Raw genomic sequence first — 61,590 nt, forward strand, 5'->3', positions numbered from 1 at the left:
GGGATATTAGCAGAGGAAGAACAAAGGGAGGAGGAGGAAGAGTAAGATGCACCTGCTGCATGCTCAGAAGAAGCAATGTAACCCTACATAATCCATTGTATCATGGGCCCTCCAACGCTCATGAAGTAGGATGTAATATACATAGATGGTATGTACAGCAATAGTGCGATCAGTGCATTGGAATACATGTATGGTAGTAGTAATTTAGAGAACTCCGTTACATACTGTATATAACCTGACTTCTCTGCATTACTACTATCATAGAGGATGGGGGAATTCTGTGTTTGTGTCTCGATCAGCCCCTCCCTGGCAAACACTTGCAATGGACCAATAAATTGTTTAGCGCTACTTGACACTTTTGTGTATCACTATTTTATTTCCTGCCTACTATTAATTACCATCACCCTGTCCGTTATTTTACCACATGCGCTTTCTCCTGAAACAAGCATCACGTGACATTAATCATGAGTGAGGGGACTGTAGGGGATGTGGACTGTCCTTACTGCGTGTTTCCCTTTTACATATCAATGCTTTTATTACAAAGAGTATTTGTACACCTAGTAAGACACTTTTATCAAAAGTGTCTGGTTTTCTACTGAATGTGACTTACCAACATCTTCTGAGAACCTGTAAAAGAAAGATCCTTAAGCAGGGGAGAGACTCTGTGACCTCTCGCTAGCCAGAGAGTTCCTCTGTAGATTCTCAATCTCCGCCCCTTCAGTCTCATTGACATATTGTATCCTGTAAATGCAGCCAACCAACATTTAGCTACAAACACTCTGTACCATCCATCTTTTCCCATTGCGATGTTGCTCCACACCATAAAACTTGCCCCCCTTGATGTGCAGGACCAGGTGCTTACTGTAAAAATGAGCGCATTTTTACTGCGGAGCTGTTGTGTTTCACTCTAGTAAATAATCCAAGTATTTTTCTGCATGGAAATAAAGATGTATATTATGTTATAGTGTATCTTGGGGGTCATTCCGAGTTGTTCGCTCGCAAGCTGCTTTTAGCAGCTTTGCACATGCTAAGCCGCCGCCTACTGGGAGTGAATCTTAGCTTATCAAAATTGCGAACGAAAGATTAGCAGAATTGCGAATAGACACTTCTTAGCAGTTTCTGAGTAGCTCCACACTTACTCGGCATCTGCGATCAGTTCAGTCAGTTTTATTCCAGGGTTGACGTCACAAACACACCCAGCGTTCGCCCAGACACTCCTCCGTTTCTCCAGCCACTCCCGCGTTTTTCCCAGAAACGGTAGCGTTTTTCCGCACACACCCATAAAACGGCCAGTTTCCGCCCAGAAACACCCACTTCCTGTCAATCACATTACGATCACCAGAACGAAGAAAAAACCTTGTAATGCCGTGAGTAAAATACCTAACTGCATAGCAAATTTACTTGGCGTAGTCGCACTGCGGACATTGCGCATGTGCATTAGCGACTAATCGCTCCGTTGCGAGAAAAAAAATAACGAGCGAACAACTCGGAATGACCCCCCTTGTTCTAAATGTTACCAGATTGCACATGGTGTAATGAGTACATGTACTGATATACTTTTTTAATCATACAGAACGTCGACGATTAGAAGATGGATTACACCTTGAAAGAGTGTTAAGTATTTTAAAGTTTACTAAATTGTTGGTTTGTAAGCTTTACTATTTTAAAATTTTAATAACGTTTAATTATAATATTAACTATATTCATGTTTACATTTTAAAATTTAGTGGGGGGTATAAATTTTGTATAATTTTCTTACATTTGGGCTTTAGATAGAAACTATTTTTACATTTTACTATTTTTAAATTTTTATATTTACCATTTTTATATTTACATTTTAGATTGTATAAGTATTTTATTTGCAAAATGTTTGTTACATATAGAAAAAATGAATTTTTAAATTTTAAATTTTTGATATTATAAAATGTTAGTGTTAGTATATTTACTTTTTTTTATTACATAATAATATCAAACAATATCAAATAATAATAACATCAAAAAAAGGTGTGTGATGGGCCGGCTGGAAGGGGAGGTTGGAGGCCGGTATTTTATTTTTTACCATTTACATTTTAATATTTAGGGCCCATTTATCAAATAATATTTGTGGCTATGTCCATGAAAACACCCGTTTTGGGGGGCTATCTGTAAATATTAGGTATTACTTATTTATAAAGGAGGGACTGCAGCGATTCCTCCATTTCTGGCAAAAGCCACATCCCGTATAGGTTTTTATGGAGGATGTGATGCTGCTCGATGTATCAATATTGAGATTATGAAGCATTCCCAATATTGTCCCCACCGGCTACCTCAATCTTTTGATTGCGATCGTCCATTGTAGCCTATGGGCTACAGATCACGAAAAGTAGATCTGGCTGGGTTCCCTGGGAACCCTCTACTGGAAATGCCTCTGTGCATCACAGTCACGCGAGACTGTGCATACGCAGGTCCCCTGTCCCTGCAGGTGCTGGGTGATACATTCACCTGACAGAGTCGCATATTGCAATGCGATCCTGGCAGGGACGTGCGGTGAGCTAAATAGCTCAGGAGGCACTGCCTAGCACCAGAGCCAGATTTACATGCAATATATGATCCAAAGCGTACATCTGGGCATTATACACAGGTGCAGCAGTATAAACTCCTGGAAATTCAGTGAGTTTTGATCAGAGATGTGCCTCACCTGCCATAGACTTTTTACTCCAGAGTGTTGGCTATAAAAATGATTAGAATAATGCAGTGAAGATATTTCAAACATATTCTTTGTGTTTGTCTTATACTTTATACAGTAAAAACTCTGGCACAAACGTTAGTATGACAGGAAAGGCTCTGCCTCACCTCACCGCACATCACTGGAACCTGGGCAGTAAGATCCCACCCAGATCGTATCCGATATGCCATCCTTGATAAATTATCCCTTAAGTGAACTAGTGTATTTTTTCATCAGACCGTAACAACACGAAAAAGGTGTGTGATGGGGCGGCTAGAAGGGGAGGTTGGAGGCCGGTATTTTCTTTCTTTCTTTTTTTACCATTTACATTTTTATATTTATTATTTTATATTTATCAAATAATATTTGGGGCTATGTCCCGGAAAACACCCGTTTTGGGGGGCTAGCTGAAAATATTAAGCATCACTGTAATATATAAAGGATGGATTGCAGCAGGTATCTCTGATACTGCTGCTTCTCCTATATGTTATTACGGTGTCTGCGATGCTGCCTGATGTATTGATATTGGGAATGTGAATCATTCCCAATATTGGCCCCAGCAGCTACCTCAATCTTTTGCTTACTTAACCCATTGTAGCCTATGGGCTACGGATTGTGAAAAGTAGATCCGGCCGGCTTCCATGGGAACCCTCTGCCAGAAATGCCTCTGTGCATCGTGGTTGAGTGTAACTGCGCATTACCCCTGTCCCTGCGGGTGCTGGTGATACATTCACCTGATAGAGTCGCATATTGCAATGCGATCATGGGCAGTAAGATCCCACCCAGATCGTATTCGATATGCAATCCTTGATAAATGAGCCCCTAAGTGAACTACTGTATTTTCCCATCAGACCGTAACAACACAATAAAGGTGTGTGATGGGCCGGCTAGAGGGGGCAGTTGGAGGCCGGTATTTTTTTTTTTACATTTACATTTTAATATTTTGTGTCCTACTATATATTTTCTTAAGACAATAAAAACAGAAGGCAGAGAAGGCCTGTTGTGAGACACATGGGTTATTTTTAGCCAGTTTGGTTTTTTTAGGGTTGGGGTTTTAGGTTAGGTATTTCAAGTTTGTGTCACATGGTATAAGCATCCTTGTGAAGACTTTGCAGTACCAATGGTGACACTGTCTGTGTAGTCTCATTGCTCATTTCTTGTAGTTTTACTTTCTTTGCATTTCTTTCTTCTGTCCTTCCCTTTTTTCTCACGGTCTCTAATTTTATTGTTTGAATAATGTTGGTATGTAGATGTTTTTGCTAGAGATGAGCGGGTTCGGTTCCTCGGAATCCGAACCCCCCCGAACTTCAGCCTTTTTACACGGGTCCGAGGCAGACTCGGATCTTCCCGCCTTGCTCGGTTAACCCGAGCGCGCCCGAACGTCATCATCCCGCTGTCGGATTCTCGCGAGGCTCGTATTCTATTGCGAGACTCGGATTCTATATAAGGAGCCGCGCGTCGCCGCCATTTTCACACGTGCATTGAGATTGATAGGGAGAGGACGTGGCTGGCGTCCTCTCCGTTTAGATAGAGAGTGAGACACTTGATTTACTAGTAATTTAATTTTAGTAATTTTGGGGAGCATTAGGACTGGAGTACTCAGAGAGTGCAGAGTTTTGCTGATAGTTATACTAGTGACCACCAGTTTTATTTATTATTTAAAATCCGTTCTCTGCCTGAAAAAAAACGATACACAGTCACATACCATATCTGTGCTCAGCCTCAGTGTGCTGCATGATTGATAATATCATCTATGTATATCTGACTGTGCTGAGTGCTCACTGCTCACACAGCTTAATTGTGGGGGAGACTGGGGAGGAGTTATAGCAGGAGTACATAACAGTGCACACTTTTGCTGCCAGTGTGACTGACCAGTGACCACCAGTATATTGTCTGCCTGAAAAAGTTAAACACTCGTGTGGTGTTTTTTTTTTTTATTCTATAAACGCATTCTGCTGACAGACAGTGTCCAGCAGGTCCGTCATTCATTATATTATAATATATACCTGAAGTAGTGATATATATATATATTTTTTATATCATTATCATCCAGTCTATACTAGCAGACGCAGTACGGTAGTCCACGGCTGTAGCTACCTCTGTGTCGGCAGTGCTCGTCCATAATTGTATACCTACCTGTGGTGGGGTTTTTTTTTCTATCTTCTTCATACTAGTAGTTTAGGAGTCTGCTGACAGTGTCCAGCAGGTCCGTCATTATATAATATATACCTGTCCTGCAGTAGTGATATATATATATTTTTTATATCATTATCATCCAGTCTATACTAGCAGATGCAGTACGGTAGTCCACGGCTGTAGCTACCTCTGTGTCGGCAGTGCTCGTCCATAATTGTATACCTACCTGTGGTGGGTTTTTTTTTTCTATCTTCTTCATACTAGTAGTTTAGGAGACTGCTGACAGTGTCCAGCAGGTCCGTCATTATATAATATATACCTGTCCTGCAGTAGTGATATATATATATTTTTTATATCATTATCATCCAGTCTATACTAGCAGACGCAGTACGGTAGTCCACGGCTGTAGCTACCTCTGTGTCGGCAGTGCTCGTCCATAATTGTATACCTACCTGTGGTGGGTTTTTTTTTTCTATTTTCTTCATACTAGTAGTTTAGGAGTCTGCTGACAGTGTCCAGCAGGTCCGTCATTATATAATATATACCTGTCCTGCAGTAGTGATATATATATATATATTTTTTATATCATTATCATCCAGTCTATACTAGCAGACGCAGTACGGTAGTCCACGGCTGTAGCTACCTCTGTGTCGGCAGTCGCTCGTCCATAATTGTATACCTACCTGTGGTGGGTTTTTATTTTCTATCTTCTTCATACTAGTAGTTTAGGAGTCTGCTGACAGTGTCCAGCAGGTCCGTCATTATATAATATATACCTGTCCTGCAGTAGTGATATATATATATTTTTTATATCATTATCATCCAGTCTATACTAGCAGACGCAGTACGGTAGTCCACGGCTGTAGCTACCTCTGTGTCGGCAGTGCTCGTCCATAATTGTATACCTACCTGTGGTGGGTTTTTTTTTTCTATCTTCTTCATACTAGTAGTTTAGGAGTCTGCTGACAGTGTCCAGCAGGTCCGTCATTATATAATATATACCTGTCCTGCAGTAGTGATATATATATATATTTTTTATATCATTATCATCCAGTCTATACTAGCAGACGCAGTACGGTAGTCCACGGCTGTAGCTACCTCTGTGTCGGCAGTCACTCGTCATCCATAAGTATACTAGTATCCATCCATCTCCATTGTTTACCTGAGGTGCCTTTTAGTTGTGCCTATTAAAATATGGAGAACAAAAATGTTGAGGTTCCAAAAATAGGGAAAGATCAAGTTCGACTTCCACCTCGTACTGAAGCTGCTGCCACTAGTCATGGCCGAGACGATGAAATGCCATCAATGTCGTCTGCCAAGGCCGATGCCCAATGTCATAGTACAGAGCATGTAAAATCCAAAACACCAAATATCAGTAAAAAAAGGACTCAAAAATCTAAAATAAAATCGTCGGAGGAGAAGCGTAAACTTGCCAATATGCCATTTACCACACGGAGTGGCAAGGAACGGCTGAGGCCCTGGCCTATGTTCATGGCTAGTGGTTCAGCTTCACATGAGGATGGAAGCACTCAGCCTCTCGCTAGAAAAATGAAAAGACTTAAGCTGGCAAAAGCACAGCAAAGAACTGTGCGTTCTTCGAAATCACAAATCCACAAGGAGAGTCCAATTGTGTCGGTTGCGATGCCTGACCTTCCCAACACTGGACGTGAAGAGCATGCGCCTTCCACCATTTGCACGCCCCCTGCAAGTGCTGGAAGGAGCACCCGCAGTCCTGTTCCTGATAGTCAGATTGAAGATGTCAGTGTTGAAGTACACCAGGATGAGGAGGATATGGGTGTTGCTGGCGCTGGGGAGGAAATTGACCAGGAGGATTCTGATGGTGAGGTGGTTTGTTTAAGTCAGGCACCCGGGGAGACACCTGTTGTCCGTGGGAGGAATATGGCCATTGACATGCCTGGTGAAAATACCAAAAAAATCAGCTCTTCGGTGTGGAAGTATTTCAACAGAAATGCGGACAACATTTGTCAAGCCGTGTGTTGCCTTTGTCAAGCTGTAATAAGTAGGGGTGTTGCCTTTGTCAAGCTGTAATAAGTAGGGGTAAGGACGTTAACCACCTCGGAACATCCTCCCTTATACGTCACCTGCAGCGCATTCATCATAAGTCAGTGACAAGTTCAAAAACTTTGGGTGACAGCGGAAGCAGTCCACTGACCAGTAAATCCCTTCCTCTTGTAACCAAGCTCACGCAAACCACCCCACCAACTCCCTCAGTGTCAATTTCCTCCTTCCCCAGGAATGCCAATAGTCCTGCAGGCCATGTCACTGGCAATTCTGACGAGTCCTCTCCTGCCTGGGATTCCTCCGATGCATCCTTGCGTGTAACGCCTACTGCTGCTGGCGCTGCTGTTGTTGCTGCTGGGAGTCGATGGTCATCCCAGAGGGGAAGTCGTAAGACCACTTTTACTACTTCCACCAAGCAATTGACTGTCCAACAGTCCTTTGCGAGGAAGATGAAATATCACAGCAGTCATCCTGCTGCAAAGCGGATAACTGAGGCCTTGGCATCCTGGGCGGTGAGAAACGTGGTTCCGGTATCCATCATTACTGCAGAGCCAACTATAGACTTGTTTGAGGTACTGTGTCCCCGGTACCAAATACCATCTAGGTTCCATTTCTCTAGGCAGGCGATACCGAAAATGTACACAGACCTCAGAAAAAGACTCACCAGTGTCCTAAAAAATGTAGTTGTACCCAATGTCCACTTAACCACGGACATGTGGACAAGTGGAGCAGGGCAGACTCAGGACTATATGACTGTGACAGCCCACTGGGTAGATGTATGGACTCCCGCCGCAAGAACAGCAGCGGCGGCACCAGTAGCAGCATCTCGCAAACGCCAACTCTTTCCTAGGCAGGCTACGCTTTGTATCACCGTTTTCCAGAATACGCACACAGCTAAAAACCTCTTACGGCAACCCCAATTGGACTCTCCTGTGGATTTGTGGCATCGGACAACGCCAGCAATATTGTGTGTGCATTAAATATGGGCAAATTCCAGCACATCCCATGTTTTGCACATACCTTAAATTTGGTGGTGCAGAATTATTTAAAAAATGAGAGGGGCGTGCAAGAGATGCTGTCGGTGGCCAGAAGAATTGCGGCACACTTTCGGCGTACAGGCACCACGTACAGAAGACTGGAGCACCACCAAAAACGCCTGAACCTGCCCTGCCATCATCTGAAGCAAGAAGTGGTAACGAGGTGGAATTCAACCCTCTATATGCTTCAGAGGTTGGGGGAGCAGCAAAAGGCCATTCAAGCCTATACAACTGAGCACGATATAGGAGGTGGAATGCACCTGTCTCAAGCGCAGTGGAGAATGATTTCAACATTGTGCAAGGTTCTGCAACCTTTTGAACTTGCCACACGTGAAGTCAGTTCAGACACTGCCAGCCTGAGTCAGGTCATTCCCCTCATCAGGCTTTTGCAGAAGAAGCTGGAGACATTGAAGGAGGAGCTAACACAGAGCGATTCCGCTAGGCATGTGGGACTTGTGGATGGAGCCCTTAATTCGCTTAACAAGGATTCACGGGTGGTCAATCTGTTGAAATCAGAGCACTACATTTTGGCCACCGTGCTCGATCCTAGATTTAAAACCTACCTTGGATCTCTCTTTCCGGCAGACACAAGTCTGCAGGGGTTCAAAGAACTGCTGGTGAGTAAATTTTCAAGTCAAGCGGAGCGCGACCTGTCAACATCTCCTCCTTCACATTCTCCCGCAACTGGGGGTGCGAGGAAAAGGCTCAGAATTCCGAGCCCACCCACTGGCGGTGATGCAGGGCAGTCTGGAGCGACTGCTGATGCTGACATCTGGTCCGGACTGAAGGACCTGCCAACGATTACGGACATGTCGTCTACTGTCACTGCATATGATTCTCTCCCCATTGAAAGAATGGTGAAGGATTATATGAGTGACCGCATCCAAGTAGGCACGTCAGACAGTCCGTACTTATACTGGCAGGATAAAGAGGCAATTTGGAGGCCCTTGCACAAACTGGCTTTATTCTACCTAAGTTGCCTTCCCACAAGTGTGTACTCCGAAAGAGTGTTTAGTGCCGCCGCTCACCTTGTCAGCAATCGGCGTACGAGGTTACATCCAGAAAATGTGGAGAAGATGATGTTCATTAAAATGAATTATAATCAATTCCTCCGTGGAGACATTCACCAGCAGCAATTGCCTCCACAAAGTACACAGGGAGCTGAGATGGTGGATTCCAGTGGGGACGAATTGATAATCTGTGAGGAGGGGGATGTACACGGTGATATATCGGAGGATGATGATGAGGTGGACATCTTGCCTCTGTAGAGCCAGTTTGTGCAAGGAGAGATTAATTGCTTCTTTTTTGGTGGGGGTCCAAACCAACCCGTCATTTCAGTCACAGTCGTGTGGCAGACCCTGTCACTGAAATGATGGGTTGGTTAAAGTGTACATGTCCTGTTTATACAACATAAGGGTGGGTGGGAGGGCCCAAGGACAATTCCATCTTGCACCTCTTTTTTCTTTCATTTTTCTTTGCGTCATGTGCTGTTTGTGGAGTGTTTTTTGGAAGGGCCAGCCTGCGTGACACTGCAGTGCCACTCCTAGATGGGCCAGGTGTTTGTGTCGGCCACTAGGGTCGCTTAGCTTACTCACACAGCTACCTCATTGCGCCTATTTTTTTCTTTGCGTCATGTGCTGTTTGGGGAGTATTTTTTGGAAGGGCCATCCTGCCTGACACTGCAGTGCCACTCCTAGATGGGCCAGGTGTTTGTGTCGGCCACTTGGGTCGCTGAGCTTAGTCACACAGCTACCTCATTGCGCCTCTTTTTTTCTTTGCGTCATGTGCTGTTTGGGGAGTGTTTTTTGGAAGGGCCATCCTGCGTGACACTGCAGTGCCACTCCTAGATGGGCCAGGTGTTTGTGTCGGCCACTAGGGTCGCTTAGCTTACTCACACAGCTACTTCATTGCGCCTCTTTTTTTTCTTCTTTGCGTCATGTGCTGTTTGGGGAGTATTTTTTGGAAGGGCCATCCTGCCTGACACTGCAGTGCCACTCCTAGATGGGCCAGGTGTTTGTGTCGGCCACTTGGGTCGCTGAGCTTAGTCACACAGCTACCTCATTGCGCCTCTTTTTTTCTTTGCGTCATGTGCTGTTTGGGGAGTGTTTTTTTGAAGGGCCATCCTGCGTGACACTGCAGTGCCACTCCTAGATGAGCCAGGTGTTTGTGTCGGCCACTTGGGTCGCTGAGCTTAGTCATCCAGCGACCTCGGTGCAAATTTTAGGACTAAAAATAATATTGTGAGGTGTGAGGTGTTCAGAATAGACTGAAAATGAGTGGAAATTATGGTTATTGAGGTTAATAATACTTTGGGATCAAAATGACCCGCAAATTCTATGATTTAAGCTGTTTTTTAGGGTTTTTTGAAAAAAACACCCGAATCCAAAACACACCCGAATCCGACAAAAAAAATTCGGTGAGGTTTTGCCAAAACGCGTTCGAACCCAAAACACGGCCGCGGAACCGAACCCAAAACCATAACACAAAACCCGAAAAATTTCCGGTGCACATCTCTAGTTTTTGCTGGCAATTGTCTTTCTTTGTTTAGTTAGTTTCTCCAGGCCTTTACTTTTCTCTCTCTCTCTCTCTCTAGCTTTTGTACTTTAGCGCCGTTCCCTGTACTCCTTATGTTTCCTTCCTATTCTCCCTGTTTTGGTGAACCAGCATGCAGTGCCCCCCCCCCCCCCCCCCACCAGATAACAGCCACTGCTTGTCTGAGTGAGTCCTCAGTCACCAAGGTGTTGGACTGCAGCATGCTGTTGCTTGCTGGATGCGGCCAGCACTGCTGTTCTTAGGAGTAATCTGTCTCTTCTAGCCGGGTTCTTCTAGTCAGCGCTTTTTGCTAGATTTGTGGCAGGCCCGCACCCACAGCAGCCACTAAGATATTATGGCCGGGAACAGAGCTCAGGGGTGGTTGTGGGACCTGCCACTTGGGCTTCTCTGGCTGTCTGTGGGGCATTAAGTTTGAAACAGTTGCTACCCACCTACAATGCGGTCAGCAGGGATTGCTGTCATGGCTGCAATTTTGCTTCCTGCAGTAGGGCTAAGAGGAAGGGGTGCCGGAGGCCATTTTCCCCTGAGGGTGAAGACAGCAAGGGGGTGGTGCCAGCTACTGCTGTACCTTCCACCTCACTGCAGCTGCCGTATTACAGCCTGTTTTAGACACTGGCTGCTGTCACCCAGGCTCTATCCTACGTGATTACTACTTGGCAGGAAGTAAGCCCTTTACCTACCCCACCCAGGCACAGGAATTCCAATAGTCTGTTGGCTGGTAACCCCTTACTGTCCCAGTCAGTTAATATGTTACCCCTTTCCAATGATTAATTGGCCCCGATAGTTGCCCAGGTTTTGCAGGCTTTAGCAACAGCTGGTTTGCTTTCTGCAGCGACTTTGGTTTCTTCTCTTCCTGCGCCTTTCCCTGCTATCTCTACCACTAATCCTGTTGCAAGGACGTCCTCTTCATCATCCTGCGATGGGTCTTTTCCTTTATTTGCAGGGTCTGCAGAAGAGCTGTCAGATTATCTGGATGCTTTGGTGGATGGGGTGTCTGCTAGGATGTCAGTGGGAGATCACCCTGGGACTTACGGTGTGTCTTGTTCCAGCGTATTTGCTGTATCCAGTGACAATTTTAGTTCTTTCTCAGAGTAATCAGTTTTGGATAGCCATGGCAGGGCCAGGAAGAGAGCTGCAATGCTTGCGCTATAGGTGTGCTAGCCAGTGTAGTATGAAGTCACGCACTGCATCCTTGGAATGCACCAAATTGTGTCCTAGGGTGGCTCACTGTGACAATACGGCGTTATTACGTGGCTTACTCCCGAGGATGTATTGCAGAATTGTGCATTCCTTTATGTTGTTGTCTTTGCGCTTAGAGACAAGACAAGGAAGGAGTTAAGGGTGACTAAGAGCAAAACCAGTGTGGCTTAGACATTTTTAATTCCTATTCTGATTGGCTTGCCGGTTTTTATATTTTTTCTGCTTACTATCTTCTGCTGCTTTGCACAGTTACAGTGCTCTGAGTTGCATTACACCTGTGTCAGGATCCTGACCCCCGGCATTGTTATGTCTCCATCAGTGGCGTAACTAGAAATTTTTCTCCCCCAAGCCAAAAAATTCTTCGGCGCCCCCCCCATACCCTCCATAATTTGCACTAGTAAAGGGAGAAATATGCGCGCCGTAGGGGCGCGCCGCCAAAAAGGGGTGTGGCTTCGTTGGAGTGGGCATGGCTTCACGTAAAGGGGCGTGGCATTGCAGGAAAAGACTACCTTATACCCCAGTTTTGCAACCTGCATGCCCAGACGTTAGCCACCACAGGAAAGAAAAATAATCCTGATTCATGCCCCTTACATTATTTGTCATTTTTCCTCCTTATAGTAATGCCCAGTATACATTATTCCACATACTGCAATGGCCTTAGCCATTATGCCACACACAACAATGCACATGACACAATATGCACACACTGTAATGCCCCCGACACATTATGCCACACACCGTAATGCCCCCGACACATTATGACAGGAATCGCAATGCCCGTTATACATTATGCTACATACCGTATCTGTGACACAGTATGACACATACCGCAATGCCCGTTATACATTATGCCACACCGCAATGACCCCGAGATATTATACCACAATGCCCGTGATATAGTATACAACACACCGTAATGCCTGACACATTATGACACACACCGCAATGTCCGTGATACATTATGCCACACACCGTAATGCCCATTACACATTAAGTTCTACAGTAAGGCTTCTAATTACTTTTAAATTACCTGCTCGTTGCCAGGGGTTTCATGCTCTTTGTTCCATGCACGGTGCCAGGGGTTTTCATGCTCAAGGTGTCATGCTCGTTGCCAGGGGTTTCATGCACTGGGTGTCATGCTCGTTGCCAGGGGTTTCATGCACTGGGTGTCATGCTCGTTGCCAGGGGTTTCATGCACTGGGTGTCATGCTCGTTGCTAGGGGGTAGTGCTTGTTGCTAGGGCTGTGCTCCCAGTGCCACATATGCCCCCAGTGCCAGATATTCCCCCACAGTGCCAGGTATATGCCCCCAGTGCCAGATATTCTGCCACAGTGCCACATATGCCCCCTCAGTGCCTGCTCCCCCCAGTGCCAGATATTCCCCCACAGTGCCAGGTATATGCCCCCAGTGCCAGATAGTCCCCCAAGTGCCAGGTATATGCCCCCAGTGCCAGATATTCCCCCACAGTGCCAGGTATATGCCCCCAGTGCCAGATAGTCCCCCACAGTGCCAGGTATATGCCCCCAGTGCCAGATATTCCCCCACAGTGCCAGGTATATGCCCCCAGTGCCAGATAGTCCCCCACAGTGCCAGGTATATGCCCCCAGTGCCAGATAGTCCCCCACAGTGCCTGCTCCCCTCCCCCTCCTTTGTGTTGGAGGGACACGGAGCGCACAGCGCGAGCCCCCCTGTGTCCCTCCTAGCTTTCCGGCTGTCTAATAAAGGAAGTGCCGGTTCGTGAGCCAATCAGAGCTCACAAACGGCATTTCCTGTATTAGACAGCCGGAGAGCCAGGGAGGGACACAGGGGGGCGCGCGCTGTGCGCTCCGTGTCCCTCCTTACAGCGGCGGAGGGAAGGAGACCTGCAGATTGACATGCGGACGCTCGTCCGCATGTCAATCTGTTCTAAGTCAGTGGCGCCCCCGCAGCCCCTCGCCCCCAAGCCACCGCGAGGGCTGCGGGGGCAGTAGTTACGCCACTGGTCTCCATTATGACTGTCTACACAATGAGTTCCCACCACCTGACCACATCCACTCCCACATCCCTATATCTGATCTGCATCTACGTAATGGAAAATACATCACTGGTCACCTCCAACAGTGGCAGCAGCTGCTGGGGGCTTCACATAGCTCAAGGAGGTTTTAAAATCCTTTAATTTTCCTTTGTATCCTTCTATCAGGTACAGACAGGATAAAGCAGAGAAGAGCAGGAAAACCCTCCGATCTCCCACATGAGGGTGATGCCGCCCAGATGAAGCACTGACGACCCCCAGAATGTGTGTTATAACTCTGTCATTAACTTCACAAGTGACTGATTCTGTATAGGTTGGACAGGATCACACTTGGCAGGGGTGACTATCAAGGAGGAGGGGGTGCCGCTCGGATCAGCCACCTACAAATTTTAACCCCTGGGGCAGGGACGTCTCTAGAGAGGAGGGGACCCGTGTGCAGACTCCGTGTGTGGTCCCCTTCCTCTCCCGTAGCTGTTGCACCGCTGCTAGCGCTCTGAGTGCTGTAGACTCTGGCACAGTGCCAGAGTCTACAGCGCATGCGCAGGACTCCGAAAAATGGCCGCCACGCAGGCTCACACCCACAGCAGCCACTAAGATATTATGACCGAGAACAGAGCTCAGGGGTGGTTGTGGGACCTGCCACTTGGGCTTCTCTGGATGTCTGTGGGGCATAAAGTTTAAACCGGTTGCTACCCACCTACAATGCAGTCAGCAGGGAGTGCTGTCATGGCTGCTATTTTGCTTCCTGCAGTCTATAGTGGTCAGTGTGCTAGCAGCAGCGCGACGGCTGCGGGAGAGGAGGAGGCCCACACATGGTCAGCGATGGACTCCGTAAAGGTAATTATAGGAGAAATGGGTGCAGTGTGTGTGGTGTGGGCCCCCCTGGGACTCAGGGGCCCGCGTGTACCGCACACTCTGGAACCATTATAGAAACGCCAATGCCCTGGCGGCCCACATGTACCCTGTGGCAGGGAAGGCTCTCCACACATTACCCCAACTTTGCCATTTGCTTCATGTATCTGGGCTTCTCGTTCTAGCTCCACCATGGAGCTTCATAATGCTGTGGTTAATTACAGGTCAGATGACATCAGAACCCAGCTGAGTGTTAGTTTAAGTCAGTGGATCCCAAACTTTTTTGAATCACGTCGCTCTACGCATCATAATTTTATTTACTGCACCCCTAGGCCAAATGTTTCTTATTAAAAAATTTAGAACAAAAAATAAATTAAGTAAATTGTGTTTATATATCATCGCTAGGTTAAAATAAGTAAATTGCATGTATGGTCCATGGAGGCATAACCTATCGATCTCACTCTCTCCAGGTAGCAGCAGTAAGAATTGGGGGGTGGGGGGCGTTCGTTGTGGCTGAAGAGGAATATAAACTGCTCTCAGCCAATCATATCCTACCATCTAACAGCACTAATACCCTGAAGCGCAATACAAGTTTCTTTATATTATGCACATAAGGGAAGGGACCCCGGAAAATGTTCTATTTCTGCAATAAGTGGAGATAGGAAATCGGTCTTTTTGGACCTATTTGATAAATGGGCTCCTAAATATATTTTAAAAATAATAAATAAAATGAATTTTTCAAATTGACAATAGAAAAATAAAGTATTTTAGCCTTAGTCAGTCATCACTATCAGCATCCCCTGGTGTTACATATGTGATAGATATCTACACTACCTGCTTTACATGGGGAAGCTATAGCTGGGTATGGCTACCGCCGGAAGAGGCCTTTCAAAAGTGCAAAAAAGCATAATATATCCAGAGAATACCGCCTCTTTATTTTCTGGAGAAGGCATTTTAGAGCTTATTAAATAGACCCCATATTCGCTTTAAGAATACAAATATTTTTTTTGTGGGGGATTCTACTTTTTCTGAAGTCAGCTGAGACATTCGGAGCTCGGCCTCAGGCGGCTGCCTTTGCCTCATGTTCTGTGTAATATACCGGCTGTGAGGTCACTTCCCTTGTCCCAACATTAGCCTAGAGGAACTTGTGAGAGATGGCTGAGCAAGTGTCAAGTAATGTGAGGACATCAGGAGACTCTGTGGGAACTACACATTAATGAACCTTTCTGCACATAAAATATTAATTGGTTACAGAATAAAACAGCCAGGAACGATCCCAGAGTGACATTTCCTTCTCCCATCCATGCAACTTCAGGCGGCAGCCATCTGAGGTCTGTGCTGGGGTAGCTTTGAATGCATCCTGTAAACTGTGTTATACCCGCAAATCTGTGGAAAATACAGTATGTATAATTATTATAAGTCATTCTGAGTGCTGTTCATCCACGCTGAGATCTGGTAGAATATACACAACACTAAATCCAACACTGAAGGTCATGCAATCTAAACATTTAATATTTTTTATATATTATTCTTTCCTTGAATGTAGAGTTTTTTTCCACAAACCAGCTTGCAAAACTGTGAAGGAGCAAGAAGGGCTCAGCATGGTGATGGGAAGGAAAGGACAATTGATCCATGGCTAGGTGTACAGGGGGGTGGGGCTGGGGCCAGCCAGTAGAAAGTAAGCAAAATCAACCAACTAACTTTTTGTCAGTCCTGATCCCAATACCCACCAAATTGCGAATAACCAGCCAGCTGACTAGTGGGGTTATTCAGAGTTGAAAGCACACAAAAAAGTTAGCAATTGGGCAAAACCATGTGCACTGCAGGTGGGAAAGATATAACATGTGCAGAGAGAGTTAGATTTGGGTGGGGTGTGTTCAAACTGAAGTCTAAATTGCAGTGTAAAAATAAAGCAGCCAGTATTTACCCTGCAGAGAAACAAAATAACCCACCCAAATCTAACTCTGCACATGTTACATCTGCCCCACCGGCAGTGCAACATGGTTTTGCCCAACTGCTAACTATTTTGGTTTACTAACAACTCTGAATAACCCTCTAATGCCACGTTTACACCAAAAACCCAGGTTCAACACAGGTTTCCGGACACAGTTCCAACCTGGGTCAGACTCTGTTTATAACCCTTTCACACCGCCAGTACCGGATCCCACCCGGGAATTGGAAACAGGTCCTTCCTGGGTGGGATCCGGCATTGGACACTACTGCTGGGTTCCCCGGTATTCAACCCGGGAATAACACTGCTTTATTCCCGGTTGAATTACCAGGTCAAGCAACTCGGGATTTTGACTATGGCGCTTTCACAACATACGCCGACCCGGCAATATGCCAGGTCGATACCGGGTTATTTGTGCGGTGTGAAAATAAGATTTTACTTACCGGTAAATCTATTTTTCGTAGTCCGTAGTGGATGCTGGGGACTCCGTAAGGACCATGGGGAATAGACGGGCTCCGCAGGAGACATGGGCACTTTAAGAAAGAATTTAGATTCTGGTGTGCACTGGCTCCTCCCTCTATGCCCCTCCTCCAGACCTCAGTTAGAGAAACTGTGCCCGGAAGAGCTGACAGTACAAGGAAAGGATTTTGGTAATCCAGGGCAAGATACATAACAGCCACACCAATCACACCGTATAACTTGTGATAAACTTACCTAGTCAACAGTATGAACAACAACAGAGCATCAGTTCAACCCTGATGCAACTATAACATAACCCTTATTGCAGCAATAACTATATACAAGTATTGCAGAAGAAGTCCGCACTTGGGACGGGCTCCCAGCATCCACTACGGACTACGAGAAATAGATTTACCGGTAAGTAAAATCTTATTTTCTCTAACGTCCTAGTGGATGCTGGGGACTCCGTAAGGACCATGGGGATTATACCAAAGCTCCCAAACGGGCGGGAGAGTGCGGATGACTCTGCAGCACCGATTGAGCAAACACAAGGTCCTCCTCAGCCAGGGTATCAAACTTATAGAACTTTGCAAAAGTGTTTGAACCTGACCAAGTAGCCGCTCGGCACAGCTGTAATGCCGAGACCCCTCAGGCAGCCGCCCAAAAAGAGCTCACCTCCTAGTGGAATGGGCCTTAACTGATTTTGGCAGCGGCAATCCAGCCGCAGAATGAGCCTGCTGAATCGTGTTACAGATCCAGCGAGCAATAGTTTGCTTTGAAGCAGGAGCACCAAGCTTGTTGGAAGCATACAGGATAAACAAATACTCTGTTTTCCTGACCCTAGCCGTTCTGGCTACATAAACCTTCAAAGCCCTGACCACATCAAGCAACTCGGCATCCTCCAAGTCAGCAGTAGCCACAGGCACCACAATAGGTTGGTTTATATGAAAAGATGAAACCACTTTCGGCAGGAATTGTGGACGGGTCCTCAATTCTGCTCTATCCGCATGGAAAACCAGATAGGGGCTTTTATGTGACAAAGCCGCCAATTCTGACACACGCCTAGCCGAAGCCAAGGCTAGTAGCATGACCACCTTCCACGTGAGATATTTAAATTCCACCGTTTTGAGTGGTTCAAACCAGTGTGATTTTAGGAAACTCAACACCACGTTAAGATCCCAAGGCGCCACTGGAGGCACAAAAAGGGGCTGAATATGCAGCACTCCCTTTACAAACGTCTGAACTTCAGGTAGAGAAGCCAGCTCTTTTTGAAAGAAAATGGATAGGGCCGAAATCTGGACCTTAATGGAACCCAATTTTAGGCCCAAAGTCACTCCTGACTGTAGGAAGTGAAGGAAACGGCCCAGCTGGAATTCCTCCGTAGGGGCATTCCTGGCCTCACACCAAGCAACATATTTTCGCCATATACGGTGATAATGTTGAGCTGTCACATCCTTCCTAGCCATTATCAGCGTAGGAATGACCTCATCCGGAATGCCTTTCTCTGCTAGGATCCGGCGTTCAACCGCCATGCCGTCAAACACAGCCGCGGTAAGTCTTGGAACAGACAGGGCCCTTGTTTCAACAAGTCCTGTCTTAGAGGAAGAGGCCACGGGTCCTCTGTGAGCATTTCTTGCAGATCTGGATACCAAGTCCTTCTTGGCCAATCCAGAACAATGAGTATTGTTCTCACTCCTCTTTTTCTTATGATTCTCAGCACCTTGGGTATGAGAGGAAGAGGAGGAAACACATAGACCGACTGGAACACCCACGGTGTCACCAGGGCGTCCACAGCTATCGCCTGAGGGTCTCTTGACCTGGCGCAATACCTCTGTAGCTTTTTGTTGAGGCGGGATGCCATCATGTCCACCTGTGGCAGTTCCCACCGACTTGCAATCTGCGTGAAGACTTCTTGATGAAGTCCCCACTCTCCCGGGTGGAGGTCGTGCCTGCTGAGGAAGTCTGCTTCCCAGTTGTCCACTCCCGGGATGAACACTGCTGACAGTGCGCTTACGTGATTCTCCGCCCAGCGAAGAATTCTGGTGGCTTCCACCATTGCCACCCTGCTCCTTGCGCCGCCTTGTTGGTTTACATGAGCCACAGCGGTGATGTTGTCTGACTGAATCAGAACCGGTTGGTCGCGAAGCAGGGTCTCCGCTTGACGTAGGGTGTTGTATATGGCCCTTAGTTCCAGGATGTTGATGTGAAGGCAAGTCTCCTGACTTGACCACAGACCTTGGAAATTTCTTCCCTGTGTGACTGCTCCCCACCCTCGGAGGCTTGCATCCGTGGTCACCAGGACCCAGTCCTGAATGCCGAATCTGCGGCCCTCGAGAAGGTGAGCACTCTGCAGCCACCACAGGAGAGACAACCTGGCCCTGGGGGATAGAGTGATTAACCGATGCATCTGAAGATGTTATCCGGACCATTTGTCCAGTAAGTCCCATTGAAAGGTCCTCGCATGGAACCTGCCGAAGGGAATGGCCTCGTATGATGCCACCATCTTTCCCAGGACTCGAGTGCAGCGATGCACTGACACCTGCTTTGGTTTTAATAGGTTCCTGACCAGTGTCATGAGTTCCTGAGCTTTCTCTATCGGGAGATAAACCCTTTTCTGGTCTGTGTCCAGAATCATGCCCAGGAAAGGCAGACGAGTCGTAGGAATCAACTGCGACTTTGGAATATTTAGAATCCAGCCGTGTTGCCGTAACACTTCCAGAGAACGTGCTACGCTGATCAGCAACTGCTCTCTTGACCTCGCTTTTATGAGGAGATCGTCCAAGTATGGGATAATTGTGACCCCTTGCTTCCGCAGGAGTACCATCATTTCCGCCATTACCTTGGTAAATATTCTCGGAGCCGTGGAGAGACCAAACGGCAACGTCTGAAATTGGTAATGACAATCCTGTACCACAAATCTGAGGTACGCCTGATGAGGTGGATAAATGGGGACATGAAGGTATGCATCCTTTATGTCCAGAGACACCATAAAATCCCCCCCTTCCAGGCTTGCGATGACCGCTCTCAGCGATTCCATCTTGAACCGGAACCTTTTCAGGTACATGTTCAGGGATTTTAAATTCAATATGGGTCTGACCGAACCGTCCGGTTTCGGTACTACAAACATGGTCGAATAATAACCCCTTCCTTGTTAAAGGAGGGGAACCTTGACCACCACCTGTTGAAGATACAATTTGTGAATTGCAGTTAACACTATTTCCCTCTCGAGGGGGAAAGCTGGCAGGGCCGATTTGAGGTATCGTGAGGGGGCATCTCTTCGAATTCCAGCTTGTATCCCTGAGACACAATATCTATTACCCAGGGATCCAACTGGGAGTGAACCCACTTGTGGCTGAAATTTCAGAGACGCGCCCCCACCGGGCCGAGCTCCGCCTGTGGAGCCCCAGCGTCATGCGGTGGATTTTGTGGAAGCCGGGGAGGACTTCTGTTCCTGGGAACTAGCTGTGTTGTGCAGCTTCTTTCCTCTGCCCCTGCCCCTGGCAAGAAAGGACGCACCTCGGACTTTCTTGCTTTTCTGTGATCGAAAGGACTGCATTTGGTAATACGGTGCTTTCTTAGGCTGTGAGGAAACATATGGCAAAAAATTTGACTTTCCAGCAGTAGCTGTGGAGACCAGGTCCGAGAGACCCTCCCCAAACAATTCCTCACCCTTGTAAGGTAAAACCTCCTTGTGCCTTTCTGAGTCGGCATCACCTATCCATTGCCGAGTCCACAGGACCCTTCTGGCAGAAATCGACATAGCATTTATTCTAGAACCCAGTAGACTAATGTCTCTTTGAGCATCTCTCATATATAGGACAGCGTCTTTTATATGCCCCAGGGTCAATAATATAGTCTCCTTGTCTAAGGTATCAAGTTCCTCAGACAGGGTGTCCGTCCACGCTGCTACAGCACTACACACCCAGGCCGACGCGATCGCCGGCCTCAGTAAGGTACCTGAATGTGTATAAATGGACTTCAGGGTACCCTCCTGCTTTCTATCCGCAGCATCTTTGAGGGTAGCCGTATCCTGTGAGGGCAGGGCTACCTTCTTGGATAAGCGTGTTAAAGCTTTGTCCACCCTAGGGGAGGATTCCCAACGTAACCTGTCCGTTGGCGGGAAAGGATACGCCATAAGAATCCGTTTGGAAATCTGCAGTTTTTTATCTGGAGATTCCCAAACCTTTTCACATAACTCATTTAGCTCGTGTGAAGGGGGAAAGGTTACCACCTGCTTCTTTTCCCCATACATATGAACCCTCTTGTCAGGGACTGGGGTTTCCTCTGTGATGTGCAACACATCCTTAATTGCTATAATCATATAACGGATGGATTTAGCCAATTTTGGCTGTAACTTTGCATCATCGTAATCGACACTGGAGTCAGAATCCATGTCGGTATCTGTGTCAACAATTTGGGATAGTGGGCGCTTCTGAGACCCTGACGGTTTCTGCGACATAGGATCAGGCATGGGCTGAGACCCTGACTGTCCTGAGGCTTCAGCTTTTTCCAACCTTTTATGCAAGGAATTAACATTATCATTTAAAACCTTCCACATATCCATCCAATCAGGTGTCGGCGCCGTCGGCGGAGACACCACATTCATTTGCTCCCGCTCTGCTTCCACATAGCCTTCCTCGTCAAACATGTCGACACAAGCGTACCGACACACCACACACACAGGGAATGCCCTTTTTGAAGACAGTTCCCCCACAAGGCCCTTTGGAGAGACAGAGAGAGAGTATGCCAGCACACCACCCAGCGCTATAAACCCAGGAATAACACAGTAACTTAATGTTAACCCAGTAGCTGCTGTTATATTGATTTTTGCGCCTAATTATGTGCCCCTCCCCCCCCTCTCTTTTTACCCTCTTCTACCGTGTATCTGCAGGGGAGAGCCTGGGGAGCTTCCTCTCAGCGGAGCTGTGGAGAAAAAATGGCGCTGGTGAGTGCTGAGGAAGAAGCCCCGCCCCCTCGACGGCGGGCTTCTGTCCCGTTTAAATATGTATTTTCTTGGCGGGGGCTCATACATATATACAGTGCCCAACTGTATATGTGTTCACTTTTGCCAAAAAGAGGTCCAAATGCTGCCCAGGGCGCCCCCCCCTGCGCCCTGCACCCTTACAGTGACCGGAGTATGTGAGGTGTGTGGGAGCAATGGCGCACAGCTGCAGTGCTGTGCGTTACCTCAGTGAAGACCGGAGTCTTCTGCCGCCGATTTCGAAGTCTTCTTGCTTCTCATACTCACCCGGCTTCTGTCTTCCGGCTCTGCGAGGGGGACGGCGGCGCGGCTCTGGGATCGGACGACGAGGGTGAGATCCTGTGTACGATCCCTCTGGAGCTAATGGTGTCCAGTAGCCCTTGAAGCAGGACCTATCTTCAGTGAGTAGGGCTGCTTCTCTCCCCTCTGTCCCACAATGCAGGGAGTCTGTTGCCAGCAGAGCTCCCTGAAAATAAAAAAACCTAACAAAATACTTTCTCACAGTAAGCTCAGGAGAGCTCACTGAAAAGCACCCAGCTCGTCCGGGCACAGATTCAAACTGAGGTCTGGAGGAGGGACATAGAGGGAGGAGCCAGAGCACACCAGAATCTAAATTCTTTCTTAAAGTGCCCATGTCTCCTGCGGAGCCCGTCTATTACCCATGGTCCTTACGGAGTCCACAGCATCCACTAGGACGTTAGAGAAAGGGGTATTACACTGCAGATTGGACCTGGGTAATTCCCAGGTCAGCCACATCTACACTGATCCTGAGTCTGCCTGCATGTCTCTCACAGACCCTCCCATAAGGCAGACCTCTGTATACACAGCCAATCAGCAGCTTTTAAGCATAAATCGTGTCAGATAACCTGGGTCAAGCCGTTTACACTGCACCGTTACCTGGGTCCAACTCTGGTAGTTACCAAGGTTGGGTTCCCTGGTCACTCGCCCTGGGTTATTTTTCAAAGACCCTTTTACATCAAGCTGTGACCTGGGTAGACCCAACAATAACCTGGGTCAAAAGCGCAGACAAAAGGGGTATTAGTCTCCAAACCGCTAGGCGCCCAGGATTGATTGTAGGTTGTCTAAAAGATGATCTGGCCCTGGTTGAGAGCCTGTTTATTTTGGTGAACTGAAGCAGAGTTCCTGCAACTATATGCATAAAGAGAAAAGGAATCAGCTAAGCGTGGGGGGGGGGGGACGACACACAAAATATTTGAAACTACTTTTATTTGAGATTAGAGATATATATTTTTTAAAGTATCAAATTACTTCAATATTCACAATGTTTATTTATAAATGTTATATTTTAATTCCGAAACATAAATGTATGTGCCCTATGGTGGGGCTGTTCACAGCAAAGTATTAAAAACTAATATGAGCGAAAAAAGTAAGTGAATAAAAAATTATTTTAAAAACAAAACAGTGTGCTGTCTTTATTCTATTATAGGCTGTAATTATCTTATCGGGGAGCGGTGTACAATTATTCATCGAATTCTATCATTGTATATTCTCAATTATATGTTCTTGACTGTATTATCAAGCCTCGCAGAACAGTCCAGTTTGAAACAATGTTTCTGAGTGAGAAAATATTACTTAGTATCACATCCCATATGTAACTGTTGCAGCTTCTCATAGTAACTTGCAGCCAGCCTTCCCTCCAGTGAGATCCGTTTGAATGGTCTTATTCAAGGTTAGTCTAGAAGCAGACGTACAAGCAGCCGCCTGTCACCACTCAGGTCATGAGTATAGAGATAACCGTATGAGAATCTTTACACGCGGCTTAAAAACCAGTGTTATTAACAAATATAATGGTATGATCTATAGGTTTCTTGATGTCCTTCAAGATCTGATCGGTGTCTACTTGGGTGTGGTATAACAGATAGACAGGGGTATATTTACTAAAATTCGTATTTGTACCGATTTGGAGGGAGATTCATCACGAATGACATCGAAAGTGTAAATTTGCAACTTTTTGAATTTTTTACGACTAATTTACTAAGCTGTCGTATTCTGCATTTTCGTGTTTTCCGATGTCGATGTCATTCGTATTTTTTGGCAGTGTTTTACGGGAGTGAATAGTAAAACACTGCCGACATTAACACAATGAATCTCGGCCGGATCTGTGAGATCCGTGCAGGGCTTCATTGTGCATCTTTCGTTAAAAAAAATAACCTTTTTACAAATCTTTAAAAAAAAATGCGTGGGGTCCCCCCCCCCCCCCTAAGCAAAACCAGCCTCGGGCTCTTTGAGCCGGTCCTGGTTGAAAAAATATGGGGGGAAAAATGACAGGGGTTCCCCCATATTTAATCAACCAGCACCGGGCTCTGCGCCTGGTCCTGGTTCCAAAAATACGGGGGACAAAAAGCGTAGGGGTCCCCCGTATTTTTGAAACCAGCACCGGGCTCCACTAGCCAGGTACATAATGCCACAGCCGGGGGACACTTTTATATTGGTCCCTGCGGCCCTGGCATTACATACCCAACTAGTCACCCCTGGCCGGGGTACCCTGGAGGAGTGGGAACCCCTTAAATCAAGGGATCCCCCCCTCCAGCCACCCAAGGGCCAGGGGTGACCGAAAGTAACCTCACCGATGACCGCAAAGTTCCCACCATTGGTTACAATGGAGCGCATAGGCGCTACATTGTATCACTGCCGTGTGCTGCCTGACAGACACTACAGGAGCACACAGCCAATCAGGGAGCGCCACGTCGTGGCGCTCCCTGATTGGCTGAAGGAACCCACTTAGACAGGAGTCAGGGGGGGTCCTGGCAGTTGGGGAAAGGGGTCCCATGTGAAAACATGGGGCCCTTTTCAGTGCGTGGTCGGGTGTCCGTTTTTTTATTTTGCAAAGTACGTGGATTATACAAAGAACAGAAGAGGACCGATCTACACTGGATTATGTGAGTATATTTTTTTCCACAGGTACCCCATGGATTCTACATGGAGAAGAGGACCGACCCTCGTGTGAACATAGGTAAGTATGTATGTTTGGAGGTGTGCATGTATGTAATAAACTTATACTTTCAAGGTGTGTGTCTGTTTTTATTGGGGTATTTTTTAGTAGTAGTACAACAGGTACCAGCGGGCCCGGTTTTCCACCGCATGCTGGTACTTGTGGTTCTCCAAGTACCAGCTTGCGGGGGAGGCTTGCTGGGACTTGTAGTACTGCTACTAAAAACAATATTCACATTTTTACAAAAAGGCTATCAGCCCCCCATCCGCCGCCCTTGGATGGGGGGGGGGGGGGGGGGGACAGCCTCGGGCTTCACCCCTGGCCCTTGGGTGGCTGGAGGGGGGGGACCCCCTTGATTTAAGGGGTTCCCACTCCTCCAGGGTACCCCGGCCAGGGGTGACTAGTTGGGTATGTAATGCCAGGGCCGCAGGGACCAATATAAAAGTGTCCCCCGGCTGTGGCATTATGTACCTGGCTAGTGGAGCCCGGTGCTGGTTTCAACAATACGGGGGACCCCTACGCTTTTTGTCCCCCGTTTTTTGGAACCAGGACCAGGCGCAGAGCCTGGTGCTGGTTGATTAAATATGGGGGAACCCCTGTCATTTCCCCCCCCATATTTTTGCAACCAGGACCGGCTCAAAGAGCCCAAGGCTGGTTTTGCTTAGGAGGGGGGACCGCACGCATTTTTTCCCAGCAAATTTAACACTTTCCCACCCCTTCCCACTGATAAACATGCACGGATCTCATGGATCCGTGCATGCCTATCAGAACACAGTAAAAAAAAAGCAGGTCTGTTTTATTTTAGCATCTTTTTACGATTTGTATTTTTTCACGGCAGTGTTTGGCTATTGCCGGCAGTGTTTGTGAATTACACTTTTTAGTAAATTACCGAGTTCTACCAAATAACAGGCGTATTTGACCGATGGTGTATTCATTCGTAATTTTTTTCTTTGAGTTCCAAAAAAATACGAATGCCCTCATCACTGCCGAGATTTGAGTTTAGTAAATTCCCGAGATGACACTTTGAAGAAAAAACACCATCTCGGTCAAAATCGGGAGCTTAGTAAATTTCCCCCACAGTGTCTAGTAAGACAGTCAATAGATAGACACCACATGTTAGACGGTTAAAAGGTAGACATGAAAAAAGTAGACAGTCCAAAAGGCTGACAGGGTCAGAAGGAAGATGGGGTCAATAGGTCAACATAAAAAATGGTCGACATAAAAAAGGTAGACACTTTTTTTTTTTTTTTTTGCATTTTTGGGGTTTGTTTGGATTGTTTTGTCATCTGGGACCCCCAAGTGTAAAAAAGGCATCCCCTCGTGATGCTTGCTTCGCTCTCCACGCTTCGGGTTCAGTGGTTCACTGCACTCGCCACAAGGTTTATATCCAACTTTATGCCGACATGGATAGAGAAGGTATGATAAAGTCCAAATACATGTAAAATTGAAAAAACCTGTCTCTACCTTTTTTTATGTCGACTTTTTTACCCTGTCGACATTTTGTACTGTCTACCTTTTTCATGTCGACCTTTTGACCCTATCGATCTAATGTCTGTCTAACATATGATGTCTGTCTATTGACTGTCTAACTAGACACTATCTATCATCCGGATACTGTCTACTTTTCCTATAAGCACCTTTCTGCTAATAAACTTGTGTTACCAGCTCTTGAAAATATAGATAAAACAGCTCTCTTTATATCCATATTATTTCTGTGTTTACCACATCACACCAAATACTTATAGTAGGGGTTATTCAGGTCACATCCACCACAAATTACCTTTGCCAGCCCTAATGCGATCAGATCACATTGGCTACGACTGTCTCTGTCTGATTGACAGGCATAGGTGTTTGCGGGGCGACAATGTGGCATTGCGGTAGTAGGACGCTAAACGCAGGGGTGGGTTGGCGCTGTTTTCGGGGCGGCTGTGTGACATCACACCCAGCCTCCCTGAAGGAAAAAATGGCGTCAGTGCACCTGCCTTCGCTGCCAGGCTGTGAAGGCAGTGGTCGTCCACAGTTGCTGTGACCGCAATTTAATTGCGGTCGCAGCCGCTGGGCAGTACAGCCCCAGCATGCGATAGAAATGCTCGCAGATTCTGCTTTTTAGCAGAATCTGCAATCCAACCTGAATCAGGTCCAAAAGTCAGTGCATGCTGTGTGTGTGATAGCAATTAACATATTTCATGATCTTTTGGACATTATTAGGGTAGTTTTGTTCTATAATATCTACTCCTTATCTTGTCATTCTTACATCAGATCATATAGAGATCATTTAAATAAATATAAACATATATTATGGGGTTATCCAATTACCCGCGGTCAGTGACCACTGGTAATTGTATCGTCAGGGGCTATCCAATTAGCCACGGTGTGGTGCACTCCTCCTTCCGATGCCGGTACTTCTCAGGGATTCTAATCCGTGATAAGTGGCCTGCCGAAGCCGCGATGATACATGGGATCAGGAACTTATTGCGCAGGTGCGTCGTTAGCGAAAAAAGCGATTGCAGCGGTGACAGCAAGAAGATTGGCAGGAGGAAGGTAAATCCGGGATGCAACTCACCATTTTCGGGGAGGGGCGAGTCCAACGCAGCCGTGTCCAGGTGTTTGGAGGGCGGATGCTGACGTCAATTCTGGGACCTGCTGGATTGATCGCACAGGGTAAGTAACTCTTACCCTGGTCTTGTTTTGCAGGAAACCTTTTTTTGCATAGCAGGGCTGCACAAACGTTCGCAGCCTTGCTATGCAGAAATACACTCCCCCATAGGCGATCAACTCGGAAAGACCCCCGTGTTACTATCTGGAAGTGTCACATGATGTCTGTGGAGGCGGGATCCATGCTCATTGGGCTTGATTCTGAGGTTGATGTGGTAGTTGCCTTCCTTGCATGTTTTGCTGCACTTACGTCTGGGACTTTATGCTAATGTCATTACAAAGCCCTTCCCTGGTGTACATGCGTGCATCCAAATTAACACGGACCGAGACTCCCACTGCCAGCATCAACAGGTGCTGCAATCATCATTAGATGCCACCATTGGTTGTAGAGATGAGCGGGTTCGGTTCCTCGGAATCCGAACCCCCCCGAACTTCAGCCTTTTTACACGGGTCCGAGGCAGACTCGGATCTTCCCGCCTTGCTCGGTTAACCCGAGCATGCCCGAACGTCATCATCCCGCTGTCGGATTCTCGCGAGGCTCGGATTCTATCGCGAGACTCGGATTCTATATAAGGAGCCGCGCGTCGCCGCCATTTTCACACGTGCATTGAGATTGATAGGGAGAGGACGTGGCTGGCGTCCTCTCCGTGTAGAATAGATTAGAGAGACACTTGATTTACTACTTGGGGAGCATTAGGAGTACTCAGTACAGTGCAGAGTTTTGCTGATAGTGACCAGTGACCACCAGTTTTATTTATAATCCGTTCTCTGCCTGAAAAAAAACGATACACAGTCACATACCATATCTGTGCTCAGCCTCAGTGTGCTGCATGATAATATCATCTATGTATATCTGACTGTGCTGAGTGCTCACTGCTCACACAGCTGAATTGTGGGGGAGACTGGGGTGCAGTTATAGCAGGAGTACAGTGCACACTTTTGCCGCCAGTGTGACTGACCAGTGACCACCAGTATATTGTCTGCCTGAAAAAGTTAAACAAACACTCCTGTGGTGTTTTTTTATTTTTATTCTATAAACGCATTCTGCTGACAGTGTCCAGCAGGTCCGTCATTCATTATATTATATAAATATTTACCTGCAGTAGTGTTATATTTTTTATGTTCATCTCTATCATCTTTATCATCTCTATATTAGCAGACGCAGTACGGTAGTCCACGGCTGTGGCTACCTCTGTGTCGTCAGTGCTCGTCCATAATTGTATACCTACCTGTGGTGGGTTTTTTTTTTCTATCTTCTTCATACTAGTAGTTTAGGAGTCTGCTGACAGTGTCCAGCAGGTCCGTCATTATATTATATATACCTGCAGTAGTGATATATATATATTTTTTATATCATTATCATCTCTATACTAGCAGACGCAGTACGGTAGTCCATGGCTGTGGCTACCTCTGTGTCGTCAGTGCTCGTCCATAATTGTATACCTACCTGTGGTGGTTTTTTTTTTTCTATCTTCTTCATACTAGTAGTTTAGGAGTCTGCTGACAGTGTCCAGCAGGTCCGTCATTATATTATATATACCTGCAGTAGTGATATATATATATATTTTTTATATCATTATCATCTCTATACTAGCAGACGCAGTACGGTAGTCCACGGCTGTAGCTACCTCTGTGTCGTCAGTCACTCGTCATCCATAAGTATACTAGTATCCATCCATCTCCATTGTTTACCTGAGGTGCCTTTTAGTTGTGCCTATTAAAATATGGAGAACAAAAATGTTGAGGTTCCAAAAATAGGGAAAGATGAAGATCCACTTCCACCTCGTGCTGAAGCTGCTGCCACTAGTCATGGCCGAGACGATGAAATTCCATCAACGTCGTCTGCCAAGGCCGATGCCCAATGTCATAGTACAGAGCATGTAAAATCCAAAACACAAAATATCAGTAAAAAAAAAATCAGTAAAAAAAGGACTCAAAAATCTAAAATAAAATCGTCGGAGGAGAAGCGTAAACTTGCCAATATGCCATTTACCACACGGAGTGGCAAGGAACGGCTGAGGCCCTGGCCTATGTTCATGGCTAGTGGTTCAGCTTCACATGAGGATGGAAGCACTCAGCCTCTCGCTAGAAAAATGAAAAGACTTAGGGGTATATGCAATTCACGGTGAATCGCGGCAAATTATCGCCGTTTTTTAATTCGACACAATTCGACAGGTGAATGCCGGAATTCACCATATTCAATGAAAAACGGATTCGACATTCCCGCGGGCGAAAAACGTCCGATTTGCCGGATTTTGCCGCGATTTAAAAAAAACGGGAAAAAACGGGAAAAAATGGCGTGGGGTCCCCCCTCCAAAGCATAACCAGCCTCGGGCTCTTCGAGCTGGTCCTGGTTCTAAAAATGCGGGGGAAAAATTGACAGGGGATCCCCCGTATTTTTAAAACCAGCACCGGGCTCTGCGCCTGGTGCTGGTGCAAAAAATACGGGGGACAAAACGAGTAGGGGTCCCCCGTATTTTTCACACCAGCATCGGGCTCCACTAGCTGGACAGATAATGCCACAGCCGGGGGTCACTTTTATACAGTGCCCTGCGGCCGTGGCATTAAATATCCAACTAGTCACCCCTGGCCGGGGTACCCTGGGGAAGTGGGGACCCCTTCAATGAAGGGGTCCCCCCCCAGCCACCCAAGGGCCAGGGGTGAAGCCCGAGGCTGTCCCCCCCATCCAATGGGCTGCGGATGGGAGGCTGATAGCCTGGAGTAAAATGTCTGAATATTGTTTTTTCCAGTAGTACTACAAGTCCCAGCAAGCCTCCCCCGCAAGCTGGTACTTGGAGAACCACAAGTACCAGCATGCGGGAGAAAAACGGGCCCGCTGGTACCTGTAGTACTACTGGAAAAAAAATACCCAAATAAAAACAGGACACACACACCGTGACAGTAAAACTTTAATTCATACGTCGACACACACATACTTACCTATGTTCACACGCCGACATCGGTCCTCTTCTCCATGTAGAATCCACGGATACCTGAAAAGAAAAGATCAATATACTCACCTCAGCCAGGGTCCAGAGATAAATACAGGTACTTGGCAAAATAAAAAAACGCAAAGACCCGATCCTGCGGACTGAAAGGGGTCCCATATTGACATATGAGACCCCTTTCCCCGAATGAGCCGGGACCCCACGTGACTCCTGTCACTAAGGTCCCTTCAGCCAATCAGGAAGCGCTACTACGTGGCGCTCACCTGATTGGCTGTGCGCTGTCTGAACTCAGACAGCGCATCGCACAGCTCCCTCCATTATATTCAATGGTGGGAACTTTGCGGCTAGCGGTGGGGTCACCCGCCGGTCAGCGGCTGACCGCGGGTAACCCCCGCAGACGGCAAAGTTCCCACCATTGTAAGTAATGGAGAAAGCTGTGCGATGCGCTGTCACAGCACAGACAGCGCACAGCCAATCAGGTGAGTGCCACGTAGTAGCGCTTCCTGATTGGCTGAAGGGACCTTTCTGTGACAGCTGTCACGGAGAGGACTCTCAGCATTCGGGGTAAGGGGTCCCATGTGTAAGCATGGGACCCCTTTCAGTCCGTTTGGTCGGGTGTCCGGTTTGTTGTTTTTTTACAAGTACGTGGATTTATCTCTGGACCCTGGTTGAGGTGAGTATATTGATCTTTTCTTTTCAGGTATCCGTGGATTCTACATGGAGAAGAGGACCGATGTCGGCGTGTGAACATAGGTAAGTATGTGTGTGTCGACGTATGAAATAAAGTTTTACTTTCACGGTGTGTGTGTGTCCTGTTTTTATTTGGGTATTTTTTTCCCAGTAGTACTACAGGTACCAGCGGGCCCGTTTTTCTCCCGCATGCTGGTACTTGTGGTTCTCCAAGTACCAGCTTGCGGGGGAGGCTTGCTGGGACTTGTAGTACTACTGGAAAAAACAATATTCAGACATTTTACTCCAGGCTATCAGCCTCCCATCCGCAGCCCATTGGATGGGGGGGACAGCCTCGGGCTTCACCCCTGGCCCTTGGGTGGCTGGGGGGGGGACCCCTTGATTGAAGGGGTCCCCACTTCCCCGGGGTACCCCGGCCAGGGGTGACTAGTTGGATATTTAATGCCACGGCCGCAGGGCACTGTATAAAAGTGACCCCCGGCTGTGGCATTATCTGTCCAGCTAGTGGAGCCCGATGCTGGTGTGAAAAATACGGGGGACCCCTACTCGTTTTGTCCCCCGTATTTTTTGCACCAGCACCAGGCGCAGTGCCCGGTGCTGGTTTTAAAAATACGGGGGATCCCCTGTCAATTTTTTCCCCGCATTTTTAGAACCAGGACCAGCTCGAAGAGCCCGAGGCTGGTTATGCTTTGGAGGGGGGACCCCACGTCATTTTTTTCAGGGATTTTACCATCCATCTATAAAAAAAAATAAAAAAATAAAAAAATATTATTTTAAAAAATATATAAATATTACTTGTGCCTCCAAAAAAGACAAACCAAGTACCTAATCCCTTCTAATATAAATAGATCTGATATTACCAAGAAAGAAAGAAAAAGAAAAAAACATGTTTTAATTTTTTTTTATTGTTTTCACCCTCCAAAGTGTGGCGGATTGGGCCAGGTGTTTGTGTCGGCCACTTGGGTCGCTTAGCTTAGCCATCCAGCGACCTCGGTGCAAATTTTAGGACTAAAAATAATATTGTGAGGTGTTCAGAATAGACTGAAAATGAGTGGAAAATATGGTTATTGAGGTTAATAATACTTTGGGATCAAAATGACCCCCAAATTCTATGATTTAAGCTGTTTTTTAGGGTTTTTTGAAAAAAACACCCGAATCCAAAACACACCCGAATCCGACAAAAAAAATTCGGTGAGGTTTTGCCAAAACGCGTTCGAACCCAAAACACGGCCGCGGAACCGAACCCAAAACCAAATCACAAAACCCGAAAAATTTCCGGTGCACATCTCTAATTGGTTGTACCATTGAAACCTGCACCAGACCGATGCTAGGTGCAGATCATCCATCTGAGTATGGCCATCAATGTGTACGATTCAGCATCTCTGTATGCAACCACCTTCAGCAACACGCCAGTGTCACTCCTAAGACAAGCCCATACCATGTTACATCTGCATCTGATTAGCCAGCCCCCTGTAACCACCCACAAACATCCAACACATTTCTAATACACTTCCTTGTGCGTGCGTGCATCTGAATCTGTACTGCGTCTCTGTATGATCACCGTCAGGACACAAGCGTGATGCAATTCAGATGCATGTTACGTCCAACATTGCCACAGGCCCATCATGTTGTATACTATGCCATAGTGGTGCTGTATGTGGAGTTGTATATGCAATATTTACAAAAGGCAAACAATATCTATCACAGGAAAAAAAACACATTGGCCCGATTAGGGGAAAAGAAAACACACATATTGACACCCAAATTAAAAAATAAAACACACAGGTTCTCACGGTAAAAAACACAAACACATTGGACCCGGCGGGGAAAGAAACAACACTTTTGTCCCTGACAGGAAAAAAAAACACACACATTGGCGCCAGTGTGGGACGCTACAGGCGCCGAACCCCCCCGCCGCGGATCCCCTTCTCCCAGCAGCCCATCCAGAAGCCAGCACTGGTCCCCGCGTCGCTAGGTGTGCCCACATGGGCGCGTCATCATGGGGCGACGCGGGCGACGAATAGGGAGTCGCCATGTCACCCGGCCCAGAAGCCCCTGCAGGGGGGTATATAGGGGACGGCGCGGAGGAGGAAGGAGAGCCCTGCACGTGGAGCCCAGCTGGAGAAGGACGTCTGCTGCTGCTGTTGTTGCTGCTCCTCCTCCTCCTCATGTTGCTGCTGCAGTTTGCACTGGGATCCCTGCGGTTCAGAGTCCATCTGCTGCATTTGCCACTACTCCTGACGCTGTGTCCGGTGGTCCAGGTAAGCCCTCAGTGAGGCACCCTCTCGGTGTAGATATTGTGTGTCACTGTATTCTCATAGACTAGGTATTGTGATTCTCTGTATTCTCATAGACTGTAGTTATTGTGCGTCACTGTATGTTACGGTATGGTATTTCCTGTGCGCATAGCATTCTGCGGTATTCCACCACATAGTGGTTAGGGGGCTGTAGATTGGTCAGGCAGCAGGCCTCGCTTAGGCGCTAGGCCGCAGGTACCCAGTCGAGGTCCGCCTTCGTGCGTTACTTCCCAGTCAGGCTCCCCTCGCTGGTAGGCTATTAGCTGTGTGAAGTCCGGTTGGTGGCCGCTCGCTCCTGTCTGCCGCCATGCGCCTCCACCCGCGGTGCTTTCTCTTGCGTATTTCTGCCCTAGGTACCAGAAGTGTGATCGCTCATCGCGCAAGCGGACAAGATCGAGTTGGGTGAGCAAATCTGTGTTCCATGTGTGTTACGTAAGTTCGTCACCCCATTCCCCACCCCTTCCCCTGTTTGTGGGCGTTTCCGTCCGGGGACGCACCGGGTGCTTACGCACCTCACGGGCACCCAGTCTGAGGCCACAAGTGCCAATGATGACCCATTATTTAGCATCGCCCGGGGGTGTCTCTCCTTCCCTCCTCTCTGTCCGTGCGTATGTAGGTTGTTGTCTCCTTTACAGGAAACATCCAGGCGGTCCCTCCCAGGGGAGCAGAAGGACTGCCCTCGGTAAGTATATTAGCACCCGAACCACATCAGGCCCTCCTACACCAACAAGAAAACCCCTTCACAAACACTGGCCCCCACAGTAACCCCCCCCACACACACACACACACGCACACCCATGCACACACATTAGCCTTACAGGAAAAAACACAGTTGCCTCAGCCTGTAGCAGAAGACTGGACTGTCAGTGGCAGAAAAGAGAGAGTAGAGTAGCATCCAGTCCACTGGCGTTTCTATAATGGGTGCAGTGTGTGCGGTGCACACGGGCCCCTGAGTCCAGAGGGGGCCCCCACCGCACATGCTGCACCCATTTTCTAAATACTTACCCCTCCGAAGTCCAGCGCAGGCATCCGCAGCGCCGCTAGAACACAGTGAAAATGGCCCAGCGGCCATTTTCACGGCATTCCGCGCATGCGCAGTAGAGAGATCTCAGGGAAAATGGCCGCCGCACCATTTTCCCGGAGATCTGCGCATGCGCAGTAGAGTCTGAGCCCTCTAGAGACCAGACTCTACGGCGCTCCAGGCAGAGAGGAGGGGGCCCGACGGAGGAGGCTGAACACGGGCCTCCTCCTCTCTTAAAACGCCCCTGATCCAGTCCCTCCCTTGCTCTCAGCCATGGATGCTACCAGTGGGGGGTGCCAGGTGTGAGGGAGGGGGACACCAGGGGGGTTATTTATATGTGGAAGCAAACCAAACAAAGCAAGCCACTGGGCAAAACTAAGTTGCACTACAAGTTAGACAGACGTAACATGCAGAGAGAGTTAGATCTGGCTGCGGTGTGTCCAACCTAAAATCAAAATTGCAGTATAAAAATAAATCTAATATTTGTGGGCTACATGATAAAGCAGACTGTATTTACCCGCACAGAAAAAAATATAAATGTATGTGCTCACCTTGCATTACAAAATGGTTTATTCCAGATACAAATGTACTAGCTTTTTCTGCCTTGCTTGCAAATCTGAATCCCCAGGTGTGTGGTGGGCGGACAGGGGCACCAGGTGTGTTGCTGTTGGGTACCAGGTGTGGAGGAGGGGGAGCACTAGGGGTGTGGAGGGGGTTATCACCGTGTGTTGAGAGAGTAGGTGGGCAGTCTAGGGAGCCGCGTCTGAGCTGCATGCTGTATGTAACATTAGATAGGCAGCGCACACTACTGTAGTTACAGTCAGAGGCGGAGCTTGTGGTCAGGCAGGCAACACCATCCTCCTCATTCTCAAACAGGGGCTCCGTCATCCCAGTCTTCAGAGCACACCAGCAGCCAGAGTACGCACCACCAGTGCTGATGTTCTGGGAAGGGGGTGCTATGGGCTGGAGAGGCTGTGCTGCTGCTCTGGCGGGAAGGGGGGGGGGGGGGGGTTATGGGCAGGAGAGGCTATGCTGCTGTTTTAGAGGGAGGTTGTGGGCAGTAGAGGCTGTGCGGCCAGCTAAGGGAGCAGATACCTTAGTGGGAAGGAGATGAGGGGGCTGAATGTAGTTCCTTCTGATGAAGCGTGGAGCTTCAGGAATGGACAGGAAGAGAGTTGAAAACTGAAGACTTGCGGACTGTGGAATGTGTGCTCGGAAAACGATGCTAAAGAACACTGAATATTTAAAGACTGAGGACTGAAGAATGCATGCTTGGAAGACGAGGCTGAAAAATACTGAATAATTAAAGACAGCGGACTGAAGAATGTATGCTTGGAAGACGAGGCTGAAGAATACTGAATAATTAAAGACTGTGGACTGAAGAATGTATGCTTGGAAGACGAGGTAAAAGAACACTGAAGAATTAAAGACTGAGTCCTAAAGAATGTATGCTTGGAAACGATGCTGAAGAACACTGAAGATCTAAAGACTGCGGACTGAAGAATGCTGTTCCTAACTCAGGGATCCCTCAACAGCCCCAGGGTTCCTAAAGAGTGGCGGCTGACTGCTGGCAGCGGGACTGGAGCGACTGTCGGCGACAGCTCACCTTATGCTGCAGCGGTGGGAAAGGAGACTGAGCTAGTGAACAACTAGTACGCACAAATAAGCACAAGAATTGTTTTGGGAACACAGAGTTGGAGCACCTGCTTGAAGTAGGACCTTAAAGCACTTGCAGTGCTCTCAACAATTCTGACCCCTTTATCAGGAGAAGCTGCCCCGGATTGGCTGAGAAGAACATGGAGCCTCACCATTGCCTCCACTGTAAGTCATCTCGAACATGGCGGCTCTCAGTTTGGCGGACACTGCCCAGCTCACCACTTCAAGCACTCCAGCAACTGCACTGGAGCCCGTCGGACTCGCCGCAGCAGCCCTCCGCCGCAGCAGCCCCGCCAGCCCTCGGACCCCAGAGCCCAACGTAAGACCCCGGACTCTGACAGTTTATCATACACTATTTTTTGGGATCCAGACAACAGATCTACAATGTCTAGGTCGACAGTTGATATCATATGGTCAACATGGACAAAAGGTCGACCTGCGAAAGGTAGACAGTGGAAAATTTAATTTTCATGTTTTTGGACTATTTCCATCCTTGACCATCCATGTCACAAATAATAACCTTTAGTAACCTTGTGACGAGCGAAGCGTTTCTACAAACGGTGGTCCCAAATGGAAAAACTATTCACACGAACCCCAAAAATTCTACAAAAAAAAGGTGTGTCAACCATGGTCATGTCGATCTTTTGACCCTGTCAACCTTTTCTAGTGTTGATCTTTCATAGGTCAACCTTTTCTCTATATCAACCTAATAACCGTCAATCTAGACATTGTAGATCTTCTACAACACACCCTTATTTTTTTAAAGACTAAACAAATGTATTCATATCAGTAAGTGGAAACCTGCCTGGAGTCTGATCTAGCCGAATAGGAATGGTGGTGAATCCTGGAGAATTGGGCATCATCATCCACCTCAGTGGCAAACGCAGGACTTGCATGGGGGGGTTTCCAGAACTGGGTGGAGCCAATCACGGGGGGTGGGGACTGAGGTGACCCAGTATATACTGGGTCCGTAAAACTAGCGTGTATGTGTGTATGTATATATATACATAGAGAGAGAGAGAGAGAATACTAGTCCGGCACTCACATGTGAACAGCAGATGATGAAAGTGCTCCGGTTCCCTCCAGCCAGGCCAAAAGCCCGTGTATACAGGGGAACAGAAATAAGGCGGCGCTCAGGAGACATATACGTGGTGAAACCAACGGGTGCTTTTATTGACATTTCGGGGGTTCGTAACCCCGTCTTCAGGACACACACAGTGAAACTGTGAAATAACAGAGTTTAAATACCTTACCTGGCGCCTCTCCAGCCGTCTTCACCGCACCTCCGTTCAGCTTCCGGGATCCAGGCTTCCGGTCTCAGCTGCGGTCACATGACCAGATGCCCACTCTCCGAGCCGTCATGCGGGGGCGTGTGGGATCGTTGCCAGGATACGCCTGTCAATAATACCAATCATCACATCAAGGGCTGAATGAAGTGCAAATAATGTGCAACAATATGACAGGCTAGCCAATTCACTGCCTGAACAATCAGATGTAAACAATAAATGGAGACAACGTGTGCAGTACATAATAGTGTTCCAAGTGCTAAATATATAAAAAGCTGGGATAAAAAGATCTACAATTAAAAACATTAGAACTAAGCAGCACAATATCACATTACAAGGCTCAATACCTGTTAATGTGAAGACCCAAAAGGTCTAAATTTCAACCTGATTAATTCTTAATGAAACTGGTGTAAATTAAACAGTTACACACTAACAGTAAACATATCGTGTTTAAAAGGTCTCTGTTCAATCATTAACCTACGATCTCTGGTCAATGAGAGCCAAGAGTCCGAGGCATATCTAAGTGCCCTAAGGGCGACATACAAAAACTGTATACTCTAATAGAAATAATGACATTCCATCACTCAATAACAAATCCCTCAAATGAAGTTACGCATGTCCAAGGATTCATTCAAACCCTTAGGGCTGAGTGTATTAAGGGTCAAAATCCATCTAGTTTCGAGTTGTAGCAAATGTTTGGCCCTATCTCCACCCCTTATTGAAAAGAGGGCCTGGTCTATGATGAGATACTGTAATGTCACCAGACTATGTCTGGCTATGGCAAAATGCCTTGCTACAGGCTGTTCACTTACTTTTAAATTCAGTTTTTACTATGGATACGATAGTTGAACACCATGAGAATGTAGATAAAGAGGAAGTAGATATGAAAGAAGTAGAGAGTAATATGAGGAAGTTGGAATATGTCCTACTCAAAGAAAGTAGGATATGGTGGGAGACCACCACACTAGAAAGGTATGTCACAGAAAAAATGATTCCAAGAGGTCTAAAAATAGACAAGAAACCTGCCTCAGATCAAGAAAGTATAGAATTCTATGAGAAATGGGAAACGATTTTGGAAGAATGTTCATTGGCTTTAATTAATCTGATAATTCAAGAAAGAAAGAGAAAATTAGCACATTTAGAATGCCAAATAGAGGAATACACTGAGTTACTAACACCATATAGAGAATTAGACGAGTACATAAAGATGGAAGGAGATATGGAAAGGAGGATAGTTAGGAAAGAGAAGGAGATTATATTGCGGAAAAAAGAGAAAGTTTATTAGGGACAAATCCGAGAAAAAGGGTAGAGGAAAAGAACGAAGGGAATCGACCATAAAAATACAGTAGAATCGGTTAGGGAATCCAGTAACAGAACCCCTTGTGACTGTGAGAGAAGCCCGACTCCAGAGAGATTTACTACACCGAAACAAAAAAGAAAAAATTCATATCAGAATCATAACACCAGGAGGTATTCCCCGATAATTAGAGAAACAGACCAAAGGAGGGGAGGACGAATGAAATACCAACATGATAGACCATATAAGAGGAACTATGAAAGTAGAAATACATTTTATATAAAGGATGAATGGAGGGGAAGTGAGGAGCACAGATCGACCCCCCCCCCCCCTCCCCCCCTGAGGATGGAGAATAGGTATCGGGCATTTGATAATGATAATTTTTTAGGATGGAACAGGAGGAGGCAAAGAAGGTATTAGTCTTCACCAGGATAAAGAAGAAAAGGGGTAAAAGAGGAAGAGGCCTGATGAAAGAAAGGATAGAAAGAGAGACAAATAAAGAGAAAATCACTATTTTTAATCTAAGTAAACATCAATTATCCAAAGAAGAACAGAATGTGTGTTGGAAAAAGGGCTAAAGTTTGCCCCTGACAACAAACTGAACAAGCTCGATACATATCTGGATATCCAGAAATTCGTGAGGAAAGTGTCCTTGAAAAAGTATTTCCTCACGCAGAAAGTAGAAACGACACAGACAAGGGATCCTTTTAGGCCTAAATCAACTTTTAACCCCACTTTTAACCGAGGTTGCTTTATTAAAAGTTTTAATAAAGCAGTTTCCACAGACCTGGAAAAAGCCCATTTGAAAGTGAACTGGAACTCCAATATAACCAAAGCACAAAGGAAAGCCATAGTCAGCCTGAATGAAAATACCAACATCATCATCAAACCAGCGGACAAGGGGGGGGGGGGCCTGGTAGTGATGGATGTGGAGAAATACGATAATGAAATAAAAAGACAATTAGAGGATAAAGAGACTTATATCCCACTAAGAGGCAACCCCAGTGAAAGAATAGAAAAGAATCTCCACAGTTTAGTAGCCAAATACAGAGAAAGAGAAATTTTATCAGATAAAGAAGAACAATATATCAGAGTCAGTGTCCCCAGTCTTCCTGTTTTCTATATATTACCTAAAATATATAAGGACTTAGAAAACCCACCGGGAAGACCTATCGTGGCGGGAACCAACTCCATCACGTCGAATTTATCTCATTTTATCGACCACCATCTCCAGCCTGAGGTTTTAAAAGTGAAATCGTACATTAAAGACACGACAGATATTTTAAATAAATTAAACCAAGTAATTTGGAATGATAATTTGATTTTATGTACCGCTGATGTAAGCAGCCTGTATACCATTATTAAACACGAAAGAGGTATACAGGCGGTCCAATACCATTTAGAAAAGAATGAGACTATGAAAAATGTATCCCCCTTTTTAGTAGAAGGTATTGAATTTATTTTGAATAATAATTTCTTTTGGTATAGCGGAAAATTTTATCAGCAGGTTAGGGGTACTGCGATGGGAACCCAGTTTGCTCCCTCATATGCAAACTTGTTCATGAGTTTATGGGAGGATACTCATGTCTGGGGGAACAATTCCTTTTTGTCTAATATCAAACTTTGGTATAGATATATAGATGACATCGTTTTTATATGGGAAGGCAAAAGTCACCAATTAGAAGAATTCTGCAGATTATTAAATACCAATTATTTTAATATTAATTTGGTTTTTAATACTAGTAAAATGGAAATCAATTTCCTGGATCTGACAATATATATAAAGGAGGGACAGATTCATACCAAATCCTTTTTTAAAACCACTGATAGTAACTCCTACATACCAACGGACAGTAATCATCATCCGAATTGGATCAGAAACATACCGAAGGGACAATTCCGTAGGATGAGAAGGAATTGTACTGAAGTAGAGGTTTTTAAAGATCAGGCCAACAAATTGAAAGAAAAATTTCTGACAAAAGGCTATTCGAAAGAGCCAATGAATCAGTATATTGATGAGGTGATGCATATGGAAAGAGGTGACATCCTTAAATCAAAAGACAAAACCAATAAATCCTCGGAAGATATGATACTACCATTCATCACATCATTTAACAGCCAATATAAGAGCATGGAAAAAATTGTGAAGAAACATTGGCATCTTCTTGTACGTGATCCAATTCTGAAAACTATTATTCCTCCAGAACCGAGATTTATATACCGGAAAGCCCCTAATTTAAAACAAAAAATCACTAGAAGTGCTATCCCACCAAAGAAATCCAATAGAATAAAGACGACGGGTTTCCACAGATGCGGATTATGTAAAATGTGTCAAACACACACAGCACAAACATCAAAGGTGGAGAATTATGTGTCAACATCCTCGGGGAAAAACTATGTGATCAAAGACTTTATCACATGCAACACGAAAAACTGTATTTATCTCATAAAGTGCAAATGCGGCCTGCAATACATCGGGCGCACATCACGACCACTCAAAACTAGGTGGTCGGAACATGTACGAAACATAGAGAAAGGACTAACTACACATTCAGTTTCCAATCACTTCAGAGAAATACATAAAAGTAACTGTGATGGCCTAGCCAAAGTGATAGGAATAAAAATTGTTCATAAACATTGGAGAAAAAATAATGGTGAACAGTTATTAGCCCAAACTGAGATGAAATTAATATATGAGATAGGTACACTGAGTCCAAAAGGGTTAAATTTGGACTTTGAGTTGAAGTGGTTTCTATGAAATATTGCAATAATGTTTTTGACTGTGCACTTTTTAATTTTTAATATTTATTTACAAATGTATATTTTCTGGTATTTCATATATCTAAACTGTTGGTTATTCTGTTATGGTTATTGACAAAGGGTATGCCACACTATGTATGGGAAGCGCTTCACACTTGAAAAGCTCCGTATCTGGCAGGAACCAGTTACTATAGAGTTTGGCTTCCGCTCTGGGCGAGAACGGGTGGAACGCATACGTCATTTGCGTTCCACAGACCAGAAGTCCCACGTCACCGGAAGATCGCGGTGACTTGGGAAAGGAGTTTTTAACACGGATCTACACTTCCGGGAACGGCGGTGGACCGCAAAATAAGGTTTGCGGTCCACACAAAAGGAAGAAAGGGGAAAGAATATTGTGTTAGAGATCCAGATGCGCTACCGGAAACCGGAAATGTTGTGCGTTCCACGGCCGTGGAACGCACGCCAATGCAGGCTGTAATTATTTATTTTTAATAATTTTTTAGTCGCGGACCATCTATAAGTATTAAATGTGAATGTTACATAAGGATAGAATTTAACTGATAGAGAAATGAATTATTAAACAGGTTTTATGCCCAATGGAACCCCGTCCAATCAAAGCACACCTAAAGGTATAAATAGACAGTATACCCCAGATACACCACACACCTTGAGGAAGGCTCACATTTAGAGCTGAAACGCGTTGGTGATTGATTGGAGGGACCTTTCATGACCAGAGGGGAATAAGAACCAGCCGAGAATCCGCAGTGGTTGTTTTGGTTGCTGCAAATCCCGGGAAGTAACCTTACATGCGTTTCTGGGTGGGCTATCTGACACCCCACACAATCTGGTACGCAGGTCCACCTAATCTGTGGTGGATTTTTATTCATTCATTCATTATTCATATGCTGCTAATTATATGAGTTATATGTATGCCTATTTGCACATTGGATAACCATACCCCCTGTAGCATATTTGCACTAAAGAATCTGTTAAGCGTATTTGCACATCTGTCGAATAAAGTTACCGTACTTCACTATATGCGAACCTTCTCCTTATATTTTTTGGGATCCCTATGTTGGTGAATTGGTGAAGTGTCTTGTGGAGAAGAGGAGACTGTGATTTGTTGGTCCGTCCATCTCCGAGTGCTGATGAACATATATGACCCTACACACTGACTGATAAATAAGAGTGTCTACCTTAACCCAGGGAGCGCACCACAGCAAAACCAAAGAACATTTTAAAGCTATTTAAGGGACTGAGGTGACCGTCCTGTCTGTTAGGTTGCTGCACCTGTGTAGTGAAGCGCCATCTTTAAATTTGTTTTTTATACTATTGTTCACTTGTGCCTGTGTTCGAGGCAGCCCTGATAGCTGACCTGTGTTGTGTCATTCTGACTTTGAAACTATATTCTGTTTTTCCTACATAATATTGGGGCTCATTCCGAGTTGATCGCTCGTTGCCGATTTTAGCAGCATTGCACACGCTAGGCCGCCGCCCTCTGGGAGTGTATCTTAGCTTAGCAGAATAGCGAACGAAAGATTAGCAGAATTGCGAATAGAAAATTCTTAGCAGTTTCTGGGTAGCTCGAGACTTACTCCTACACTGCGATCAGTTCAGGCCATTTCGTTCCTGGTCTGACGTCATAAACACGCTCTGCATACGGCCAGCCACTCCCCCGTTTCTCCCGACACTCCCGCGTTTTAACCTGGGACGCCTGCGTTTTTCCGCACACGCCCAGAAAACGGTCAGTTTCCGCCCAGAAACACCCACTTCCTGTCAATCACACTCCGATCACTTCAACGATGAAAATTCTTTGTTCGGACATGAGTAAATCTACAAAGTTTTGTGCTAAAATACTTAGCGCATGCGCACTGCGTACCATGCACATGCGCATTTTTGCCTTAATCGCTCCGTTGCGAAAATCGGCAACGAGCGATCAACTCGGAATGACCCCCATTATCCGCAAGGACATTTAAGTAGGTACACAACAAACTTGGAATTTCAATTGACCGATACCCAGATATTGATCTTTTTGCCAGTGTATGGATTATGGAACGAATCACCAGGTATCAGAAAACTGCATGTGGTGCATCCACATTTGTAACAGCTTTTCTTTGTTTTAAGAAGTGCAAAGTTGTAACAGCTTTTTTGGACACATCAGTCTTGACTAATAGGCTTCTGATGTTTCTGGTGTAGCTTGGCATTAATCTGCTATTTTGAAATGCTGTTGTTATTATTATTAATCTGCTAGTTTTATATTTATATGGACCAGAGTGTGAGACTGACTAAGGGCCCAGATTTCACCCATTTAGCAGAAGATTTAAATCTGCATTTTCTTTACAATGCAAAAACTGGTTGGTGTCGGCACCTTGCCAATCTCACACTCTATTACCTCTGGACCTATAGCTAAGCCTTATAGCAAAAAGAAGAAAGAAGACTGAAGCTGATTGGTTGATACATTATTTCTCTCCCAGCGGTGCAGGGGGTTACCTGATAGGTTGAGGTGGAGTAAACCTGAAAATCTCCCAGGGAGCGGTTGTAAGAACTGGACGGAGTTAGCAGATAGGTCCATGGACTGGAGGTCTGGAGGGACTGTATGTGGGATGTGAGTCCTTTCTGGCTGCAGTCTGCTCTGCCCTGTACAAACAACAACATCGAGAGTTAGTATTTTTGTAAATCTATAGGGGAGATTTATTAAAGCTTGGAGAGATATAAAGTGGAGAGAGATAATGTATCAACCAATCAGCTCCTGTCATTCTTCAAACACAGCCCGAGGCTGATTGGCTGGTACTTTATCTCTCTCCACTTTATCTCTCTCCACGTTTTGATAACTTTTCCACCACTTTATCGCCATCCATTCATCTCCCAATGGCAAGGAATTATGTACGCCGCTTTCAGCTGGGATCATTTACGCACAAAGGACCTGATTCAAACACAGGCCGTAACCTGACAGTTGGGAGCTGGTTGGTTGGTACTTTATCTCTCTCCACTTTATCACTCTCCAAGGGTTAGTACATATCCCCCAAAGAACCAACCAATCAGCACCCAAAGTACCAACATGGCAGTTAGGGGCTGGTTGGCTGGTACTTTATCTCTCTCCAAGCTTTGATACATCTCTCTCTAAGGGGGATGTTTAATAAACATAATTATCTCATAAAAGCTGGAAAATGGGGATTGAATAAGTTTGTTTTAAACAATAGAGATAAGGGCTCTATTCAGGAAAAATCTCAATATTGTCCCATCATTATCAGGCAATATCCACACAGTAAAAAAAAAATCTCACAGCTATTCAGCCGTAAACTTCAAAGGAACAGCGGTTGCCGCAACACGCTGTTCCTGCAAAGTTCTTGAAGGCTTTGTTCTGGGAAATCTAAAAAGAAAACCTTATATTTTTTGTTCTGCGCAGGCTCAGTTTTACATTTTATATATAAACCACATACATATAAATGTATACAGACTAATATAAAGCCTAAATACACATTTTAATCAACTTAGAAGCTTTTGGGAGGCTGGAGCTGGTCTTACAGGATGCTGCAGGGACTGATGGGAAAATTCCCTCTGTCCCTGCATTTTTGATCAGATTTATGGAGTTTCTTTACATAGCGTCATTCTGAAATAACATGAAATTGTGGTGCTGAATAGCGTAAAACATTAAACCACAATAGAGATCAATAGAATGACCCCTACTGTGCGATATTCAGCGAGATGGGAATGCATGAAGGAGATAATTGCATTATGTTCTCTGTTAACCCTTTTGCTGCATAGCAAACACTCGTTTCCGCTCTATTATCATGTCCAAATATCTCTTCTCAGTGGCGGCTGCAGCACCGTCCAAAATTCAAATAGAAGATCTGCCCCAACTGCCACCTGAACCGCTGCCACACATCGCTGCCCGGGACTCACTGGCAGTTGGTGTTTCCCCCTATGTGAATTTTGGACTGTGCTGCAGCCAACACTGAGAAGAGATATTTATCTGTTTGTGTTAAACAAACTTATCTCCATCTCCAGGAAATATAAATATCACATTTTCCAGCATTTATGAGATAATTATGTCTATTAAACATCCCCCCAAATCTTAAGTGTCCCCCGTTGTCCTATAGAAATGTCAGGAGGTTTGCGTTATATGTAAAATTAAAATAAAACGGTCACAAAATATAACATTTCGGTAATGCGGGTGTAATAGCGGCTCTTCAGCGGGCTCATGGTCACTATTAGGGAGGTGTTACCATCGTATTATAGTTTATTTTTGACCCAATATCATATAATGCACAAATCATGGAGAAACGTATTAGAGAGCAATGTGATGGAAGCGCAGTTACACCCTTTACATGCCATGGCCTGGCCACTGTGACTAGTGAATTGAGATGTCATAATACATCATACAGTACTTACTACTGCTCCCAGGCTGCAACAGGCCATTGCCTCCCTGATCTGTCAAGCGACAACATCCTACTTGGTAAGTGAGATTTCCTTGGCTTTAGATTTATAGTACAACTATGCAGAAACTAATAGCAGTATAATAATTATCAGAATAAACCTGTATTCAATAATAAATAGCATCAACAAAGTATCTGACATGTGATGCTGCACTGCAGGTGGGGCAGATGTAAGATAAGAGTTTATTAAACATCACCCCAAATCTTAAGTGTCCCCCGATGTTCTATAGAAATGTCACAAGGGGGTATACTTAATAAAAGCCGATTTTGTTTGGTTTTGTTCGATTTTAGATCGATGTTAGGCTTCCAGGGTTTAAACACACTTACTAGCAGATGATTTTTTAAATTAATTTTTAAATGTTAGTAAATGTGTTTTAACCCTGGAAGCCCAACATCAACATCAATCTAAAATCGTACAAAACCAAACAAAATCGGCCTTTAGTAAATATACCCCAAGGTTTGGTTTATATGTAAAATGAAAATAAAAACTCACAGAGTATAACATTTCGGTAATGCGGGTGTAATAGCGGCTCTTCAGCAGTCTATTGGTCACTATTAAGGCGGCTTTACCCTCGTATTATAGTTTATTTTTTGAACCAGTATCATTTAACGCACAAATCATGGAGAAACGTATTAGAGAGCGATGTTATAGAAACACATTTACACCCTTTACATGCCATGGCCTGGCCACTGTGATGTCATCATAATCAGGGCCGGTTCTACCCCTTGTGGCGCCCAGTGCGAGAGTTTCCACTGGCGCCCCCCCCCCCCCCCCCCCGGTGGCAAAACAGTTAGTGTACGGGGGCGTGGCTTCATAGGGGAGGGGCGTGGCCAGTTATGCTCACAGTAGCTGTGCCCCCCAGTTGATTTGCCCCTGTAGATATGCCCCCTCTTTATTTGCCCCCAGTAGTTGTGCCCCCTCTTTATTTGCTCCAAGTATTTGTGCCTCCTCTTTATTTGCTCCCAGTAGTTGTACCCCCTCTTTTTTTGCGCCTCCTCTTTATTTGCCCCCAGTAGTTGTGCCCCCTCTTTATGTGCCCCCAGTATTTGTGCCTCCTCTTTATTTGCCCCCAGTAGTTGTGCCCCCTCTTTATGTGCCCCCAGTATTTGTGCCTCCTCTTTATTTGCCCCCAGTTGTTGTGCCCCCTCTTTATTTGCCCCCTGTCGCTGTGCCCCCCGCTTACAAACACACACACACAAAATAATAAAAACAATACTTACCACTGCCCCGCTCCTGCTTCTTCTGCTGCTGCTGCTGCTGCTGCTGCTCCGTCAGTCTGGCCGCCCGCTACTCTCTATGGGAGAGACGTCAATGACGTCTCTCCCATAATGCCGCACAGACACTAGAGGTCAATAACGACCTCTAGTGTCTGTGCCTGGAGCAGGCTGCAGCGGATGCCCACACAGCCCACGGCGTCTGCTGCAGCCGTGGAACGGGGAGCGGAGTGCGGGCAGGCGGCGGTGCCTGCGGGGTGACTGCGGCCACGCCCCCAGGCCGCAGCGCCCCGGGCAAAGGCACTGCTTGCCCGCACCAAGATCCGCTCCTGGTCATAATTCATCATTGCATTGTGATGTCGTAATTCATCCTGCTTACAACTGCTCTCAGGCTGCCTCTCTGAGCAGCTAAGAGGCCAGACCTATCTTGTCAGTGACATTTCCTTGGCTTTATATTTATAGTACATCTATGCAGAAATGAATAACAGTATAATAATTATCAGAATAATACTGTAGCAGCAACAAAGTATATGTAAGGCCTGAGGCTGACATCCGGTGCTGCACTGCAGGGGGGCATACGTAAGATAAGTGTTAGATGTGAGAGGGGCGTGTCCAAACTCAAATCTAAATTACAGTGTAATAAAGCTGTCCAGCATTTGTGGGCTACATGCAAAAGCAGCCAGTATTTATCCTGCAGGCAAAAAAAATCTAGTATACTTGCCCGCTTATATCGCAGCATGGTCTGTCCAGGTGCAGTTACTGGATCTTTGCTTAAAGCTGGGTACACACTGACAGATTTTTTTTTATGTTGGCCCGTCACTCGACCAATTTTTTGGGACATTGTAGGCACTAATATCTGAGCTACACACTAACAGATTTCTTTTTAAAGTTACCACATCACACCACATTTGCATATGTCCGCCAGCAAGGAGGATGACATAGTGACAGGAAAACATAGAGGATCATTCCGAGTTGATCGCTAGCTGCCATTGTTCGCAGCACAACGATCAGGCAAAAAAACTGCATTTCCGCGCATGCATACGGGCCACAGTGCGCACGCGCGACGTACTTTCACAAAAAATTATGCAGTTTCACACAAGCTCTAGCGACGTTTTTCAGTCGCACTGCTGATCGGTGAGTGATTGACAGGAAGTGGGTGTTTCTGGCTGGTAACTGGCCGTTTTCTGGGAGTGTGCTAAAAAACGCAGGCTTGTCAGGTAAAAACGCAGGCGTGCCAGGGAAAACGGGGGAGTGGCTGGCCGAATGCAGGGCGTGTTTGTGACGTCAAAGCAGGAACTAAACAGACTGAAGTGATCGCAGGGAAGGAGTAGGTCTGCAGCTACTCTGAAACTGATAGAAAAAATGTCAGCACTATTCTGCTAACCTTTCGTTCGCACTTCTGCTAAGCTAAGATACACTCCCAGAGGGCGGCGGCTTAGCGATTGCACTGCTGCTAAAAGCAGCTAGCGAGCGAACAACTCGGAATAAGGGCCTTAGGAAATATGGGCAGATTATTGAGAATGCACACACACTGCTCCATATCAGGAGATTGTGGCCGAGATTTTTGGTTTGGGGCAACAGATTGCAAAATTGATCGCTCGTGTGTATGTGGGAGAGATTTTCCAGAATTATCAGCGAAATGCCGAAACGCTCTTTCGTACACACTATAAAAAATATTTGCCTGAGAACCTGCTTATTGGTAAATCGGCCCAATAATTGTATAGTGTGTACCTAGCTTGTCTGTCACCTCAGAATCAGGCCCATAATACAAAGTAAGCACATTAGACAATTCCATACAGGTTCTCAAATTACCACCTAGATAATAATCGCACATCGCCTGTCCTTGTTACTGTGTTACATTTCTCCATCAGATTTATTAGTATATATATTACACAGATTACTCATTTTTTTTATATTTGCACTCAACAGCTCCAAGAATGTCATCTCTCATAGATTTTGTGTTTGAATGCGCTATGCGTGCAGATGATGGTCTCACCAGTAAGTAACGTAGATAAAGCTGTGAGATGATGTGAATTCTCTTGTTGATTACAATTAATACACCTTTGGGGAATCATGCAGTCAGGATACTGAATACAAGGGCAGAACTACCATAGGCTATGGGGGTACAGCTCACACCTGAGGGGAACCTATCTTCCCTGTTATAGTTCCTGTGCTGTATAGATTATGCATCATTTGGTGGTACATAAGGGATCTTATAAACAGTTGCTATGGGGCCTACACATATCTAGTGATGCCCCTGACTCATAGTGTATGGTGGTTGCTCCCAAAAGCTCTGCACCTAATCAAACGCCCCGTCTAGGGACTGATATGTATTAAACTATGCATGTATACACCCGGCAGCTGCAGGTACATGTAACACTGATCACTTTACATAGTCATGTCAGTTCCTAATCATGTACTTGGGAGTAATAAGTAATGTGTTCAGCCATGGGGCCCCACACCAGCCATACGTTGTGCAGCCATGATCAGTGTAGCAGTGGGAGAGTATCTGCATTGGGAGATGGGTCAGTTACAGCCATGGAGCCCCACACCGGCCATAAGTTGTGCAGCCATGATCAGTGTAGCAGTGGGAGAGTATCTGCATTGGGAGATCAGTCAGTTACAGCCATGGGGTCCCACACCGGCCATAAGTTGTGCAGCCATGATCAGTGTAGCAGTTGGAGATTATCTGCATTGGGGGATCGGTCAGTCAGAGCCTTGTATAAGACACTTGTGCTCAGGCGTTGTGGGTCTTATACTGATGCCAGCACTTATATTACAGTTGCAGAGATCTCCACATAGCTGTTATATGCTAAACACTGTTTCCCACTAAGGGGCAGATTAGCCGGCTGTAACATTTTGTTTACCGCGCACTGAATTAATGCACAATTAATGGAAATGTCACTTAGCTCATCTGTGGCGCTCACACTTAACTCACAATTCCATGGTAAATAGATTTTTTTGTATAATTTTTGCCAATTTCTAAAATGTGTTGAAAACCCTGTAACTCCCACCTGTTAGCCTAAAAACACCGGCCCCATCAAGACAACACCCCATATACCTGTCCAGCATCAGTTATCCCATTATTCTTCATTTTGCAGAATATCTTCCCAAAAATGACATGATTGGCCAAATGAAGCTAATTAAAAACTTATATGTGCCTAATCATTACTGGGAGTGCCCCAAGTGTCCTGAACCAAGTTCTGATATTTTTATCTTAAAATAGGGATTTCCCAAACCTTACACCTCCTCAGGGGCTATGAAGAAAAGGGCACCTTAAATCCTATGAAGAGTAAACGTGGGTAAATGTGCGCATCTAATTAGTTAGCAAAAACAATTGTGCCCACCCATTGTAAGTTGAATTCAGCGGCTATTAGAAACATTGTACAAGTCACATTACCCATCAATGAGCAGCTGCAGAATCCAAGACACTGACTGTTGTTTTACATTTTCTTTACAGCCATTGAAAGAAACGTACTAAGATTTGTAAATGTGTTGGAGGTTATAAGGGTGAGTGAAAAAAACATCTATACGTCAGTCTAGGGCAGGGGTTCTCAAACTCGGTCCTCGGGGGCCCACACAGTGCATGTTTTGCAGGTAACCCAGCAAGTGCACAGGTGTATTAATTACTCACAGACACATTTTAAAAGGTCCACAGGTGGAGCTAATTATTTCACTTGTGATTCTGTGAGGAGACCTGCAAAACATGCACTGTGTGCGCCCCTGAGGACCGAGTTTGAGAACCCCTGGTCTAGGGAATGTGAGGGAGACTGAGCCATATGGCTCCTGCATACAGCAGTTGGGCAGTACGGATGGCGTTGTGGTTAGCATTACTGCCTCACAGCACTGAAGTCGTGGGTCAGTACCCACCATGGCCCTGAGTTTATATATTCTCCCTGTGCTTGTGTGGGTTTCCTCTGGGTACTCCAGTTTCCTCCCACAATCTGGTAAATTGGCTCCCATCAATAGTAACCCTAGTGTGTGCGTATACATGTATTTAGGGCAGGCTAGATGGGCCAAGTGGTTCTAATCGTCTGTCAAAATTCTCTATGTGGGACCGAGGTAATCTACAGCTGGGAATAAAGCTGAGTGCACACCTGTACAATCGTCACCCTGTTCTCCCGATATCAGGTGAACAGCCGTTGATTGTATAGGTGTGTACTCTGTATGGATGTAGGAGTGTTATATGATAAATGGCTTATAACGCTCCTGCAACGGCCAGGACAGGGAAGTCACATCTTATGTGCTGCACATGCGACCTCCCAATCCCCAGAGAGGAGCTGCTACCCCCCCTTCCCCCGCCTCACAGGAGGTCATAGGGGTCACAGCTGAGTACACACAGAGCTTGGCTGATTGGGAGCGTTTTACCAGATCAGCCGAGGGTCGCGCAGGTGTGTACCCATCTTTAGCGGCCACTGTGTCTAATATACTAGTGTATATAATGACAATAGTGTTTGGATTGCCGTTACATCAGCCACCACTGACACCCCCACCTCTGCTTACCCTAGTCTGCTTATGGCTATCTGTAACCTTTATGGCCATCTTGTTATCTTCTGAATGATATTGAATAAACCTGTAACATTTGTACCCCTTTTCCACCAGCTCAAAAAACACGGGTAAATGCACGGGGGCGCGCATTTACCCGTGTTTTTTGTTAGTGAAAAAGGGTCAACCCGGATCAAGTGATCCGGGAATCCTACCCGGGTAGCTTACCGGGTTGAACACGAGTTCAACCCGGTAAGCTGCGCAGTGTAAACGGAAGCCGTGTCGATGCAACATGGCTCCCGTTCATAATCTATGGAAGGGTGGCGCTGGGAGATCATGTGATCTCCCAGAACCGCCCCTGCCACGTTGCCAGCAGCGTCACCAACCCGACAATAAGCCGGGTTGGTGAGCGCAGTGGGAAAGGGGGCTGAGCACGGGTTGCAGCCGGGTAGAACCCGTGTCAGGCTCCCGGCTGCGACCCGTGCTTAAGAGGTGGAAAAGGGGTATTAGTAACTAGCTTGTATTGGTGGTTACTCTCTATAATGCTCCTAAAATGTATTGTATTTTCTTCCCTGTACCACAGAGATCTCGTAACCCACCAAAGCAGAAAAGAACATCAAATAAGTAAGTGACTTTCAAAGCTGCTAATAAAACTATTGTCCACTCACTCATCCTTTCCCATCTCAACTACTGCAACCATCTCCTTACAGGCCTCCCTCACTCATATCTTTCTTCCCTTCAATCCGTACTTAATGCTGCAGCCAGACTTGTCTCACCGATCCACATCTGCCTCCCCCGCCTAACACTGGCTCTCCTTCACTTACAGAATACTCCTCCATCTCTCACCCTGACATACAAGGCCCCCTCCAACTGCACTGCTCGGCTCCCTATATCTCCAACCTCATCCTCATACATACTCCCTCCCGCCTTTTCTCAGCTATGGTAACCACAGCATTTTCCCATTCTCTTTCCCTCATAATGTTCATATCTATGGCTGTCTACACTGTTTGCGTTGTGTACATGAGTCCCTGTACCTTTGTCACTTACAAGGTTTTTCTTCTCTTTACAGGAACAAGATGAGACAACATCACCAGGGAGACTAGTGTGGGTGTGGCCGCGCTGGTGTGGGTGATAACATCAACTGCTGCCTAATCCTAGTCAGTGGGGGGTGCTGTTATACTGAGGTCCATGGTGAGGTCAGCTGTGATCACGCGGTAATCCTCTAGGAGAGGCCGGCAGACTGGAGGAAGTGTAGGTACTTACCCTAGGTGTGGCTGTGGGGAGCAACCTAGAAAAACAGGTAATTCCCCACAGCTACACCCAGGGTAAGTACCTACACTTCCTCCAGTCTGCCACACTTATGCCATCTCCTATTAACCCAACAGAGGATTACCACCTGATCACAGCTGACCTCACCATGGACCTCAGACACCAAATTCACCTTATACCCCCCCACTGACTCGCATGGATAATAACATCTAAGGCAGCAGTTCTACCCACACCAGCACATACAGGTCACACCCATGGGGGGGGGATTTATCACCTACCCCCCCCCCCCCCCCCCCCCTCCAACCCAGAGCATTGAAAAAAATAAAAAAAAATAACTGCTCTTTAAATCAATGAGTACTGTAAGTCTTTTGTTGAAATGTATTTTGCACATTCAGAGAGTACATACAGACTTCAGGTATATAATGTTATCTTGGTGTGCTGTAGCCGGTTGTTGGGATGAAAGTGGAAATGACTGGTTAGGCATCAGCTTAGAGCAGGTGTGTGTAAGAGGGGAGGGGGGAAGAATTTGTGCGAACATTGGAAATGTGAAATTAGAAGCATTGTAGTGTCTTTCGTTACTATTTCTCAATGAGATAGCATATATACAGTGCATCCGGAAAGTATTAACAGCGCTTCACTTTTTCTACATTTTGTTATGTTACAGCCTTATTCCAAAATGGAATAAATTAATTTTTTCCCCTCAAAATTCTACACACAATGGGGGTCATTCTGAGTTGATCGCAGCAGGAATTTTGTTAGCAGTTGGGCAAAACCATGTGCACTGCAGGGGGGGCAGATATAACATGTGCAGAGAGAGTTAGATTTGGGTGTGGTGTGTTCAATCTGCAATCTAAATTACAGTGTAAAAATAAATCAGGCAGTATTTACCCTGCACAGAAACAAAATAACCCACCCAAATCTAACTCTCTCTGCACATGTTATATCTGCCCCCCCCCCCCCCCCCCCTGTAGTGCACATGGTTTTGCCCAACTGCTAACAAAATTCCTGCTGCGATCAACTTGGAATTACCCCCCAAGTCCAGACTTTTGCACGACAAGGCCCCCAATTCTGAGACACGCCTATCAGAAACCATGGCCAGTAACATCACCGTTTTCCATGTAAGGTACTTATCTTTTACCGTCGTCAGAGGTTCAAACCAGGAGGACTGTACAAAGTGTAATACTACATCCAGATCCTAAGGTGCCGTATGAACGAATGGAGGTTGTATGTGAAGCACCCCTTGCAAGAAGGTCTGAACTTCCAGCAAGAGAGCCAACTTCTACTGGAAGATGGAAAGAGCTGAAATCTGGACCTTAATGGATCCCAGACATGAGCCTTTATCCACTCCAGCCTGCAGGAAACGTAGGAACCTTCCCAAGTTAAATTCCGCAGAGGGATATGTGCGTTCCTCGCACCAGGAGACATATCTCTGCCAGATATGAAGATAGTGTTTTGATGTCACAGAATTTCTGGCTTGCACCATAGTGGCAATGACCTTTTTGGAAAGCCCTTTGTGAGCTAGAATGTTCCACTCAACTTCTATACCATCAAACAAAGCCGCCATAAGTCCGGGTAGATGAACGGACCTTGTTGAAGAAGATCCCTTCTTAGTGGTAGAGGCCAAGGGTCCTCTATGGACATGTCCAGAAGAGCCGTGTACCACACTCTTGGGTCCAATCCGGGGCAATCAAGATTGTTCCCACTCTTTGATGCCTGATCCGCTTGAGCACCCTTGGAATCAACGGAATCAAAGGAAACAGATAGACCAGCTGGTAAGGCCAAGGCGATGTCAGCACATCGACTGCACTCACCTGAGGGTCCCTGGTTCGTGAGCAATAGCAGCAAAGCTTCTTGTTGAGGAGAGAGGCCATCAAGTCAATCTGTGGGCATCCCCACCTGTCGATGATCTGTTGAAACACCTGAGGGTGTAGTCCCCACTCCCCCGGGTGCAGGTAGTGGCGGCTTAGGAAGTCCGCTTCCCAGTTTTCCACTCCCGGAATAAAGATTGCGGACAGTGCTCTTGCATTTCTTTCTGCCCAGAGGAGTAGTCTTGACACTTCTTGCATGAAGGCCCTGCTTTTTGTCCCTCCTTGTCGATTGATGTATGCCACAGCCGAGGTATGGAATTAAGTTGACCCCCTGGACCCTAAGCTGAAACACCATTTCCATCATCACCTTCGTGAACACCCTCGGTGCTGTAGACAAGACGAAGGGTAATGCCTGAAACTGATAGTGATCATTCAGTAGGGTGAACCGCAGATAGGCATGATGAGGAGGACAAATTGGGATATGGAGGTAAGCATCCTTGATATCCAGGGACACTAGGAATTCTTGTTGTTCCAGGCCTGCGATCACTGCTCTCAAATATTCCATCTTGAATTTGAAAACCTTCAGGTAAGGATTCAAGGACTTCAGATTCAGAATGGGTCTCACAGACCCGTCTGGTTTTAGTACTACAAACAGACAGGAGTAGTAACCTTGTCCTCGTTGTTGTAGGGGTACTGGAACAAATACCTGGGACTGGACTAACTTGTTGATGACGAGTAGCAGCGTACCTCACATATTTCCCAAAGCTGGTACGCTTGATTTGAAAAATAATTGGGGCGGAGCACTGTCAAACTACAGCTTGTAATCCTGAGAGATAAAGACCCTTACCCAAGCATCTTGACAGGAACCATCCCAGATGTGGCTGTAGTGATGTAACCGAGCTACCACCATGAGATCCCCTCGGGGTGGGTGGGCACAGTCATGCTGAAGTCTTTGTGGAAGCAGAATTGGTGCTCTGATCCTGAGACCCGGCAATGGCTGGTTTCTTAGGCTTACCTCTGGTGCCTCTAGCTGCGTTGGACTGAGTAGATGGTCCCGGGTAGGTACGCGAGCAGGCGGAGCTCCCGAAGGGAGAAACGTGGATTTCCCAGAAGTAGTTTTGGATATCCATGCGTCCAATTCACCTACAAAGAGCCATTCACCTGTAAAGGGAAGAGATTCCACATTACGTTTGGAGTCAGTATCCGCAATCCACTGACACAACCATATGGCTCTGCGTGCAGACACAGCCATAGCAGAGGTCCTAGCATTAATATTGCCAATCTCTTTAAGGTGAGTCACAGAGGACTCTTGCCATGTCCTGAATGTGTTTTAGAAAAATTACAGTAGTAACTAAGGTCATATCACCCGAAAGACCTTCCTGAAGCCCAGGAATGAATTGCATGTGTCATCCAGCAACCAGCAATGACCAGTCTTATAGCTACACCTACAGCAGTGTAGATAGATTTTAGAGTGGCCTCAATTTTCCTATCTGATGAGTTCTTTACCGTAAAGGAGCCCGGAGCAGGAAGTACTGCCTTTTTAGAAAGGTGAGAGACTGAGATGTCTACCGCTGGAGATTCCTCCCAGAATTTTCTGCCTTCAGGGGCAAAGGGGAATGTATGCAGAAACCATTTGGACACCTGATATTTTTATCTGGATTTTCCACGCTATGTGAAATAAATCATCCAATTTCTTGGAATCAAGAAATGTGACTGTCAGTTTGTCTTGTGGGAGGAAAAATTGCTGAGTATTAGCATCCTCCATGGGGAGCTTTAACACATCCCGAATAGCCAATATGAGGGGGTTCAATACATTGGGTAGGGGTGAAATCTCTTATGGGGTCCACATCATCCCCATCATCCTGTATATCATCATCAGTATCTGATAGGAGTGCAGGTAGAGCACGTTTTTGTGCACCTGTAGCAGACAGGGGGGATGTTTAGCAGTTAGACTTGCCACTGTTTGTTGCAGTTCCTGAGTTTTATTTGCATTTGTGGTGAGCTGAGATGACATAGCAGACATCATAGTTGTAAGAGTAATATTAATTAAAATGCTTTTGCTGTATTAATGTTTCCATATATTCTAAATACTGTATACTGTGTATGACCCTTTACATATATTGTAAGGTCATCGTTGCATGTGTGTAAGAAGACAATAGGTGTTTTCCTTAAATACTTTACAAGACAGAATGCGAAACCAGAAGACAGAGAAAAACACAAATAGTGTATCCTCAGCAATCGCCTAATACGTTGACAAGACAGATTCCCGGAATAGTGTGGAAATGTGTCTTTTTGTATACTCCCTTTTATGTCATTGAAACTTGTACTTTGTATCATTACCTAATTTTTTACTTCACTGTGATTGGAGGGCATATAATGAACACACTTCTCATTTGGTATAAATTAAAGGCTCTCCCTGTCACAAAGAGGACAGAGCAGTGTTATACTGACAACTGTGTCTAGTGTGATTTCTTGCTCTCCAGCCGGCTATGTCCAGTACTTTGAATCTCCAAGACAGAAGGGCTACTAAGGCGTTGATAGTTGAGGTGTAAGCCTATTACCCTAACATTTCCTGGGGGTCCCATCCGGGATTCCCCTTCATTCCTGCCATCACTGACCAGACCAACTGCTGATGCCCAGGAACCAGCTGAAATAATCTGTACAGTGGGGTAAGCAAAGACAAGTGCTTTGGCACCTTCTTACTCTCTTTCAGCTCTTCCTGGTAGGGTTCAGTGGGGACAGGCTAGCGGGGAACCAAGAATCCAGTAAATTTCTGTCTTTAAAGTAAAAGTTGTCTCATTATTTGTGTATGACTGCATGATATGAATGTGTTGTATGAGTGGAACATGACATGTATATAAAAGGCTGGCAAAGATTGATCAGAGAACCAAAGACTACCCCTTCCTAAATGCTACCTAAAGGCTTGTCCTGTCTTTTGGGAATGGCGCCCCTGGGTTCAAAAATATTTGTTTTTTGCATATAGACCTTGGCTCTCATGAGAAAGAAGTGATACGTGGACATTCTTATGTAAGGTGTCCGGATACGTACCCGCGATTCCAGGTCAGGGTCCTTCACGTTTGGAGGGTGTCTTGTTTGACATTTGTGTTATACTGTATGTCTAGATTGCCAGACTTATGTTAGAACTGCATTTGTTTTTGCTTAAATGTTCAGTCTTTGCAGCATCAAAAATTGTAAGAATTGCAGATAGGTCTGTTGGTTGTATTTGGGTAGAAAACAGGGAGCTGGGGGAAACAGTGGTCATTGTAAGGACACATCTCAGTAGAAAATATCTGTCACAAGTTGTAGGATAAGATCGGTGTAAGGTGATCACATACTATCCAATATATTTTACTAAACCCCAGCGCTCGCTAACCACCAAAAATGTTTGATTATATATATATATATATATATATATATATATATATATATATCCACAAAAGATTCCTGCGTCTCCCACCGGTGATACTGTGCCATCAAAAATAATCTATATAGGAAAAATAGTATACACTATCAAGGGAGCGCTTGAATCATATTGGATTTTAAATATATTTATTTTATTCGTATTCCTGTTAACAACATAAAACATAAAACCATATATAGGTAAAAATTCATGTATAAAAATACTCTAATCCACATACAATAACTCATAAAAAATTGCCCTTTAAATTCATTTGTAAAAAGTGTCCATGAAGTATCTTTTGTATATATACGTATACTTAATAACAATTGTAACATGGACAGCCGTCTCTTTAAAAATGCCGGAATGTAAGGTGCAGTCATTAATTTTGGCCACTTGTTCAGATTGATAGGATTAACAGGGGGAGAGCGCTGTGTATTCAGCTGTCCACAGCGGTATGCTACGACCCCAATTTGTATATTGCCATACTAGATCTCTTTAGCCGGAATAAAGGTATAAGATGATAGTTTCACTCACTTATGAGCTTTATTGTTGCTGACAGGGGGAGTCCGCTGTGTTAGATCTTAGCTGCAGCGATACACTCCACCCCTGTGCTGTCTGGCAACGGCGTTTCTCCTGCCAGTTTAGCGGAGAAACGCGTAAGAAAGGCACCAGCACCTGCATCTTGCTGCCCGTTATTACCTACTTTCTCTGATTACCGGAAAGTCTTCAAACAGGGTAAAGGCTACAGCGGGACCGAGCTAAGGAGGTCCGCACCCTGTTCATTCTAAAGCCGCTGTAGCCGTGAGTAACCTGTGACATTTACCGTTGCCAGACAGCACAGGGGTGGAGTGTATCGCTGCAGCTAAGATCTAACACAGCGTTAGAGTAAGTAAGTAAGTAAGTAAGTAAGTTTTGCAGCTTTTTGCAGCCCGGTTCCCTCACCTCCGCGATCGGGAGACCACGGAAGTCCCAGGCATCCATGACAACACCAGTTTGTTAGGCTGCCATGGCAACGTAGGCATCCAACGACTCGCAGGATGATCACGTGATCGCGGCGCACACACGTCACACTATCCGGGACGGAAGCGTCACGTTCCCCCGGACACTGCTGTTCTTCCTGCCCGCGGGTCTTATTCACCATAAAGGTAACGATTTATTTTTGTTCCGATTCACTCTGTATTTGGCTCACCTTGACAAAGGGGCTTGCGTGCCCCGAAACGTTGGATCACTCAGCGTTTACTATGGATTAAAAAGCACCAGCACTTTATTTGTTTCTAGCTGTGTCAGTCTCTGAGTGCCGCTGATTGCATTACAGTGTCCATTTGCATGAATCCTTCCAGAAGGCACCTGAGCAACTTACTCTCATTCAGGAGAGTGCCGATCCGATACCAGTCGTTTTATATATATATATATATATATATATATATATATATATATATATATATATATTTAGCCTGGGGTTGTGGCAGCACTCCTCAATTTAAGCGATTACTTGCCTGGTGTCCGCCTAGGTACCTCCATAGCACAAGGTCCAATATAGCATGAGAACGGGCGGCACTCAGAAATAATATCAAGCGACTTATACCTGCTTGTCGCTTGATATTATTTTTGAGTGCCGCCCGTTCTCATTATAAATATATATATATATATATATATGCGCAACATGTGCAGAACCCCGGCACTCAGATGTTTCATGGGGCATGGGGGGCGAATGCCGGGGTTCCACACTTGTTGCATATATATATATATATATATATATATATGCACACACACATATACATATATATATACACACATATATACATGTACACACATCTATATATACATATATATATATATATATACACACATACATACATATATATACACATACATATATATACACACACACACACACACATACATATATATATAGATATATAGATATACATACACACACATATATATATATATATATATATATAGATACACACACACACACACACACACACACACACACACACACATATATATATGTTCCCATGGGGTTAGGCACTCCTGGACTACAAACTCTTCACAGCCGTTTTCTTACATATATAATTGATAACAACTACCCTGGCTTACTCTTTCAGGTTGAGGTGACTGCAGCATGCTGCTCCTCAACAGACAAATGCCGGCTCGATGAGTGCTTAGCCTCAGCTGCCCGCCATCTCCTCTCTCTCCCCCTCCAACCGGCTCCTCCCTGCCAGCCGTGCAGCGTCAGTTACACTGAGCCAGCGGAGGCTTTCAATCTGGGTGGTCGCCGGAAGCACATTGCAGGTGCGGCGCTGTCAGTGCGACGGCTGCTTGTGCCTGCTGTTGCTGCGCTGCAGATCAGTGTTTAAGAACCGATCTGTGGTGGGCGGCGGGGGGCCCTTTTATATCGGGGGGCCCGGGGTACTTAACCCCTGTGACCCCCCCTTAATCCGGCACTGCCTGCGCTCATCCAGCACTGTTGTCTTCTGTGGACGTCCAGGCTTTTTGTGTTGCCAAGCTCACCAGTGTGTTCTTTTTTATTTCTCGGAATGTACCAATCTGTTGATTTGGCCACTCCTCAGGTTCCCGCCATCTCTCTGACTCACCGCATGCATATCAGCGTTTATTAACACGGTATGCATGAAGAAACTCACAAAGGACAGTTCTTGCAGTAAGAGCTGTCCTTTGCAATAATAGGACTTCTGGGTTTATGACCCGGAGTCCTATCTGCGCATGCATCGAGTGACGCACATACCGCGGGCGGTGCTGGGAGGCATCCAATTGGATCCCTCTCAGAGGGGCAGTGCTTCTATTGGGCAGCACTATTTAAAGATAATGTGCCCACCGCATCCAAGCGGCTCCATCGCAGATGTGCACTCCTGGCGGGAGTGCACAGAGACGCTCCCATTATAGTGAATGGGGCACGTGCGTGTCACAGGTGCATGCGTGTCACGGACATGCGCGTGGCCCAGACACTGCGATGGGTGCGCCTAGGCGGGTGCGTCCAGGCACAGACGGCGCCACGATTAGCGTGGCTCCATCTGTAAATACCGTTAAAGCTGATAGTCTCCACTTTAAAACCAGATCCATTATACAACTGTAGCTTGAATTTGTTAAGCTAAAATAACAGAAATTGTGTCAGTATCCAAATATACAGATGTGTGCTCATATACCAAGACACACAATCAAACGAAAAACACGCACGGGACCTGGTGCACCGAAATGGACTATTTGGCGTGACTGCGGCCTGTCACGATCCGGGTATCTGGACGCCATTTCTTACCCATCAGATGCCTCCTAAGGCTGGCTCAGCGCTCCAGGACCGGATCCCATCTGTTATCCTAATGTTCACATTCCTGCATCCTCTCCTGTCTCTCTGAGACGCTGTCACAGTAACGCCTTATTACATCTGGCATGGCGTCTCCCGCGGCCTCCGCCGCCGTCCCTGAGCTTCTGCATGCAGAGTGTCAGAGTGGCGATTACGTCAGCCGCGGCCTCCGCTGTGTCCGCGTGG

The 61,590-nt window shown here is 46.0% G+C and overlaps 2 long non-coding RNA genes across 3 annotated transcripts; one reads left to right on the forward strand and one right to left on the reverse strand.

Moving 5' to 3' along the window:
• Nucleotides 1-14,904: 14,904 nt before the first annotated feature.
• LOC134956690 (uncharacterized) lies at nucleotides 14,905-60,310 on the reverse strand. 2 transcript variants are annotated; one of them, XR_010186096.1, is made up of 4 exons: nucleotides 60,186-60,310; nucleotides 43,960-44,106; nucleotides 37,380-37,521; nucleotides 14,905-15,901 (listed from the first exon to the last, which is right to left on the reverse strand). It is a non-coding gene; the product is annotated as an uncharacterized LOC134956690 (long non-coding RNA). The 2 variants fall into 2 exon arrangements; XR_010186097.1 differs by lacking the exon at nucleotides 60,186-60,310 and adding an exon at nucleotides 47,127-47,407.
• Nucleotides 49,049-52,846, forward strand: LOC134956689 (uncharacterized). The gene is made up of 4 exons (XR_010186095.1): nucleotides 49,049-49,118; nucleotides 50,581-50,630; nucleotides 52,189-52,229; nucleotides 52,675-52,846. It is a non-coding gene; the product is annotated as an uncharacterized LOC134956689 (long non-coding RNA).
• Nucleotides 60,311-61,590: the final 1,280 nt, after the last annotated feature.

The sequence above is a fragment of the Pseudophryne corroboree genome, chromosome 9, assembly GCF_028390025.1.
Source record: "Pseudophryne corroboree isolate aPseCor3 chromosome 9, aPseCor3.hap2, whole genome shotgun sequence".
Taxonomy (NCBI): domain Eukaryota; kingdom Metazoa; phylum Chordata; class Amphibia; order Anura; family Myobatrachidae; genus Pseudophryne; species Pseudophryne corroboree.